Genomic DNA, 72,089 nt, shown 5'->3' on the forward strand with positions numbered 1-72,089 from the left:
GCCACCATGTTGTTGTTGTTTTCTTTATTTGAATTCGCTAAAACCAAACGGACAGAACTGTCCAGTGACAAGGGAGCGAATGATGAGCGTCATAATCACTATGCATCAAAACATCTCAGGACAAAATGAGACAGACTATATTAAGGGAGGGTCCGCACAACACTTGTACATAAAGGGGAGTACGAGAACAAAGGCGCGGCACTGAGAAGTCGAAGCAAGAAAGCAATCAACGCCAGAGATATTTTTGTCCACTAAAAACAGAGAGAGAGAGAGATCCGAGAGCGAGAGAGAGACAGAGAGAGAGACTAACAAATGAGGGCTGAGACCTCTACAACAGGGCTTTACGTCTGAAAACAACCGCACGAATTAACAAGCAAGTTGTCAGAGAGCAGGGAGAGAGACGGGCAGGCAGGCCAACAGGCAGGCATATAATGAAAATATGGCGATAGTGATCCGTCTGACCTCAAGGGTTCATGCTGTGTGGAACAGCAGCAGTGCGAAATTGGGCCGGGTGCGGTATGGCCCGTACCTCGCTGGGCAACGCATTCCAGAGCCTAGCTCCTTGGAACGCGAGACAACCCTTACCCAGCTCAGTGCGGGTTGGCGATGGTCTTAGACCCATCGATGATTGCAGCCGAGTAGGAGCGCCACTGGTTGGTAGCAACAGCACTTGCAGTGCGGGGCTAGCACGGGAGTAGCGGCAGCGCCAAACCAGGAAGATGAGCTTCTGGATGAAGATCTCCCGGACACGGTAGGCGCCGAGTTGGACTAGCAGGTTTCTGGCAGAGGTGCGCGGCGAGCATCCGTACACAGCTCGAGCCGCACGATTCTGCAGAACTTGGAGACGGTCCAGGTGCTATGTACGGGTTCCATGATGCTGAGCCATGTCTCTCGCCATCCGCTCGTGATAATGGCGTTTTGCCTTCCGGAGCAAGGAAGTAAGACAGTTACGTGAGAGTCTATACGGTATCCAACTATCTGTAGATCCGAGACGTTTGCCCTTGGCGAAGAGGCGATCCCGAAGCCGCCTCTGGCGATGGTGAACAGCAGAGTACCAAGGCTTGTTGGATGGAAATGCGCTTCTCCGGACAACGGGAATAAACAACGATACAGAGTCTTCCAGGGCTGTGCGCCACAATGACCAGGCCTCATCAACTGTTTGCGCATTTTGAACGGCATCTAGCAAGGGTAGTTGCCACACGTGGTTGTTAAATGCTTGCCAGTCCGTGTGGGCAAAGTCGAGCAAGGTGTTTTGTGCAGAAGATATTTGGGCTGTGGAGCCTGCTGATCGGTTGTGGACGACATCGAAAACTACAGGACAGTGATCAGATACCGGTGGGAGGATGGTGAGATGGGAGACTGCTATTGGAGCATTAGTGATAGCTAGGTCGAGTAGTGATGAACTCTTACCACATGCGGAGTAGCGGGTAGGCTATTGATCCACAAGTTGCGATAAGCCCAGATCATCCAGGGTGTCATACGTGCATGTACCAGCAGGTGTATCAGGATCGGATGCTAGCCATTTCGAGAGGCGAGTGTTAAAGTCGCCAATGACAAATATGGAAGCTTGAGGACAAGATATTGATTGAATGCAGGTCCGGAGTGCGCTGCAGAACTGATCAGGTGGCTGCCAAGGAGGACAGTAACAACAGAACACAAACGTGGAGTTGGGGCGATGCTCTAGTTCTATGCACACAATTTCAATCGTTGGATCAGCAGGCTGAAGATCTGGACGATGCATGGTAGTATGGGAGATGGAAGGGTGGAGGAGGAATGCCACTCCACCTCCACGTCGCACGGTATTGTTGTGACGGTCATGCCGGATGATTTTGTATTCAGCTGAGGTGAGGGTGCATTGTTAACATGTTCATTTATGAACGCAATTTGCTCACAGAACTGCTTCGTACTTTGTGAACTCATCAGCGCAGCAGAGAGGGAATGAGGCAGAACCTAACAGCAATGAAAAGCTAAAATTTCCACCACCAGATTTAGACCAGGCCCGAACGTACCTTGCCATACGGCACATTTGTGTACAAGTACAATACCTCTATTACATGAATAAAAGAACACAATCACTTTCCCCAAGTGTTTGACAGCTAGGATGTTTTAAAAACCAAACCGCAAAAAATCAAAAAACCGGCATAACCAGCAAAAAGGTTTCCAGTCAATAAAATGTTTGTAAATGAGTAGTACTGACACAGTAAGGCTGTGAAATGTTTGCCAGGAATTATGAACGGGAGCAGGCAGTATGTGCATACATGGATTAGATTTAAACCGTGTTGGCAGATACAGCCTGTATGCAGCGCAACGGTGTTCTACGCAGGTTTCCGATGATTGATTTTGCCATGAATCTCTGAGTCACACAATGACAGCCCTGTTTTACTTCCTTTTGTGTACCTCTTGCGTAGGTGTGAACTTGGTTATGTGCGCATTAGTGTGTGTGTGTGTGTGTGTGTGTGTGTGTGTGTGTGTGTGTGTGTGTGTGTGTGTGTGTGTGTGTGTGTGTGTGTGTGTGTGTGTGTGTGTGTGTGTGTGTGTGTGCATATCTGGCATATGCACGATGCTAAATGGTAAAGTGTGAATAGCGAAAAATATTTATAGTATGCGCTCATCGGTGGAGGAACAAACCACACAGGCGGCGAAATTCTTACCCGGAATAATGATGTCACTGGAAAGTACATGCACGTTGTTTATTGTGATGTCCATGTGGCAGGCGTGGCGAGACCCACCGCCGAGATCCCCCAAAGCGGCAGGCTCAGTTGCCATCCAGGATTCACACCGACCTGTCCGTCCGTCAGCAGGATCGACAGCTGGAGACCCCACTGATGCCGATGTCAATGTGCACCAGGAAACATGTAGTCGTGAGTGTGATCCTAGCGTTCTCAGGTGGTTCCGCTGAGAGCGCGTGGTTGTGATAAGTTGGGAATGCAATAATTTGGAAATAAGGCCGAAAGCTCTGTCGAAATATTTAGTTCTCATTATGCCAAGGCACCTAATTATTTCATTGAGCACACTTTAAGGCGAACTCTGTCGCTCTCCTTTGTTTATCAACCTCCAGGCTTGTGTCCAATATGAAGAAGAAATCATTCACATTCACTGATCCTTTTTGTATGAGCTAGAACCTGTTCTGCACTATACTTGCGTGACGATTGCGCACCGCGCATGAAATTCAGAGTCGCAGCGCCAGGGTGTGCTAGGTTTTTCAGAGCCCATACTCGATTATCTGACACAAACTTAACATTTTCGCCCACAAAACCCTTTCTGCTGTAGCCTTGGCAACGAATGATTGAATGGTCACCAAGTACACACTGTATTCACGGAAGGACTTCCTGAACTCAACAACGTATCATGATCGCACTTTGCATTGGCAAACCATAGCATAGACTTAGAATACAATGTTTTCGTGACGTCCTGTATTATGTGGAATGAACTGGTTATCTAGCTAACTGTGTGACTGGGTCAATGACAGGGTGTCTCAACCGTGGATGCAGTACCGGTGTTCTGCCGATTGGACTGGAATTATTTACACGTGTACTCAGGTGGTATGATAGTACCGCAGTACCCGGTGCAGCCACTCACTGCACCCTGTTTTAGAGTCAGTTGCGGCGCTATCTCAGTTATGTGCATGATGATCCTTTTCCTATCAGACCGAAGCAAAGATTGAGCTACTGTGGCCATACCAGCAGCTTGTGTGTTTGTACGCATGTGTGGGTGAGTGCTGTTTGCTAAGATTCTGTGCAAATCAAGGCGGAAAGCAACGTTAGAAAGGCCAGTACTCAGGAAGAGCATTATGGTGTGTGAAAAAAACGCTGGGGCACAAGTTATGCGTTAGAGTACTCCAAATAAACCTGGTTTTGAACTGTCAGACGTGCACAAGCCGAAGGTAGTACCAGCATACCTGCCAAGTACTGAGAGTGCTTTTTCTGGATCGCGATGGCAAAATCCCGGGATTTGCCTTGGTTTTTCGGGATATGTCATATTTTTACCAAAAAAATCCTTTTTCAACTTTTGAGGAAACCAACTGTGACAAGTCATTTGAAGTGCTCCAAGAACGATATCAAGCACGTTTCTTGTACAGTGAATTTCGGGATAATCGACAGGAATTTCGGGATCGCGGGAGTTCATCCAAAATTGCGGGATAATCCCGAAAAAATCTGGATACTTGTCAGGTATGTACCAGACTGACAAGGAGTACTGATAAATTCCACGGCAATGAAGTTGCTGATCTTACCGTCCCGTTATCGTATCAAACCAGTATTCCACTGTGCCTTGGAATGTAGCTTTAAGTCGGCGCGATGGCGCTTACCTTTCCCTCTTTGCAATTACCACTGAGATCCATGAACCTTCCAAGTGGGAAGGACTTTGGTTAGCGCTATCCAGCAGTACTGAACCTCACTTCATTGCCCTTGAATGTCTCAGTACTCCTTGTCAGCCTGGTGCTGCCTTGTGCACGTCTGATTGTTCAAAAACAGGTTTAGTTGGGTGACTAGAACTTGTTACCCACTGTTTTCTTTGTTTCAATACAATTATTGCCCTAGATCATAATCCTAGAACTCCTAGACAGAAATGGTCAACTTAAAGCAGTTTTGCCTCGACACCTCCTCTGAATGCTGCAGTTCATTCGACAGAGATTGCTTAATGGCCGGAACGGCACTAGCCATGCTTTGACGCTTATCAAGCGTGCTGCAGGCAACTGCTATCTATCAATGTCCCTCCGTATCTCAATTCCCGATGGTGGTCTTCTCCATTGGATCCAACACCGAAATATATTCCGTACGATATTGCATTGGAGCAGCTCTTACCACGCTCGGCTTCTCTGCTCTGCTGGATCATTGGTTGCAACGGATGATCCGTGGTTCTCTGTGTCGTGTGCAATATAGCTATATTCGAACGAATATTGAGCACTCTACCGAGCCGGAGGACTCTCATTTGTTGTTGTGTGAACTGTTAGTATAATAATTATTACTTCTGCACCATGCTATTGCAGTCGAGCTCTCAATTCACTACGAAACTTAGCCCTCAACGACAGGGTGTTAACAAAATTTAATAGTATTAGGAGAATGGGGCAAGTCCAAAATTGGCCATGGTTGACTTAATTATATATATAATGTTGCTTTCCAACACAAAAAGGCAATATGCATGCAATAACCACTAATCCAACGCTCGTTCGAATTGGTACGGAGTTAATACGGCATGATGGTGAGCGTTTACCCAGCTCTGTGAAATCACCCCACTGTGAACTCCAACAAGACCGGTAATTCCACTGCAGCTAAGTATGCCTGGGTAAAATGATTTTAAAACATTGCTCTAACGCTGAAGAGATTTCTGGAACATCAAGGGAACATTGGTGAAGGTACACTTCCAGGGAATGTTGAGTGCATGCAAACGTCACATTTCCTTTCTTGCGGTAATTGCAGCTAGAAAAGTGTCATGTTGTGACAAAATTAGCCAAGAGATTCGAGAGTCGCTCATGGAGTTGTGCTAAACAGACGTTGAGAGCCAGTATAGCTGATCACAACGCTGTGACCTCAAACAACTAGTCGCACGTCCGCGTGAGGGACAACAATACGAGCGTGTGCTCCTCGTTGGAGCAACCAACTTCGTGACAATTACCGCCGAAGTCCCAACTTCTAAGTTCGTAAAAAATACAAGCGTGTGCTCCTCGTTGGAGCAACCAACTTCATGACTGTTACCGCCAAAGTCGCAACTTCTAAGTTCGTAAAAAATATATATATATATTGCAATGAATATAACTAAATGCGCACTCATATCACAACCATGGGACGAATAATGTATTCCAGAACGTTTTCTTGTCACAATTATCAATGGAATTCGTGACTAAAGAGAATGATGAAACTACAATAGGATTTATACACTTGGAGTGAAACAGCGAGGATACAAGCATAGTAAGAAAAATAGCACAAACCTAGGAACAATTTGCACAGGTAATAAACTATAGGTGAGGTGAGAAATGATAGGAAATTCAGCAAGTGCAGTGTGACAATGGACATGCATGTGCAAGTGTGTGTGAGTGCGAACTTTCTGGAATAGCGTAAGTGCGGTGACATTTTCTTTTTGTTTACAAAGATTTGGATCACGAATGCGAATGTAGACTGCTTCTAGAACTTTCAACTGCTTGCGACTACTTGCAGAACGAACAACACTGAACCAAGAATCATCATAACTTTCACGACACACGGGGTTAGACAACAAATGCAATCTATTTGACGATGTATTCTTCTTCTTCTCACCGCCTCCGCCTTCACTGGGTTTCTGACCGCCACCGTCCTTCACACCATCTGCACCATCATCATCATCATCGTCATCGTCCTCTTCATCATCGCTGCCACCTTCACCTGTCGTCAGCTCTCCCAGCAACTGACCACCGGGTTCATCATCGTCACTGCACACGTCGCTTCCACACTCCTCCTCCAGCTGCCGTCGCGTTCTCTTCCTGACCGGTCTTCCCTTGCAATTGCCAAACACTTGACAGTCGTCAACTCTTCAGCTTGCATCATCCATAGCCGGAGGGTTTCGATGCATCTTTTCAGTCACCTCTGCAAACCGAGCTGCCGCCGGCCGTTTGCTCCTTCTCAGCTTTGGTGAGTTGCGTTTGTCTGCGTCCGGCGTACCGGTACTCGCTGATAATGAAGATAAGACACAGTGTTCGTTGTCGTTTACATTAATGTTTGTTCTCGATTTCTGCGTGCTGTGTTGGTTTTTCCGAGACACCGTTTGTGGAGCAGAAGCCTCTGCCGGAACGGACAGTGGAGTCGGGTGCTTACGCGGTCGGCCACGCTTTGGTCGGGAGGACCTAGCCGCCTGTGACAATAGTGAGAGCGGCACGTGTTGTTTGATACGTTCGGACAGATGTTGAAGGGTCCTACCAACAAACCGACTACCACATTGTCGGCATTCAAAGTAGTAAATGAGGTGACTCATTGACACGCTACTCCAGTAAATTCGCAATCACACACACTTGCACATGCATGTCCATTGTCACACTGCACTTGCTGAATTTCCTATCATTTCTCACCTCACCTTTTGTTTATTACCTGTGCAAATTGTTACTAGGTTTGTGATATTTTTCTTACTATGCTTGTATCCTCGCTGTTTGTTTGTTAGTTTGTATACTTTATTTAGAGTGGGAAGTCCAAAACAGGCCCTAGCCTAATAACAATGGTCCCACTAGTGAGGGAATGCTGTATAGCTGTGCATAAGTATCAGTGAGTGTAACAGCAACTAGTAGGGAAAGAAAAAGAGAGAAGAAAAACAACTCAAAACAGGAGTTGCGACTTGCATAGGGAGAAAATAACACTCCAAGTGTATAAATCCTATTGTAGTTTCATCATTCTCTTTAGTCACGAATTCCATTGATAATTGTGACAAGAAAACGTTCTGGAATACACTATTCGTCCCCATGGTTGTGATGTGAGTGTGCATTTAGTTATAATTCATTGCATTATTAAGATTATTGTCTCCACGTCGCCTTTTTACATATATAATATATACCCAATGCTGTAGACAGCAAGCTGTATATATATACTCAATCTGCGGACAGAACTGTTTCGTCCTTTGTTGACTCGTCAGCGCAGCACAGAGGAAATGAGGCCGAACCTGATAGCAATGGAAATAAAAATTTCCAATCAGGTCCGAACGTACCTTGCCAGAGTGCTCAAACTGACAAGTCAGTGAGCTCTGCATAACGCAAACAGCAAAGGCACTACCCCACGAAAGTGTGCTCAACTGCTACAAGAGCAGGAGCGAAATACTCAATCTGCGGACAGAACTGTTTCGTCCTTTGTGGACTCGTCAGCGCAGCACAGAGGAAATGAGGCCGAACCTGATAGCAATGGAAATAGAAATTTCCAATCAGGTCCGAACGTACCTTGCCAGAGTGCTCAAACTGACAAGTCAGTGAGCTCTGCATAACGCAAACAGCAAAGGCACTACCCCACGCAAGAGTGCTCAACTGCTACAAGAGCAGGAGCGAAATACTCAATCTGCGGACAGAACTGATTCCTCCTTTGTGGACTCGTCAGCGCAGCACAGAGGAAATGAGGCCGAACCTGATAGCAATGGAAATAAAAATTTCCAATCAGGTCCGAACGTACCTTGCCAGAGTGCTCAAACTGACAAGTCAGTGAGCTCTGCATAACGCAAACAGCAAAGGCACTACCCCACGCAAGAGTGCTCAACTGCTACAAGAGCAGGAGCGAAATACTCAATCTGCGGACAGAACTGCTTCGTCCTTTGTGGACTCGTCAGCGCAGCACAGAGGAAATGAGGCCGAACCTGATAGCAATGGAAATAAAAATTTCCAATCAGGTCCGAACGTACCTTGCCAGAGTGCTCAAACTGACAAGTCAGTGAGCTCTGCATAACGCAAACAGCAAAGGCACTACCCCACGCAAGAGTGCTCAACTGCAACAAGAGCAGGAGCGAAATACTCAATCTGCGGACAGAACTATTTCGTCCTTTGTGGACTCGTCAGCGCAGCACAGAAGAAATGAGGCCGAACCTGATAGCAATGGAAATAAAAATTTCCAATCAGGTCCGAACGTACCTTGCCATAGTGCTCAAACTGACAAGTCAGTGAGCTCTGCATAACGCAAACAGCAAAGGCACTACCCCACGCAAGAGTGCTCAACTGCTACAAGAGCAGGAGCGAAATACTCAATCTGCGAACAGAACTGTTTCGTCCTTTGTGGACTCGTCAGCGCTGCACAGAGGAAATGAGGCCGAACCTGATAGCAATGGAAATAAAAATTTCCAATCAGAAGTACGCGACTTTCCCTGTAGGCGATCACAAAATCACGATCCGAATATAATGACTTTATGGCCCGTGTTGGCATGCGCAGCATGGCTCACGCGTCGCGGTCATCCAACACGGGGTCCTTTTTTTGAGCACGTGAAGTGTGCGGCTTGTAAATGCCAGGTTCCCCTGCCGAAAACGTCGTTGGTCCGCCGATGCATCTTGGCCACGTATCCAAATTCGCGATGGCAGATGGACTTGAAGAAGTATCTTCGAGTATGTCTGCAACATCGTGGACTGCTACTCTAGGTTCGCGATGGGTGCAGGCATCAAGTCCAAGTCTGCAAAGGATGTATGTGCAGTGGTTCTGAAATGCATTTATGCATACGGCTAGCCAAGGATCCTGCAGACGGACAATGGCAAGGAGTTCAACAACGCCAGCTTGGTTCAGGTAATATGAACGTACTATAAGTATGTACGTACATGAATGTAGCACTTGTGTTTGGTTCACATATCGCCGGTATGCGCCGGGAGTCACCGGGAGTGGGCCTCTTGCAACCTCTCCGGGCGCATTGCTATTAGGCCCTTATCACACTGCGTTCAAAAGTCGCGTTTGCGTCTGCGTTTTCTTCGGTTTTTGACGGTCGCCTAGGAAATGCCATCACGTGACGTTATCGCGAGCGCGTTGGTTTCCAGACGCACAGCCGCAGACGCAGACGCAAACCAGGTGTGGGGGGGGGGGGGGATGGGGGGGGGGTGGTCAAAACCGAATCGCGTAAACGCAGATCGGACTTTCTTTATCGCAACACTTCCTGCATTGTTTTTGACTGTTTTCAAGTGATTCTCAAGTATTCTTTTCAAATCTTCATTTCCATGTAGTTGCTGAGGCCGGCGAGGGTAATTCTACTACATGTACTGATTGATTGATTTTGGATTCACGAGGCATGGAGCTGATGCGAGTTCGTGGCTGAGGTTGCGCTGACTAGCTGGCGGCGGCTAGCCTAGCTGGACGATGTGCCCCACAACGGAACTGCCACCCCAACACAGGCAACGCAACGGCGGCAGTGTTCCCATTGACTCCCATTCCCCCAGCACCACTGACAAAGGTCATAGAAGCAGAAAAAGAACACTTCTCGATCTCAGGAAAATAAATTCAACATCCACGGCCACCTGGCCACATTTTTGTACTTTCCTTCGTGCACAGAGTTTGACGCAAACGCTGAAAATCACAAGTATAGTATGATATCACGTATTGCGTTTTCCAGTCTCAAACGCAAACGCAGACGCAAACCCGACTCAAACAAACGCAGTGTGATAACGGCCTTATGTGAACCAGTGCAGTCGTAACAAAATCATACGGTAAAATGTCGCAAGGGACCGCCGGCAAAGTTGGACAGTGCCCAACTCTTGCTATCTGTCCCAGCGCCGATCCCGTAGAATTTTGACCAAAAGTGGTTTGTGAACCGTGCGCGCCGGTGATCGCCGGTGCCGGGAGCTGGACTTTGTCAAAATTTCAAACCAAGACTCATCCTAAATTTTCCTAAATTGAAGCTAAAGATGAGGTCCGTTCGCCATTCTTGTAGTCGTTTCAAGGTGGCAACTTAAGTCAGCATACCAACCCGTCCTTCTCGGATGATCTGCTTGACTGTTGTGTAACTTATGAGACAAATACAATTGAAATAAATGAAAAATACGAAGGATACATAGTCAAGTTCGTGTGACTTCATCAACGTTTGCACGCATAATTTCAACACCACCGCTTACTAGACTGCAATAAAAAGTGTAGAAGTAGTTTCATGATCTTCAGTAAAAGGTAGCACCGAGTGTCCATCACCGAAAGACCTTGAACTACTGAAGAAACAAAGAATTCATGCTTCAATTGGCAAACCTGTTGTAGCATTTGGGCACATTCTGTACTACTTTGTAGTAGATTTGGTACTCGAACCGTATGCGCAACGGATCGGGAGTTGGCTCACCGCCGATGTTTTGCGGCGCCGATTTCGCTTACCGTATTATCTCTAATAATTATAAGCACAGTCTCCAATAATACCACGTTTCCAATAATAGAACACCTTGGGGCGGCATTCAAAAAAAAAATGTGCTCTGTCTCCATTATAAGCACACTGTGTACATTCATTATCTGTACCGGCGAAACGCCCCTGAAATATGTGTGTCTGACATGAATTTGGCATGGCAACATGCCTCTAAAATGAGGTTGAAATAATAATGGAGGAGTCTCCAATAAAGGAACGTCTCCATTAATAGCACGGGGCGGAGGTACATTGAAAAAAATAAAGGACCGTGCTTATATGTCGCAGTAATGTAGTTAGTGTGTGTTAGCATCCACCGATCACACTGCCATGTTTGCATCTGCCGCGCAGCGCTGCATCAGTGCATTGCGCACTGCACTCACACTGCCAGCGCATAGATTTGGGCACGCTTAGCTTGACGTCACACAACTGCTTCCTTTGAACTTTTGCTCACTGCACTCACACTGCCAGCGCATGGATTCGGGCGCGCTTAGCCTGACGTCGTACAACTGCTTCCTTTGAACTTTCTCTTTCTTTCTTGCTGTTGGCTTCACTTCAAAGACTAGTCTAATTGGTGGTGACTTTTAGCTTGTGCCAGCATCAAACGACATGGAGAGAGAAAACCTGGGTCCAACTCAACCTTCAGCAAACGACTCTGCCGAACCCACTGTGGATACATGCGAGGTGCTCGCCGATCCCCCGGTCACCTTGGATCCGACTGGTATTCGCGAACTTATTCCGGCTGAAGTTCGTTCTGCCATCACAGACGAGTTTGGAGCCTCTCTTTTGTCGCAGCCAAGTGCGGCACCAGCGTCACCAGCTGCGTCATCCGATATTGGCATGGGTGGTGCGTGCTCCACACCGCCTCGCGCTGGAAATCTGCACGTCCCAAAGTCGGCGCAGGATAGGATATTGCGAGGTGAGTTTGTGGACTTCGACCAATTGTTGCCTGAGATCTTGGGGGCAGTTGATAGCAATAAGTCGTTCGAGCTGAGATCCAGTTCATTCGGGGGTGCACTGGAAGTCGTAGAGGTGAACACCACTCGCCCGGTTCGTAGACATGTGCACGATATCGCCACTTGGTTAGAAGCATGGTCTCTGTATATGCATGTTGTGATCAGCAATGCACCCCACCGCACAGCAGAACTCCTGTCATACCAGTGCATGATTTTGGCGGCCAACAGGCAGTATTTTGCAGAGGCTTGGCTTATGTATGACCAGCAATTTCGAAGGCTTGTCGCTTCACAACCTGGCAAGCGCTTCGATACAATTGACATAAATACATGGCAGCTGTGCATCACAGGCAAGGCCAGGCATAGATGTCAGTCGTGCAGCCTTGTCCACCCAGCGGCTGCAAGCAACATGTGTCCTTTTCGTCCCAAACATGCGCACCAAGCTCAAACATCATCATCCTCACTGCTCACCCGCAACAACGCAGGTGCCGTCATCTGCCGAAACTTCAACCTTGGCAAGTGTAGCTGGTCAAATTGCCGGTTCTCCCGCATCTGCAACCGCTGTGGCAAGGACCACCCCTGCAGCAAGTGTTCCAGCAAAGGTCAGCGACCAGCCCAGTAGTTCGGGATTGCAATCCCAGCCTGAGCAACCAATAGCTGTTGCATGTGTACTTGTACATAATTTTGTTCCCCCTCACATTAATAATTCCTCTGTACATACCCCTTTGCATGTCTCTCGTTTTGAGCTTCTATTGCGTCATCAACCCGATAAAGAATTTGCTTCCTATGTGCTAAACGGGCTGCGCTACGGCTTTAGCATAGGTTTCACTACTTCACGCGACGTTTCTGTCCAGTCTGTTAATCTGCCATCTTCTGCTGCTTGTGCCTCCTTTATTTCTGACCAGCTTTATGCTTCTTGCCAGCGTGGCGAAACTGCTGGTACTTTTAGTGCAGCCCCGTTCACCTCCATGCGCTGTTCTGGTGTCGGCGCGGTACCGAAGAAGAACGGCAAGCTTCGTATGATTCACCATCTTTCTAGCCCCGCCGGTAATAGTGTGAACGACGGAGTTCCAGCTGACCAGTTTTCCCTGCACTACATCAGTATTGACGATGCAATCGAGTCTATTATGTCGTCACCTCAGCCAGTGTACCTCGCAAAGCTGGACATCAAAAGTGCATTCCGGCAAATCCCAGTTCGTGCTGAAGATCACTCACTACTCGGCATATTCTGGCAAGGCAACTACTATTACGAGCGGGTGCTACCGTTTGGGCTTTGCTCCAGCCCAGCCATTTTCGATTCCGTTGCCTCGGCCATAGAGTGGATTATCCGGAACCATTTCTCCATTGCCGACCTATTCCACTACTTGGACGACTTCCTAAACGTCACAACTGGCCATACTGTCGCCCAGCGTCAACTAGCAATCCTGCTGCGAGCCTTCATCTATTTGGGCGTGCCGCTAGCGCCAGCAAAGGTGGAAGGTCCCGCGAGGTCACTGACGTTCCTCGGCATTATTCTGGACTGCGAGCGGCTCGAGGCCAGGCTCCCCATGGACAAGCTCAACGACCTCCGATCGCTATTGGCCAGCACGATCAACAGCCGGAAGATATCCCAACACCAACTCGAGTCCCTATTGGGTAAGCTCTCGTTTGCTGCCCGTGTCATCACTCCAGGCCGTACCTTCATGCGTCGTCTGTGGTCCCTCTGCTCACGGTTTCAGCAACCACACTACTCAATAACTTTGACCCAAGAATGCGTGGATGACCTGCTATGGTGGATGAGGCTACTAAGTGAGTGGAACGGGAAATCCTTCTTCTTGCACCCTAACTGGACCCCATCACCAGATCTCCAGCTATACACAGATGGAAGTGGCACTCACGGCTGGGGTGCTTACAACAACGGGAAGTGGATTCAAGGTTCATGGAACAGTGCCCAGATGCTGCAGTTTATCGAGTGGAAGAAGCTGTTTACCCTCGTAGCAGCCTGCGCCACATGGGGCGACGAATGGGCTAAGCTCCGGATTCGGGTACACTGCGACAACTCGGCGGTAGTGGACTGCATCCGTTCGGGCACGTGCAAAGCCCCAGCTGTGATGAAGTTGCTACGCGAACTGTTCTTCGTTTGCTATGAGTTCAACTTTCATGTTAGCGCTGTGCACATTGCTGGCTCCAAGAATGTCATTCCAGATTGCCTCTCTCGTTTTCTTATGCAGGAATTTCGACGTCATGCTCCGTTAGCGCGGCCGAGTCACGACCGTGCTCGTCTTCCAGCAGTCTTGTGAGCGAAGTTACTAAGTACGCTGCCTGTGCAATCGCTCCTAATACCAGACGCACCTACTCTGCAGGTGAGCGTCGTTTTGTCAGTTACTGCTCCCTTTGCAATCTGCAACCTTACCCAGCTTCTGATCTTACCCTCAGCTGCTTTTGCGCTTTTCTTGCTCGCTCTGTTCGCCCTTGCACGATATCTGTTTATTTGCAAGCTGTACGGAATGCTCACATTGAACAGGGTCTAGAGGATCCCCTGATCGAGACCTGGCTTCTCAAGAGAGTGTTGAAGGGTGTTCAACGGTGCCATGGGACCGAGACAGTAAAGCCTAGATTGCCCATAACTATGCCAACTCTAAGGAAATTAGTCGATGCCTGTGATCACCTCCCCGTGTTGCGCGAGCATGACCGAGTTCTCTTCAAGTCTGCTGTGCTGTTGGCATTATTTGGTTTCCTAAGGTGCTCCGAATTTACAGACGGCCTTACAAGAGAGCGTATCAGATTTGAGTCGGGCAGCATGACCATCCTGCTAAAGAGATCAAAGACAGACCAATTTGGAAAGGGAGTCCACATTGTCATTGGACCGGCCGGTCGCCCTTACTGCCCGGTGTATGCTATGCTACGCTACCTGGCGATGATTGGTAGTCGAAACGCATCCACTCCTCTGTATGTACTTGCCAAGGGTGTGCCGTTATCCAGAGCTGTTTTCACCAGTACTGTGCGCTTGCTGCTTGAAAAGGCTGCGGTGCCAAACATCGAACTCTACTCGGGACACTCATTCCGAATTGGCGCAGCTACTACCGCCGCCATAGCAGGGATACCCGATTCGCTGATTCGTTCTGCCGGCAGGTGGCAGAGCGATGTGTGTCTACGCTATATGCGAATTCCAATGGAGACCAAGTCCAAGATCTCGGCTCAGCTTGCCTCAGTGAGTGACCTTATCTGATTCTTTGCACGGACAGTTTATGTTCCATCCCTGAAGTCCTCGCATAGGAGAATGTCACTGCTCGATAATTTCTTAATGCTGGGGGGTGGTTCGGGGATAGTGTTGCTGCTTTGTGGAGCTCTATCGCTCCTAACTGGTCACTTGCTTCGCTAGTTGCGGCTCTTCACGAGCCAGTTGTTGCCAATTGCATTGGCTTTGCCTTGCAACCCCATTGTGGCACAATGTGGGTTTATTGCGGCTCCTCGCGAGCCAGTTGCTGCCAGTGGCCTGGCATTGCTTTCCAGCTCTTCGAGCTTTTGCATTACAAGACCAGTTACTCGAAGCAGCACACTATCTCCAAAACAATTCCTTGTTGCCTTGGGCTGAGTATGAGTGTGTGAGGGATATGGTGCTAATGTCGCAGTAATGTAGTTAGTGTGTGTCAGCATCCACCGATCACACTGCCATGGTTGCAGCTGCCGCGCAGCGCTGCATCAGTGCATTGCGCACTGCACTTACACTGCCAGCGCATAGATTTGGGCACGCTTAGCTTGACGTCACAAAACTGCTTCCTTTGAACTTTTGCTCACTGCACTCACACTGCCAGCGCATGGATTCGGGCGCGCTTAGCCTGACGTCGTACAACTGCTTCCTTTGAACTTTCTCTTTCTTTCTTGCTGTTGGCTTCACTTCAAAGACTAGTCTAATTGGTGGTGACTTTTAGCTTGTGCCAGCATCAAATTTTCACCCTCCATTCCTCCCATCTTATCTTGCTAATGGTACTAGGGAACATTTAGCTCTATCGCTCCTAACTGGTCACTTGCTTCGCTAGTTGCGGCTCTTCACGAGCCAGTTGTTGCCAAGTGCATTGGCTTTGCCTTGCAACCCTATTGTGGCACAATGTGGGTTTATTGCGGCTCCTCGCGAGCCAGTTGCTGCCAGTGGCCTGGCATTGCTTTCCAGCTCTTCGAGCTTTTGCATTACAAGACCAGTTACTCGAAGCAGCACACTATCTCCAAAACAATTCCTTGTTGCCTTGGGTTGAGTATGAGTGTGTGAGGGATATGGTGCTAATTAGCGTTAATACGATATGTGAACCAACCCTAACTGGCAAACATTATGTGTATGAGTGTACAGTGTATGGATGAACTCTACTGGCAATTGATTCGTATTTGGCTGTTTCGTACATATTTTGTATGCAGTACAATAGATAGCTTCAGAAATTTGCAATTTATATCATGGCTGTGTAAATTCATGAACGCTGTGCTCATTCAGCCAAAAATTACAATATTCTGTGTGTCTTGGTACCCTACACATGCTGTCTCAGGTGATGGAAGAAATGAAATCCCTGAAGATCAATGGTCGGCCCTACCATCGACAAAGCCAGGGCAGGGTTGAACGCTTCAACCAGACTCTCGCTAACGTCTTGCGTCCCGATCTGCAAACCGACAAGGACTGGCCTAGCAGGTTAGAGTTCTTCTACTACACGTACAACTCATGGTCAAGCAAGGCACTGAAGGGACAGACACCCTTCGAAGTTTTCTTCAGGCGCCCTAACTTTTCAGTTTTCACTTTATGCTGCAGCAAGCCGAAATGACCTAACTGCTGACGAACGAGAGTTCCTCGACACAGTACACATAGATGTCAGTGATGCTGAGGATGACAATGGTGACCAGGACGTGTCTGAGGATGCTGGGTAAGAACATAATGATTGAAAAATTGTATTTATGAGGTTGACGGAATGGAAAGAGAAGGGTCTCCGCAGTTTCGAAAGGCACATTACTTGAAAGTACTTTGAAGTAAGTAAATTATCGTGTCCGCTCCCGAAGGTAACTCACGACGGCCGCTTACACCCGGTAAACCCTAGCGGCAGATGCAGCGCCTAACGGTGAGCTTTTTACTTGTACTCACTCAATCCATGAAACCCAACTTCCAACATTAGAAGGGAAAAAAGATTTCTTTTAAACTTTAAAGCAAACGATAGTCTTGTGTTCATTTTCTTGTTGATGCTCTACTGTATTTCCTGAATACCTGCCGCTGTCCACCACCAGATCATGTATGTGCTGAGCAATTCATAGTAGAATGTTATGATAATCTGTGTGATTCATCAGTCACTTGCATTGTGTTGGGAGTCAAATATGTTGAAGATGTGTCTTTTTTTTGGCTATTTTTATGCTGCCACGGTTCTCAGTTCTTCTTCCGTGAGTCCCTTTCTTCGTGATGTTGTGCCCACCAAGTGACACCAGACATGCATGATTTGTTAAGTGCCTGTTGATGCTCTACTGTGTTTCCTGCATACCTAGTACTGAACCAGCTCTTGACATGGGCGACAGCAGTCATGAAGGCTATGGGAATTATGAAGGCTATGAGGCTGAAGCATTTGACATTGGTGAAGTGCCTGCTGCTGTCCACGAGATTAGCATGTACGTACTGAGCAATTTGTAGTGGAATGTTCTGATAAACTGTGTAATCCATTGATCATTGTCTTGGAATTCAACCATGTTTATCGTGTCTGTTGTTGGGTTTTTTTCTCTTTTTGCTGTCATGTTTCCCAGTCCTTCTTCCACAAGTCCTGGTCTTCCTGACGTTGTGCTCTCCTTCGGACCAAGTGACATCAGACGTGCGGTGTCTACGCATGGCAGTAGGTGAGTACTAACAACCCTTTCGATGCTTCATATTCTTCACCTGGTAATTGTATGTAGTTTCAAAGATTCATACTATCCTCATGAGCTGGCAAAGAAACGTTTGGTATACTAGGTTAGTGTCTAGGTACTAGGTTAGCGTCTTCTTGCTTCACTGTGTGGAACGTGAATACTTATACTATGATGATGAATTTTTGGTTGTAACTCAAGGTCACTGGCTCCCTCTTCATGTATTTTTCAAGTGACTGTCTGGGTGAAACACAGTCGTTTTCTCCAGTAGCGTCGCCACCAGTCAGCGCAGGCAGTCAGCGCAGGTAGGCGTGGACAGTTGAATCAAATGTAATTTTTTTCAAATTTGACGTGAAATTGCGCGTCACGTCGGCAATAACGTGCATCTTAACCTCTCTAATAGAGAGGTTTCTATTTCTCATCAGCCAAAATTTGTTGATTTACAGTATAAGGAGATAAAAAGAAAAGAAGGAGCAAACCAAAAGAAGATGATTATTAGAGAAATAACAATCCGCAATAAATTCTGCAAATACTTTTGCCTCAGTTCTTATAACATGTACGATGAGCTAGGCAAAAAAGTATAAAAGCATAGCGTAGGGCCCTGAGCTTCCAAGCTCTCTCGTCAATATCGTCTACGGAAGTGTCCTCGCAATGGTGCTGGTTGTGTGCAGAAGGGTCTAGTCGGCTAAAGAGCGAAGTGTAATGGTGGAGGTGACTCAAAATTTTCTTCAATGGCCGAGAGCTCTGTCGCACCCTGTAATGATAACTCAATTAGATGCAATTAATATAGCTCTTTTTTTGTAATGTTACACTTTCTGCAGTTCAAGTACGGCCGCAACTTCAAGTATTGCCGTTAGGTCGTCTGTTTCAAGACCGACAACCACCCGCTCTTCTGTCTCAAGAATCGCACATGGCAGAGATTCATCTCGCGAAACTGACTGGTGAGAATTTATTGAAGTTTCATCTTATTCAATCTAGTAACATCATTTCAGCGTGATTTCTACTTACTTATGTGGACAATAACCCGATACAATGCAATAAATATAGCTCTGTTTTTGTACGGTTAAATTTTCTGCAGTTCCAGTACGGCCGCCTCTTCAAGTATTCCTGCTAGGTGGTCTGTTTTAAGACCTACAGCCACCAGCTCTTCTGTCTCAAGAACCGCACGTGGCAGGGATTCATCTCGCGAAACTGACTGGTGAGAATTTATTGAAGCTTCATCCTTGTCAATCTAGTAACATTATTTTCGTGTGATTTCTACTTAGTGCAGCCATTCCAAAAACCCTTTTAAACCTTGTATTGCCTGGTTGCTGCACATTCTTCCCATCTAAGAGCATCAGTGTTGGTTTCTTCTGTGTTCTGTTCAGCCCCGACAATAATGACCCGCACCCGCATGAGGTTCAGTGGACTCCTGCCAACGCGCCAAAGTTTGACATCGGTTTTCCGTGCACCCAATCTTGGCGGAGCAGCTGGCACAGCAGCACTTGTCGGCAAGTGGCGTGAGGGAACTGTGCTCCGTAACGTTATGGAGCCTGGCAACTGCATGCTATATGAAGTGAGGCGTAGGACGGCTCATTTAAATCTTCCTTTGCTGCAGCGCATGTAAAGCCCAGATCGACATCGCCAGCGAAAGTGTGGTGCAGCCAATGGGATTACCCCATGCCATTTGACTGGGTGAAAGGGCTACCCCACTCACCCTCCGACGGAAGAGAAGGCGATACTAACTTCGTTTCTCATGAGTGTGTCAGTGTGTGCAATTCGAGGAATTTACATTACCTCTTCGAGGAAACCTGTGTCTGTGTTTGTGGCTGGTGTCTATGGGGTGCAGTGTAAATGAGTCTTATTGCATGTTGGGGCTGAACATGAATGCATGATTCCTACATAGTGCATGCAACTGAGTTGGCTGGCCCGTTTTGGTTTTCTCCACTATAAATGAAAGAATACTACTACTACTCTCAAATAGAGATGGCCGGAAACAACATCCCAGCAATAAGTGTCAAGGAGAGTATCATGCTGCGGTACACACATATTGTTGATAATGGCTCCTAGTTCCGAATCACGATTAGAACTTTCAGCAACGGGATAGACAGCTCCCCATTCACTGCTAATGCATACTCGATACTACTGCATTGTGAACTCGAAAACTGTGACTGGTACGAATGTGGTGGAGGTGCTCATTCCAAGTCTTCATGAAAATGAGTATGTATCATTCAAGAAGACTACAACAAAGTCACGTAAATATAGCCTCAAAATGTCCATCAGTGATTGGAAGGTGGCAGGAGTATGTATTTAAAATCTTGAATCCCATTACTCGAAATTGAAAATGGCCAAGCTGGGTGTTGATGGCTGTTTTAGGCATATCTCCTTGACTGATACGGATTTGGTTATACCCTGATCGCATATCCAGTTTGGAATAGAATGGTCTTCCTTAACCCTAGAAAAGCCAACGGTGTCATTTGACACCGCGCGAGTCAAACTTTTGGAATTACCGAAATCTGGTTAATCAGAATAAGGTCAAATCTTGTGACTATTCCTAATTTTGCTTCCTCTTTCGTCTGCCATAAACCTTTGATTTGTAAATGATGAGGTACCATAATGGCGAGTATGTATACCTAGAACGGCCAACCAGTGTCATTTGACACCTGCACTAAAAAAGGCATTATTGCAGCTAGATGGAAACAATATGAACACATTTCGAAGGTGTCGGCCATATTGAGTTGCTCGTATGCCAACCAGACAAAATAAAGGTGCATGGGCAGGAAAATCGCTAAATACAGGACGGAATATATGATCAACATACAACGGTCGGGCGCGAATCGCGAATTTGGGGCGGGTAAATATTAGTGCACAGATTACACAAACGCTCTTCAGCTAATGTCCTTGATACTGCTCATTCCCTTTCATTTTCCTGTAAATTGCCCCAGAGGAGCCATCGCGGTTTCACGGCCAAGGAAATACTAGAATGTATGTAGCATAATTACCATGCATGAATCTGATGACCATGAAAGCGAAATTGCGCACTTTATCTTCATTTGATGGCTGTTCAAGTGTAGTGACCATTGGCAGTGGTGGATCTGTTCTGTAACATGAGGGCGAATCGTACGGTCACAACACCTGAGTACCTGTGGATTCAGAATGTATTGAGGTTTACAAGCCTCCAGAGAGCGGATGAGGATTGCGGGATAGTCCAGACAAGGAATTGTCAGAAACAGTTGCAGGAGTGGTGGAGACCCCGAAATTTTTTTTTTTTTTTTTCATGAGAGGAAAATGTTATCAACTCCAAAGCACGAAAAAGGCCAAAAACTAAACCAAGCACATATTATGCAATAACATGTTATTTATAAAGACAGGACAAGTGAATAATTAGTCAGTCCATTGTTCATGATGATCTCCGACGGTTACGTCGGCAAGCGAGCCTCCGCCACTGCCAAAGCAGCGTGGGCTCCGCAGGAGGGTGCAAATTTCAAACCAAAATTTAAACGCCTACAACCGCGAATGCACATGATACAGGAGACCCCGAAATGGATAGTGTTGAGGAAGAGGAATCGCAAGTCTGCAATCTGGAGATGGTACACCGCATTATCGCAAGGATGGTGCTGTGTAGATAATCTTTTATACTGTAACTACTTGACGAGCTAATGAGGCTCTTGAACCAAACCTCTTCCTCCCCCGCTTCAGGCTAAACGGGTAGGCAGTCGGTGGGATGCCTTCTCTCTCTTTATTGGCCCCGGATGTTGCAGAAGGTGATTGCTAAGTGATAACTGATAACTTCATCATCAGTGCATGACTGGTCAAGAAACTGTTGGAGAAGAATGGGTTGCAGTATGAACCACTCTGGTAAATTGAAGTGAACTACCATCTAACTTCTTTGCCAATAAGCGCGGATTGCATTTTGTTTTTCAAGATTACATTGTAGGATGCAAAGACGGTAGACGTAGAAGGTAGAAGTAGCAAGAATTATCAATGGTCCGCCTAGTGTAGCCCCCCTAGAGCCATATGTTTTACATGGTGAGAGTAGGAAGCCCCACATCGTCCCATTCTAGCAAAAGACGAGATACGTCCTTGACCGTTTCGATCGAATGTGGTGGATCTCCTCAACAAAGACTATTACAGAAGATGTCCCCCTGCAAGGCTGTTACATGAAAGAGTAGATGTGACAGGCATCAACGCCTTCCCAATATCCCAGGCCCTTGCTAGTTCATGCACATCCAGAAAAGGCTCATTCCTGCACTGGTCAAGAAGCTTGTAGATACTCATGGCATCTGGTTGCTAAGTGCCAGCCACTGAGAAGAGAAGGGTATACCTCTTTGAAAGAGTCTAAAATGCAGTCGTTACTAGCCTAATCTTGAAACCATGTCTAGCAGCATATGTGTCAGCTTAGTGAAAAAATGTTGCTCATAGTCGGTCCATGTTTGTACTTGTTACTGTGTGTCATTCACCGTGACGGTCTAGTAATCCGATTATGCCAAAGCACATATTCCCGAAAAGCAGCTCCTCATGTGCCAAGTGACGTTGACACATTGCTTGTTATTGTAACTCTGTGATTATAAGAAATTCCTATGCAAGTAATTGAAGTTTTGCCAGTGATTGAGTTCATCCTTCGCAATCGCCGTTACGCGTACATTGTACTTTAGTTGCATATAGCCAACAATAGTGTCTGGGTGAATCCTAAAGTGTGGTGTACATCATAAATGCCGCTAGTGATAGCCAGCACTGAAAACAAAAACTATAATAACCTATATCATAGGTCTTAGACATGGAAATGTATGCAGGTGTCAAATGACACCGTTTGGCCGTTCTAGGAGTACTGAAAATGGTGGCCGTCCTAGGGTTAAACAGTATCAAAGAGATCGTCAATGTTTGGAAGGCACTGATCTGAGTTATCCGTGGATTGCCTTTGCTTTGCTACATGAATGAAACGCAGCGTTACAACAATGACTTAGCCGGTTGTGTACTATTGTAATTATGTATGTGTGTTCGGTCCGTCATCATGTGACCAAGTACCTGGCGTCATTCATTACTTGACCGATGTTGTAATTGAGCTCAGCAAAATGATAATGATGATGAACAAGCATAGCAAAGGACGTGCGCTTTGTTCCATGCAAATGCCACAATACAAATACGATGAAATATAGTAGTGTTGAAACGATCTCACCGGGTACTCGTTAGCTCGCTCGCCAGAAATTCGGCTCGTTTGTGCGGCCAGCTCGTTAGCACTAACGAACACCGTACACCGTACTCCGTACACATGGCAGTACAGTCTACTCGCGATAAGTCACGCACAGTGTCCTGGAATAGAAAATGCGCGACTTACCGCGAGTGCGCGACTTACATTATGCACCACGTCATGCATATGTACAGGCATCATTTTTTCTTCTGCATATGGACATGTGTGCTGAACACGCGTACAAGCACTGAGGTGCATGCGCACGGTACACAGTACTGTCTGTAGTCTACACTGACTGTACACTGCTGTACACGAGACGTACATGTAGATCTACCACAGCGTGAAGCCATGATCGATATGAAGGCATGATCGAGAAAGACAAGTAACGACGTTCCGTTACTTTTGCCGTTTTGGTAGCGATTTGACAAGACGCACTTCTGTTTCCGTCGCGTAAACACTTCGTTTCCCTTTGCTTGACGATGCCTTCTCATAAGAAAACGAAAGAACAGCGAACAGTGGCTGATCGACTGCGTTTGGTTCGTCTCTATCGTGAGAGTGGAAAAACCTCCGCTCGAAAATTTGCGAAGTAACTAGTTGAACAATGTGTCCGGAGGCGATGTTCCGCGGCTGGCTGAGGGATGCTGAAGCTGGCAAACTCGCCGATGCTAATCCGTCTGGTCCACAGGGAGTCCGCAACAGAAGTTCCCAGTTCGGGAAAATTGAGGAGCGGCTGGTGAAGTATATTTTGCTTCGAAGGGAGAAGTTTGTGACTGACAAACTTGGATTGTCGTGGGTGATCCTGAGGGAGAAGGCTCTCATACAATATGCACATAATAATTATATTCTTACCTTTACAGTATTCAAGCTCCATCATTGAAAACCACATCATTCGCAAATATTCACGAAATCCACAAAATCCCGAAAAATAAAAAATTCTTGAGATGGATGTCCTGGATGAAAAAGTGCGTGACTTATCGCGAGTGCGTGACTTAAAACTGCGTGACTTATCGCGAGTAGACTGTACATGTCGACCGGGAGTCGTAAAATATTTTACGACTCCCTGGTCGATTGAGAGTCCAGTCCCGCGCAAAGTGAAAATCACTCGCAGTTACAGTGACTGTATGTCTGCACGACACTTGAGTTGTTTCAGTTGTCGTTGCAGCTTTGGTGGACTCTACTGATGTCTTGTTCCACATCTGCTGACCTGTCGCAGGATATGCTTGGGTCACCTCTCCATTTGAGTGAAAGTTACGCTCAGTCGTTTGGAAGTTTTCTCCCGCGATGCAGCGAAGACCAGGGCTACTTGCTATCTTTGCAAAACGGTCTATTCTTACAAAGGCTACTCAACGACGGCGCTGAAAAGACATCTCGACACAAAACAGCAGTCCGAAGTGAAGCAGCAGCAACCCCAAATGCCGGCGGTGATAATTAATTTATTTGAGCCAGCTGAAAAAATCGAACTTGGAAAAAAATATATTCAAAAAATCATAATTTGCCCCATCCATGAAACTCGTTAGCTCGCTCGAAAGCTTGCTCGTTAGTGGAACTGATCGCTCGTTTGTTATAGATGCGCTCGTTTCAACACTAAAATATAGTACGTGAATCTATCAAGAATCGAGGAGCAAAGTTGGCGATGAGACCTCGTGCACAACGCCAACCTGAACATAGCTCAAGAAATGAATAGACTAGTAGATGTGCACCAACATCATGGAGAAAGGAGGTCGCCAGTTTTCTACATCTAGCGATCAAATGCTTAGGAAGTAGATGCGGGTAACTCACTGTCCCCACAATAGTGCCATACCTGTCGCTGACTTGGCGTTGGAAGTGTCGTCAAAGTATAGTAGGGTAGGATGACGTTTATTCGAAATGTATGCATTTACACATCTACAATAATATGTATAGGGGTTTCACGATTCTGTTACCAGGTAGAACGTTTTAATGAAAGCTAGAGCAATCTGACCTTAAAGTGAATAGAGAAATATGTGAACAGAATATTAAACAAAAGAGAATGGAAATGGTGGACGGCTTTGTTCCTGAGAAAGGGCAATGATCAAAATTGGATTTGACCGGGCGCATGCCTACACGTTGGTTTTGCATCGTGGTTCAATTGGCTAGAGGGGCGGACACAGATCACCTTGTACAGCCGCCATAGCATCGCTAAGTTCAGCTGTTAATGCACTCGGCAAAGTCGGTATAACTAGTGTTGGCGGATCCGTTGGAGCTTCTCCTCCACACACCACGGGTTGGGATAACGAGCACTCCTGATCATGGAGAATAATGCAAAAGATAAAACAATAAACAACATTATAGCTGAAAAAGTGCCTGAGTCCACTACGATTTTGATGTCGTACTTGCCCACTTTACATTCTGATTGTTCTAATGTTAGTTATGAGAAGTACGATTCGTCAATTGCTTGTCTTTTGTTGAAACATCCTGAATGTCGCCCAGTTTACTCAGGTGATTGTCTTTTCTATTTCATCACGTGCGCTCAGTGCTAACTTGTTAAATGTTTTAAAAGCTGGATAGTAAAAGCTGTAGATATTTTGTATAATTACATTTGAAACTCGGATGTTGAGCCAATAATAAATGTAGGAAGGAAAAGGAAATAATATATACGAGTTGAGAGTAACGCTCCATCACTGTAACCAGATACTATACACAGTCAGAAAGTGCAACAACTAGGCACAAAACTGACAGAGTACTAAGACATTCGACGTCCGGACACCTAGCTTCAGCACATCTCCATAGCGCTAACCGACAGCCTTCCAACTTGGAAGGTTCAATGGTATGGAAAGACCAAAGAGGGGAAGGCAAGCGCAACGAAAATGAGTACAAGCTACAGTCCCAACGGAACAAATAGTGTCGATTGTTGTCTTTTTCATAACCTTGAACCTTCCAATTTGGAAGGCTAGAAACGAAGCGTCTCTGAAAGTTGGTATCCCTGGTCATGTTTAGGCCTGGAGAGCAGTATAAGTGGTGCTTTTCAGACACAATCTTGCTCAGCCTACTCAAGCTCACCTCATGAGGGGTGAATTCCCCGAAACACTTTGTATTGAGCAGGGAGTGGTGCTTTCCTGCAGGTTTGCCGAGTCGAAGGTTCGATGGACTTCTCATGTTCTCAGGATGGCAGTCGTGAGTCAGTCAAGTGTCAAGTCGTCGGCCCAATAGCGCGAGCTCCAGTGTGGGAGCAAACCCATTCCTAAACTTAATAATACTAAGATTTTTCTAAGCACTCGCAAAATAATAATAATAATAAGAATAAGAATTCAACACTTCAACAAAGGCGATAAAATGATTAAAGTGTTAAAACTTAAAAACAGTAAGACGCATCCTGAAAGAGCTCGACGTTGGCAAGGCGTCCGTTCCGGACAACATCCCTGCCCGAGTGCTCAAAGAGTACTCCCATGAACTTGCATCGCCTCTCACATCACTCTTCGCCCTGTGCTTCCGTAAGGGTGTTCAGCCAGAAGACTGGAAGAGTGCTCGAGTTGTGCCAGTCTACAAGAAAGGCAGCCTATCCAACCCGAAGAATTACCACCCAGTCTCCCTCTTCCCCATCATCTCCAAAGTGATGAAGCGTATTGTGAACTGTCAAATTGTGAATCACCTTGAAAAACATTATCTCCTGTCAACCAAGCAGTACGGATTTCGGAGTGGCCTTGGAACACCTACTACTTCGAAGAAGCAGTACTTGGGCATGACTGGTCGCTGGCAGCTGGTTTTGGTGGCTGTGCCCACGTCCTGGCTGTGAACATTGCTGGTGCGTTTGACCGCGTATCGAACTCTGGCCTCTTACACAATGTTTGCCAACGATGCGGAGACCTGTATTTCCCCATCAACGCGAATAAGTGTGTACGCAGATGCCACCACGCTGTAAACCATCACACGATCCAGAGATGATTCTGCTGGCAGTGTTGCAGACATGCAATCTAGCCTGGATCAATTGAGTAGCTAGGGTGAAGAATGGCGGGTGCGCTTTGAGCCGATAAAGTCTCGGTTGCTGGATAATGGCCAACACCGCAACCCCTGGCCACTCCCAGACCAAACATTCGGAGCCCAAGATATTCCCTGCAGGGGCGAGCTGAAGCTCCTGGGAGTGACCTTCGAAAGCAAACCCACCTTCAGACGCCATCTCCGCAATATTTCTCTTCGTGTTGTAGCCCGGCTAGGATTTCTGCGTCGAGGATCATGTTTCCTTCGTCGCGCAGGACGCTTGACAACGTACAGAGTCTTCGTACGCCCTGTACTCGATTAAGCACCACTGATATGGATGGGCGCAGCCAACGCTCACCTGCAAATTCTCGATCGAGTACAGCGGAAGGCCCTTGTTATCATTGGTCCTGACGCCTTGCTGCAGAGCCTAGCGGCCCGCAGCCTAGTGTACGCTCTCATGTACATGTACAAGCTAATGTGCCTTCAAGACCATCCAGACCTCTCTGCGCTCGTCAGAAATTTAGGAAACTAACCTCGCCCCACGGACAAGGTCGCAGCTCCGTGTCCGCCACCAGCAAACAGTGCTCCTCCTCCCTACGGCCGCCAACTTTCTCCAGCGTTCGTTCCAATATGGTGTAGTGGATGAATGGAACGGGCTTCCGCAAGATATGTTTCCGGATCCGATGCCCCAGTTGAAGTCTCTCCAATCCTTCAAGACAAAGGTCCGTCGCCATTTCCGTCAAAATAATTGGCTCTGGGTTACGGACTCCCTGGGAGGCTCTGTCACCCGTCAGTGAATCAACTACCCCGTCCGTCATGTCTTTCTTGTTTTATTTATTTCTCTTTCTCTTTCTCGTGGCTCTCTTTCTCTCCTCTCTCTCTCTCTCTCTCTCTCTCTCTCTCTCTCTCTCTCTCTCTCTCTCTCTCTCTCTCTCTCTCTCACTTGATCTCTCTCCCTCCCTGGCTGCATTTCTATCGACGCTTGGTCGTAGGCTATGATTCCCAGACCTCCGGTCGGATGAGCTTCGCCAACCACATCGGCACATGGCCCCTACTCCGCTTTGTCTTGTAGTCCAGTGTCATTTCAGTTTTCCTCTTCCCCTGATTATTAGTAGGGCTGTGTTTGCTAGAAAAAAAGTAAATTAACAAAATAAAAAAGAAAGTGAGAACACCTCGAGGATGGAATCTATGCCTGTGCACATATACAGTTTTCATACGTATGTATAGAGAAGACAGCACAGATGCGGCAGTGGTGGCGAGGCCTGGGCAGCTGGTCCAACTGTGGGTCTGCATAGCATCATCGTCATGCAGAAATCTCTGAAAGGGTGGCGTAAGTTGACTTTTTTATTAATCTGCATAGTGGACAGCTAACATACCCACTATATTAACATTGCTAATGCTTTGTATAATATCATTGTGCAGGCTTATACGATCTGAAAGTCGGAGAATTTTTCTGCTTACCCCAAACCATTATCCACAAGGCATATTGTAACCAGCATAAAGGTGTTGAGTAGCATTTGTGGATAGGTGAACGTTCACGTACCTCAGTGGACAGGAACAGGTCGAACACTTCACCATCACTTGAGCGAACTTGCCGGGTAACAGAAAGTGTATTAGGGACCACGCTAAGGTCAATGCCGTCAAACAGATAAGCAACACTAAGCTCTCCAAATGAAGACGGCACATCAGTAAAGACGATAGTGACCAATGCGTTACCATCCTGATTTTCAACGATGATGGAAAATGCTAGGCTGTCCTTCGCGTTCAGGCGAAGCGGTGCATCTCCCAAGGGTCCTCCTTCACTTGATTGGAAGCAGTCCACCGTGTCCAACGTATCTACGCCTACAATGATATTAATTTCGTCCTGCACAAGGAAAGTTAAGGACTCAACAATAGCAGCTGCAGACGGGATGGACTCAAAAGCAGAGCTAAACAGGGAGAACTCAGATGGTTGAGTAGTTTCCAATATATTATCAATAGTGTTGCACGTTTGAGTGAGGAAGCAAGGGCCGTCATCACTGTCAACTGAGCTGCTGTCCGAAGAAACACTCCTGCTATCACTGTCAGATCGGGTTCTATATGTTCTGTTCAACTTAGGGATCAGCGCAGATGTAGGAATGAAGCATGTGCAGACCAGTGCAATTGTAAACGTCTTCATAATCTGCACCTTCATACTTGGTATAATTCTCTGACCAGAAAAATTGGGACGAGCACCATGTCAAGTATAATAAAGTCTCATATTAACAACAATTCCACTGATCGTTTGGAAGTCGATCTTTATAGGGCGAGAAAACACGCTTGTACTGCGCAATCACCCCTGTGCATTGTGAACAATCGGTGAATAAAGCTGGACGGCGATTTCACTGAGAAACAAGTTATGTCCTTATCAAACGGCGATGACGCAGGTTAAAGAACAGAAGGAATAATCAGTGAAGGTGACCGGTATATTTCATGTAAGTGACAGGAAGAAGGTTCTCCTCTCTTTGATCAGATGAGGAATGCATGCACTATGAGAGCTTGTCCATTGTACTCGTAACTGTGAAGAACTGTGTTGGATAAGTGTGGCAGAAAAACAGAATAGCCGGTACGGTGTAGATAAGCAGACATACAATTACCAAGGAGCTAAATAAGACTTGTTTCAACAAAGTAACTTGTAGGTACTAGCAATATATTATTCTAACTGTCATTGGAGGGTAACGAGTGTAACTGGCTACCGGCAGGTAACACATTCCATTCTCCTAATAACCTAACACCTATGCAAAGCGAAGTGTACTGCCGCCGTGTGATGCAAGCTCACCGTTCATCATGGCGCAGAATATGCGATGGTCAAGTATATAGTATAGCTTAACTTCGAATTGAATGGATCAAAGTCTATGCAAGAGCCGTCTCCCCAGCACAGGGCCTTCGTGGCATATCTACTCTTTGCGGTCCAGTTATTTTTCTCCCATCTTCTTACAAGAATGTTGTGTCTTCAATACAACAAGTTTCGAGCAGTATTACCGCCACTGGTCAAATATCCTGATGAGTAAAGAGAGAGAGAGAGAGCGAGACAGACATAGATAGATAGAGAGAGAGAGAGAAAGACAGAGGCAACATTGCCTTGCTGTAGTACCTAAGATGGCGATGCAATGTGGGGTGTTCTTCCCCATGGCATTCGCGTTGCTGGTTACAACTTAAGACAGTCAACGAGCAACTCTCGTTTCAGTGCTAACAAATTTCACATGTGCAGTGGGTCGCATATCGCATTGTGAAGGTTTGGTCATGTGCAATCACTGCGATCAGCCCGTTAGGCCACTTGCGTGATTTTCGCGGCGGGCGAGAGTTGGGGAGTCTCGCCGTCGTTTATTTGCTTTCTAGAACCCAAAAAAGAGTTCTATGAAACCCCGCTTGAACCGGTGGTGCTCTCATTACTCCGATTGATAGTGTTCAATGTGAACAAAAGGATCAGAAACGCCACAGAAAATATAGAACATAAGGAGACGGAACAGTTCAATCTCTTCAACCTTTCGCACCAATTGCGACTCGACTTAAATGTGACAAGAGACATGCTAAAGCTGATAGCCTGATAGTTGTAGAACTTAGAAGTTTCGACCTAGGCGGTAAAAGTTATGAAGTTGAGTGTTCCAACTAGGAACACACGCTTCTTGACGAACTTGACACTTGACTGACTCACTACTGCCATCCGCGGCAGACGAGGAGTACGTCGCACCTTCCACTCCGCAAACTCCGTGTATTGAGCAGGGAGTAGTGCTTTCTTGCAGGTTTGCGGAGTGGAAGGTGCGACGTACTCCTCGTGTGCTTCGGATGGCAGTCGTGAGTCAGTCAAGTGTCAAGTTCAGCAAGAAGCGTGTGTTCCTAGTTGGAACAATAAACTTCATTAGTTGTAGAACGGCAGTGCTGTCGGTCAGTTTGGTGCAATGTTATTGCATGAGCTGATTGTCAACTAACTGGCGGTGTCAATGTCCCAGGTTATGTCTTAAAAAAATGCTTTTTTAAAGAATTTATAACATCCCTATGCCTTTTTTGTCTAGGTCATCAAGGCAAAAAGTCATAGCGTAGGGCCCTGAGCTTCCAAGCTCTCTCGTTGATATCATCATGCGCAAATTTCAATCTTCATAGCCCCCCATTTCCTTGCTCCGAAACATAAACCCGGTTACGTTGTTGACGGCTGGTTCTATGAGCAATTCTCCCTCTTATTGATGCCTGTAGTGCGTGGAGGCATATGTTGCCGCGCGGTAATTCTAGATAGCATACCCTGGCATTTCTGAAATCAGTGTGCGCAAGTTTTCAAGCTACAGCCCAGTGCTATGAACATAAATATAAATAAATACAACTCGATCGCATAACTTGTGTCCAAAATGTCCATGTTAAAAATATTCAGACAATTTTGGGAGGATTCTAGCCCTCCACATCACAACCATCCCAGTGAGAAATTCGCAATTGCATCTTATGATGCCTGCTGTAGTTCCAGGGTTAAGGTGTAAGTATTCCTTGCCTCGTAGAGTAGAATGCAGCGAGCTCTCTACTCCGAGCGCCAGGAAACGGGTTCATGCATCAGTATTGCTAGTCACCACAAAGGCGGTCAGTTCCAGAAGTTACCAAAGTTGCTGGATGCATACAGAGTAACGCGAATGCCGGTTATTTGCATGGTATGGCGTTTAACCATCCGTTCAACCTTGTGAGGCAGCGCTCCAATCCCGATATATGAGTGACTTCGGAGATGATACGCCAGCGTGTAGATAAACTTAGTGAATACAAAGGACTGTTTGCATGGTTGTACCAATGAACCACAAGTTACGCTATCATGTCCACTACCGCCACCAGTTACTAAACTAGACAATCAGCTCATGCGATAACATCAACGACACTGACGTAACCTGCAGTTCCTCGTCCTTCTTCCTTTCCATAAATTTACCTGTGGCTGTCTATCCGAGTCCACAGTCAACTGTCAGTCAACACCGTATCTGAAATAGCTAGATGTTCCAAAAAGGACATAGTGATGTGCAAACTTGTTATACATCTATGATTCGATAACATGATTAGTAAATGCACAGTCTATATCGCGCAATGTCGCAGGGGCTGAAGCACAAATTTTCCGTGACAGCCGCAAACAAAGACTAGAGCCTAGAACCTATCTCGGAAAGCATCATGTGCCCGTTGTTTGTTCTTGATCCGAAGGGGAATCTTGCACGCTCACTTAAAAAGTGTACTTTAAGAATGATAATAAGACATTATGTACCAGGGGACTAGACAGCACCCGACGCACTTAACTAGCCAGTCTGTAGCCGTAGCGATTTTAGAAGTAAGACATTTATGCTACAGCGTTGCTTTGATCGTCGCAAATTAGCCATCTTATCAATTACTGTTTCCTCACATCACAACGTGATACTTTCTTCTTTCCATTTCTGCTTTACTTATTTTGTATTTGTTGCTTGATCCTGAAACTGATCCCGAGACCCAAGGTCGGATAAGGTAGGCACACGCTGCGCAAGCCTCCCACCTTACTGTCATGTCGCCTCTTTGGTTCTGTCTTCCTATTCCGTTCTCTGCTGCACTATGTGTTTCAGTATTATGTTCCTGGGCCTATCTGTCCATAAGTATAGAGTTAGTGAAAAGAGGAATCTCCTATTGACCTACACGAAGTGAACGAAAAGGTGCAATGTTGTTGTGTAATGTATCTCCCGGCGCCACCTACGTCAGTAGACACCACCGTGGCGTTCTAAAGTGTACAAATTAGAGACAGGGAAGCTAGATACAGGATAAGACAGTTCTCCCTCCGCAGTCTTGAAAAAGCGTGCATGTTTTTGAGTAAAACGGAAATCTCCACTTAGCTTATTCAAGGGGCCTCGATAGTCTCAAGTAAATGACTGCAAAATCATGATCAAGTGCTGTGTCCAACTTGCTTTGACGTTATCAAAGCGCAGTATTACTCTCTCTATTTCCATCCCGCTACTAGTCTTGTAGATGGTCCACGTACCTCACTCTATACCCGCTCGTAGAGAACTCAGTAGTGAATGCCAAATGCCGCTGTCTGATGATCGGTGAAATGCGCAAAACTTGAAGTTGCAGCTACACAGCAATTCGCTTCTTTGAATATGTACCTCACTATGTACCTAACAATGTACCCATTCCGCGTTCAAATTTCCAATCTCTTCCATGGAAACAAACCGATTGAACCAGCATGAAGTTGTTTCTTTTATATTATCTGCTTGTATGCTCCTCACAGAGCACCACCATTTGCCCTACGCGTGACATGCAATAGTCGGGATCTGCCTGTGGTACCATCGGCCAAGTATCTAGGCTTACATTTTGACAGGTCAATGTGCTGTCAGACAATGGTTCAACGTGTTGCTATCAGGGTTTCTGCTAAAATAGCTGTCTTATTCCGCCATGCTGCATCCTTAACCCTCTCATGTCGTCTCTACTACTTCAAATGCTTTGTGCTGCCTGAGTTTCTGTTAGCATCCAATGCTTATGCCCTACATCTATCTGTTCGCCAGGAGCTCCGACTGGAAAGGCTCTTCAAGCGCGCAATTGGTGTTGTATGCAAAGTGCCCCCATGGAACTCCACTGTTAGGCTGCTTGAGCGTGTACATGTCTCTCCCTTGCGCGCTAGCATTCAACTTATCTTGCTCTGCTTTATATAGCGTTGTCTCAATTCTTCAGGAAGTAGATTGTTTGAGACTGTTTTTCCTCCTCTTCCGTAACGAAGAACTCGAGGAGGCAACAGTTACCTTTTTATTGTCCCTGCAGCTGCTTCTGCACATTCTGCCAGATTGGTGACACAAGCTGGCGCATTTCTGTGGAATTCTCTCCATGCGGATATCAGAGGCGTCACCAAACTGGCCGCCTTCCAGTCAAGCACTTTGCAACACATTCTTGTCTGCTTTCAGATTTACGCCCACGTTTCTGTAGCTGTGCTGGAACTGCTCTATTTCGCCGCCACTATTTACCATTAGCCATGTCTCCCCCTCCTCAACCCTACACAGATGGTTCATTGTTATTAGACATCTGCCTGTTCTGGTTTCTCCAATTTAAATACAAGAATACTTCTACTCTCACTCTCTCACTCTATTTCTCTTTCTCTCTTTGTCTCTTTATCTCCCTCCCTCCCTAGCTGCATTCCTAACTATGCCTGGTCTCTCTTTCTCTCTCTCTCTCTTTCTCACTTTATCTCCCTCCCTCCCTAGCTTCATTCCGATCGATGCCTGGTCGTAGGCTATCATTCGGGGACCTACGGTCGGATGAGCCTCACCCACCACATCGGCACATCGCCCCTACGCCTCATTATCAGTTGTAGTTCCTCCGCGTCAGTAAAATGTTCGCTTCCCAGAGCGATTTTTCAAATTTATTTTGTCCACTCGAGGGGCAAAGAAATCAGCTAGAAATTGAGGCAGAGCATTGTCGACGGACCCAGCTTTCCTTTGTAGCCTCCCGCTTTGCAGCACTTGTAGCTAAGGTCGACGTCTTCATCAGAGTTTGAGGCAGTCCCTTCAGCACTCAACACTACGCTGAAGAAGACCCGCGTTCAAATTCAGGTCAAGAAACTTCGTTTTCAAGCCATCCATGCCTGCAGGTGGCAGGGGATGAAGGCAAGCTAGCATTTTTCAAGTACACTGTAACGACCTTCCAGCGGGGTAGGGTAAGCATTTCCGCACCTTCTTTCCTTGGCAAGCACTTCGCTTAATTTATCGGTGTTTTCAGACCTGCTACCTTTGCAGCAACATGCACCACAAATAGCGCATTTTAGGAATTTGAGACAACTTTGTTCTTGCCATCGTCAACTTCAGCATCTCGTATTCAGGAGAGACACCAGGAATCTTATACCTGGGCTTACAGTCTGGATAAATGCCCACTCGAGCGATGTGGGACGGCACGAACTCAAGAAAACGAAATCCGCTCTGGGGCGGAATAGTGCGGAGCGCGATGAATTTGCTTGGTGCAGAAGAGACCTCCGAAAAGGTCCGAGACCACCACGGCTTCAGTAACAAGTAGACATTGCGCAGGAAGGGTCACACCAGTGTTCGAACACAGAAAACAGCGATTCCGACTGTCTGACGAAGATGAGCCAAGTCACAAAATATTACGATGTGCGAAGCGACAATTTTAATGACACGGAGGAAGTACTCTTCCCCTGATTATTAGTAGGTCTGTGTTTGCTAGTACAAAAAACTAATACTACTTTGCTGATGTACATTATATTGCTTTGCACATTTTATGGAATAGGAACGGATTAGCGATGGTGCGCTCTGAGAGCGACAGGGGAAATTCTTCCTTAGACGAGGGTGAGCAATGCTCCTCGCAAAACGCAGATTAAGTTGACATCAGGCCGTATTTCCTCACCTGTGGCCTCAGCAGCAATGCACTTGAAGCTGCGCAACCAGACAAATTCAATCCGATACAGATAGCCATCAGTGCAGTAGATCTGCCAACAGCGGAAACCCTCTTTTTTAGGGATGGTTTATTTTTCAGCCAGCACAATGAGGTCTCATTGAAGTGTGTACCAATCGGGGATGTTAATTGCTTTATGAAACAGGATACGATGTGACCGTTCGCAGCATTCCCAGACATAAGTCTAGGAGTCGCGGTCGGTGAAGAAAGCGGCGGTGATATGCCTGTCTACAATTTTATATATGCGGGCCTGGCGTCCTTGTTCGGGGTGCATAGCGCATTATTTGGTATTTTGAACCAACGTTTGATATCCGCGCCGAGGACCGTGATTTTCAAGCATTGAAAACAGCAGGAGAGGTAAACGCATAACATCTCTGTAAAGAGACTTAATAAAAGGGCTATTTTACCGCATTTCACATTGTTTTTGTTCGACGTCGGCCATATTAATATGTAAAGAAGAAAGGACCAACAAGTTATGATGTATGACTAACAGTCCACCAAGGTAAAAAGATATTGGGATGCGTTGTTGGTTTGCCCGTATTAGATTTGTTGTAGCTAGGTGTCGTTGAACATGAATAGACTCAGCCGAAGATGCGTCTCATTTGGTCAATCAGGAAAGTGTGAAGATCACTTGATGGTGTTTCGTGCTCGATTCGGGCAATGCTGTGAAACAGGTTTGTATTATTGAGCGAGTAATAGCGCGAGAATAATTATAGGTTAATGCATAACCTGGAGTGCCTACTGTTTGCATAGCGCCCGTAAGATTGGGCATTAACGGCCCAAAGAGGACGGTTTATGATTAGGTATTTAAGCCAATCTTCCATTTACAAAGCAAATAGACGGTTTTCGACGTTTTGACGTCTATATTACACTGCTAAACTTCTCCATGTTCCTGTGCGACCAGAATTGCACCCAATATCGGTTCAGAAATTCATAAATGTTAACATGCACGGTCAATGATGTCAGGGTTGTGTGATCATGCTAGAACTGTGTTGATACAATGCGGGATTACCTCTCCTCGACTGGTGTCTCAGTCGTCCATGCAGAATGTAAAAATGACCTTCCAACACCCATGTACCCACCCATCTTAGCGGACAAATTTACGCGTACTTGACAGCTTCGCCCTTGCTATCATGCCCTACTTGTTATTTGGTTTATATTTGGCTGCGGCTCACTACCCCTCGATTATTGGTTTTGGGCTATTCCTGTTTATGTCTGGGTGTTTTCCAGCATGCATGTATGTGGAGTGAGAACGAATGCAACCTGCACCCGGGATTGAAAAGTTTGCGTCTAGTCGCACTGACCACCACTCCTTACCGGATGTGAGTGTAAAGAAACATGTTCACACTTCAAGTAATACCGGCACACGTGTCATGCGCCTGAAGTTTGGTGGAATTCTGTATGTACCAGTCACTAGTGATGGTCCGCCGTATTGACGGTTTGAAACGAAGTGAGTATAATTACGTGATTTACCTTAAATGTAATCGCGTTTGCAGCGTTTAAATTAAGGCATAGGAGAGTAGAGCATTGTCTTGATTATTTATGTCACTGTCAGAAACATCCTTACCGCTACTGAAGAGTGACAGACCTATCGGGACAGTCACGGCATACCCTAAAACGTTTTTGTAGGAATACCCAGAATGTTCTAAACCGTTACAAGGCGCTCTAACCGGCACTCGAAAACCTCCAGTATATTACACTGTATACTCTAGTTCCTTAGCATGAGAGTCACATGATAATGTAGCTACTACTAGCATGCACTAATGCGCACCGCATCAGATAAGGATAACTTGAATAGTTCTGCAGTTAGAGGACACCGCTGTAGGCAGCTACGCGGGAAAAGAGTCGTCTAGCGGTGAGAGTAACATTCTATTATCGAGATGCGGATGCGTTCATCATCAGAACAAAGAACACGTTACAACATCTCGCAAAGCAGCATGGGAGTTAAGAAGAATAGTTAAGCGACATTACCATCAGCCGCGTCCCAACATTCATATGTGCGTGTTGGTCTGTGCAAAATGCCGAGGTTGGTACTGAAGAGCCCCTATGGTTAGTTCGAACGTGCTTAGCTGTCTTGCCTATACAACATGGTAAACGGTGCCATCATTTCATATGAATTCCCACAACCTCGAAAGTCTACTTTTCAACTCCACCGTTTTTGAACCGTTTTCAGAAGACCTTGTTGAACAAGTGCTTGCAGAACGATCAGGAAGAACGAACAATATGCTGAGTTTACTGGCAGTGTTTCTGCTCGCCTGCTGCACCTCACTATCCGTCGCTGAGTTCGGAGCGGGGACCTTGAAAGGACATGTGACAATCCGATCGGATAGCGACAGTGCAAGCTTCTCTGCTGACCAGAGTGCAGACAGTGAAGACAGTGTGGATAATGAGGTCCAGATGCCGATGCCGATGGAGCCTTGCTTTCTCACGCAAACGTGCGAGTTCAGTAACGATGCCATTCAAGTAGCGCAACCAGCCGAATTCGATCTGATTCAAATGGCGCTCAGTGCAGTACCTGAAACGAATATGCTCTTTACCAGTGCGCTTACAATCCTGGACCAGCAAGATGCTGTGCTCAATAATGGTGTTTTGGCTAGCGACTTTAATTGCTTCATGTCGCAGGATACGCAGTCACCGTTTGCGGCACTATCCAAGTCAAGTCTCGGATTCTCTGTCGTTCTAGACAGGACGGGCGATGTGTTGCTGTTCACTTACACCTACACAAATCTGCCGTCTTCGTTTGGGACACTCAGAGTGATATTCGCATTTTCATTGGTTACTGGATTCAGTCAACCTACTTTCCAGTTCCGGTCGACGGAGGGCGAATTCCTTGAATTGAACCAGCGGGGGGAGGTAAGAAAATGCACGTTATGTTTATAACGATGCCGTGAACCGTTTCAAAAGTGTTACCCTGGAACAATGTAAACAAAGTAAACGTCGAAGGGTTGTTCTTGGTACCCGGGTACCCATCCGTTCATATCAGAGGCCCTTAATTGGTCCCTAATTTTTCTATGTTCAAGTCACTTCGTAACAACACTGCTGGGATCGCACATTCCCGGCGGGGGGTCCATTAATTGCAATTTTACGCTGGATGTCTGATTTGTTGTTGCACTTTTGCACCTAGTAGATCTACCTCGGCCAATATCAGACTCAAGTCAATTTTCGAATGAAAATGTGATATCAGAATACAACCTTGAAACAGAAAAATTCCCATTTTTTGTAAAATGGAACTCGGATAATGTGCAGTAAGCAAACCAACAGCCTTCCGATTTGTTAGTGACAAAGGATCAAAGGTTTTTCAAAATTCATTTTCCCAAAGCCTCCTCCTTCCTATATTATCTCTGATTTTGCTCACCCAACCAAGAAGGGTGGTGTGTTGCTTTGCTGCTTCGAATTGTAGTTATACTGTAGATAGCTTGTCTCATCGTCGTCCTCTAACAGTCGCCATTCTTTGTTGCCGTGGGACTTGTGCTCGTTTTCGCTGCGCTCTCTTTCCCCTATTTGGTCCCAGCCCCATCCTGAACCTTCCAAGTTGCAATGCTGGTTGTTTGCACAATAGAGGAGGGTTAGAGCCAAGCCTTAGGTGGTTGAATGTCTCAGTGGCGAATCAGTTTTGTGCCCTGTTATCGCACGCTCTGACCGCTTATTACCTTGTTGCAGACGTTCTTCATAATTTGTTCCCATATGTTTCCTTCTTCTATTACACATTTATTCCTGACTCATTTTCCGAGTTCCATTACGCATGCTTGATAAGTCGTCACTAACAATAGGGAACCTTAGACAGCCGTGAAACGTAAACGGGAACAGCTTCATCCGAACCCGCGTGAACACGACGTGATTTTGGATTATCTTCTGGCAATCACAACCCGTTTACGCGGGTCTAGCAAAGGGTTTTTGTTCACGAGGTCCATGTCAAATATTTCACCCAAAGAATTTTTACAATGGAGCCAGTCCGTTGAGACTATTAGAAACAATTGACGTTTCGGAGCAGAAGGCAAAAGAAACGAGCGAGCAAGCTGAAAGTTGACTTGGACACTTTGTTGGCGCTGTGGTTACCTTCGATCCTGTTCTGTGTCATGTTATTAATAGTTATGCCAAAATCAGCGGCCCTACTGGTTGTTTGGCACGTTTCGTCATCATATTTATTCCAAGAAAAATGGACGAAATCTTTTCAATGTTTGAGAAAAATTGCAGACAAAAAGAGGCGTGATAAACGGTCATATTCTCCATATCCTGGTTAAATCGCACGACATTAAATGAAACGAACCCATTGCGGTCATGGCGAGTAGAACGCTCCGAACTCGTGAAACAAGTGTATGTTTCGCGTGTTCAGGACGATACTCTAACCGAGGTCCTCTTCGTGTTGCCGTTCACCGGCTTGCTAACGGTTCTTAGTATGGCGAAACATACGTCTTTTGAAACTACTTGTGCCCTAGTATCGCACTTTCTGACTGCTTTATCTGGTAAAAATCGTGGTAAGTTGCTTTATAATTCGTTTCCATGTGATTTTTTCTATTTTAATTATATGTATTGGCTCAGTATCCGAGTTCAATGCTGAAATCAAGCAAGGTTTAATTCATACTTGACTGTACCCGTGTCTCGCCAATTCATTATTTCAGGCGATTTAGTATCGCTCAAGATCTAGCTGCCCAATGTTCTAATCGCTCGTGCTCCATACTTTTAATTGACAGGATCCTTCCAAAAAGAAATTATTTGTTTCGCTGTCTTTCGAGCGTATGATTTTGAAGGCGCTGTCCAGAGCACGAAAACCTAGATGGCGTCTGAAAACGTCTTCCTGGACGTTCCAAGTGCTTCGTGTAAAACACAAATGGTGTGCAACGTAATGTGAATAATATTCACAAAAACAGGAATAAAGGAAATTGAAAGGGCACGATTTAAAGAGAAGCTGCCCGTAAAAACCAGGTATGAAACTAGGGACCTCTATCCTACCAGAATGCAATGCGGTTTCAGAACTGCTACTTACGACGTTGATTTTTCCAACTAGGAACACACGCTTCTTGCCGAACTTGACACTTGATTGGCTCACGACTGCCACCCGGAGCACACGAGGAGCACGTCGCACCTTCCACTCGGCAAACCTGCAAGAAAGCACCACTCCCTGCTCAATGCACGGTGTTTCGGGGAATTCACCCCTCATCAGTTGAGCTTGAGTAGGCTGAGGAAGATTTAGCCTGAAAAGCACCACTTATAATACTGCTCTCCAGGCCAAACCAACACCAGGGATACAAACTTACAGAGACGCTTTGTTTCCAGCGCGACAAACACCTCGTGAAGCACCAGGTAGCAGCGTGAGTCAGATTCGCTCATGGAGTTGTGATAAACAGACGTTGAGAACCAGTATGCTATTCGCAACGCTGTCACCTCCAACAACTAGTCGCACGTCCGCGTGAGGGACTACAATACGAACTTAGAAGTTGTGACTTCTGCGGTAATAGTCAAGAAGTTGATTGTTCCAATTATGAACACACGCTTCTTGCCAAACTTACGGTACATTATAAACTCGCAATGATAAAGAGCAACAAATTTATAGAATTCTGGCAATAAAAAATGATTATAAACTTAGCTGTCGTTTCCTATGACTCGCGTTGATGTTGTCTTGTCCTCTTTACAAAAACAGGTTTGTAAAACGGCCAGGAAATTGCGAATTCGCAGATCGCGGAGCGTGTTACCATAAGAAAGAAAAAGAGGTCGGGGTACTAGGTGACCATACCGTATGTTTTTATGTCCTGTTTTTGTTTATTCAGATTTACACACTGGATGAGCCCCTCATTTGTGGTGGAGCTGAGCCGACGGATTCACCAGATAGGCCACCCACATTACCACCTGCTCTGGCTGGCGATCTAGGTGCTGTTACGACGGCTATTCAGAATGCTCTCTGCCCGACGACTTAGCCGTTTACAATCACCCTTCATTGGTCTGGCACATCTTTAACTTAAATTTTTAACTTTTGCCTGTTCTTCATTTTCTGTAAGTTACAACCGGCGAAAAACAATGTTTTTACTCACAGAAAGGATGTCATCTTCCAACAGTGTTGCCTACTTTGCACTTTTAAGTTATGCCTTTCGCTGTGGACTTTGGTCTTTTCAATTTCACTTCCGCAAATTAGTAGGACCGGTAGTATTGACATATTCGCGGAATGCCGCCTATGTACAACGGCATGGGAGAGGCAAACAAAAACTAAAATGCATATTTAACTCAGATAAACAGTTTCCTCTGAGAGAAAAATGCGATAATACTCATAAAAAGGACGCACTTCAGGCTCATTACAAACATCTTGAAAGTTTTTGTCTTGTGAACGATCGCTGAATAAAGCTGGACGGTGATTTCACTGAGAAACAAGTTATGTCCTTTTCAAACGGCGATGACGCGGGTGAAAGAACAGAAAGAATAACCAGAGAAGGTGACCGGTATTTCATGTAGGTGAGAGGAAGAAGGTTCTCCTCTCTTTCATCAGATGAGGAATGCATGCACCATGAGAGCTTGTCCATTGTACTCTTAACTGAAGAATTTCGCTGGAAAAGTGTGACAGAAAGACAGAATAGCCGGTACGGTGTAGATAAGCAGAAATGCAATTATCAAGGAGCTAAATAAGACTTGTTTCAACAAAGTAACTTGTAGGTACTAGCAATATATCGTAACTGTCATTGGAGTGTAACGAGTGTAACTGGCTACCGGCAGGTAACACATTCCATTCTCCTAATAACACCTATGCAAAGCGAAGTGTACTGCCGCCGTGTGATGCAAGCTCACCGTTCATCATGGCGCAGAATATGCGATGGTCAAATATTATATAGTGTAGCTGAACTTCGAATTGAATGGATCAAAGTCTATGCAAGAGCCATGTCCCCAGCACAGGGTCTTTGTGGAATATCTACTCTTTGCGGTCCTGTTATTTTTCTCCCATCTTCTTACGAGAAGGCTGTACCTTCAATACAACAAGTTTCGAGCAGTATTACCGCCTCTGGTCAAATATCCTGATGAGTAAAGAGAGAGAGAGAGAGAGCGAGAGAGAGATAGATAGATAGAGAGAGAGAGAAAGAGAGAAAGAGAGAGGCAACATTGCCTTTCTGTAGTACCTAAGATGGCGATGTAATGTGGGGTGTTCTTCAGCATGGCATTCGCGTTGCTGGATACAACTTTAGAAAGTCAACGAGCAACTCTTGTTTTGGTGCTAACAAATATCACATGTGCAGTGCATCGCATATCGCATTGTGAAGGTTTGGCCATGTGCAACCACTGCGATCAGCTCGTTAGGCCACTTGCGTGATTTTCGCGGCGGGCGAGAGTTGGGGAGTCTCGCCGTAGTTTATGTGCTTACTAGAACCCCAAAAAGAGTTCTATGAAACCCGCTTGAACCGGTGGTGCTCTCATTACTCCGATTGATAGTGTTCAATGTGAACAAAAGGATCGGAAACGCCACAGAAAATATAGAACATAAGGAGACGGAACAGTTCAATCTCTTCAACCTTTCGCACCAATTGCGGGGACTCAGGCGCGCCATGAAGCCGAATTATAAGAGTGAAAAGGAGACGATGTCGCATGTCAATACGCGTTACTGCAACTTGTGAAACTTCGCCATTGAAAACTTTAGGCTTCCGTGATGCCTTGGGGAACGTGATATACGCTTGTTTACAGTAGCGAGCTCACATTTACACCACTTTCCAGGAAACACAAAAGCTACTTGTAATACTGCCCAGAAACGAACACATTTTACTTCAAGTGAATTGTTCAGCACAATCATCAGGAGGGGAAACACTGCTTTTCACGAACCACATTAGTTAAGTTTCTTCAAGTGAGTTACAAGTGAACAAGGAGTAATCAACTGTAAGGAGGCGTACCAACATAAGGTTGGTCAGCAGTACAGTCAATGTATTAATGCACTGGAAAAAATTGCATGCATGAGGGGAGGGGAACTAAAAGAGACGAAGAAGAGACGGTGAGCAGTAGGACAACAGGGGCAAAACTACGCTGCGCATAACCTAGTAACTAAGAACCTTCCAAGCTGGAGGTCTGTTGGAGTGCGCACCCAAGACGTGCTAGAGCTCGACTCGACTTAGATGTGACAAGAGACGTGCTAAAGCTGATAGCCTGCTAGTTGTGTCTTCATGTTAGTTGCGGCTGCGCTCGACCAGGCCAGTAGGGCAAATTCAAGTAGGGGTCGCTGGACCTCACACTTTCAGCTTGTCATGGTTGCATTCCCATTCCCCACCTATGTTTTAATAACTATGCCTTAGAACCTCCCAAGTCGGAAGCTTGGCGGGGTGCGTATCCAAGACGTGCTAGAGCGGATAGCCAGTTAGTTGTAGAACGTCAGTACTGTTCGTCAGTTTTGTGCAATGTTATCACGCGAGCTGATTGTCAAGTAACTGTTGTTATTATAGCGAAATCGCAAGACGTGCTAGAGCTGATGGCCAGTTTGTTATAGAACGCCAGTACTGTTGGTCACTTGCGCGAAATTGTATCGCATGAGCTAATTGTCAAGTAACTGGTGGCGTTAGTGGATATTACAGCGTAACCTGTAGTTCATTGCTTCTTTTATCTATTATAAATTAATCATTGGCTTCCCACACGAGTCCATTATTGCACACCGGTCTAGCCGTCCTTATCTATGCGGCGAAGCGATCGCCGCGTGAAACTGCTCCTTGTTACCGCTGCTTATCATTCATCCAACTTGTCATAGTCAAAGTACAGTACTGTTTAACTACCTGCTACGATTGAACTCTTGCATATTGCCTAGTTTACAAAATGAAGAAGCCTTGCAAGTTGCCGCATGGAATGTCGACCATAAGAAACAGCCAAACCCCTCGAGCTGCAGGTTAATAGACGCACATACAAGATGATAACAACGCACAAGTTACTACAACCAATTTCCCCAGTTACAACTTAGCATACTCACGTTCTGATGTTGCATATATAGTTATACTAATGGTGGATCTACATAATTCCCAAATAAAGGTTTTACCGGCAGTTAGGTAACTTGCGGTACCTTAATATTGTCGTGTATGTGCGTTAAAGGGCATGTAACTGGGGAAAGACACACTACTACTAATGTGGACCATAAGAAACAGCCATACCCCTCGAGCTACAGGTTACTACACGCACACACAATATGATAACAAGATACAAGTTACTACAACCAAGTTGGCCAGTTACATGCTTGACCTTGACGCACATACACGACGATAAGATAACACAAGTTATCTAACTGCCGGTAAACCCTTACTTCGGGATTTATGTAGAAGCACCATTATACCTATATGCATATAACTATATTATATGTTATGAAACATCGGGACGTGAGTATACTGAGTTGTAACTTGTGCTTCTTTAATCAGAACAAAGTCGTTGTCAAAAGCTACGAGAGAAATCTATCTTTAGCTCGAAAAACCCATCGTGCTTGGAGGCAACCCTGGACCTTCTCTGACACTCGTCGATGCTTGGAACTAGACAATAGCTTATAATTATCGGTGTAGCTGGCACATTAGGTACATTCTCTTGAATTCTACTCTTCGTTCAACACCATTTTTTTCGTCTTATGTATTTTACAGGCACTCGAAGTCGTTCGCTATGGACAGTTTTATATGTCCTTTTCTTGTGCTACTAATTTGTATGTCAGCACATTCAGCCAGTTTAAACAAAGGTCGGGAATTTCGCTCTGATAGCGACAGTGGAGGGGAAAGCTCCTTCAGTAGTGAGCAGAGTGATGACAGCGCCTTGGATTTGGATATGGGGTCCTGTTTTCTCACCCAGACCTGCGCAATTAGCGACAATGCACTGCAGGTTAGACAGCCAGAGGAATTCGCCCAGCTACAGATGATTGCCAATGCAGTACCGCCCGTCAATATACTCCTGGCCAGTTCTGCTGAGCTGCTAGCCCAGCTCGGAGACGTGCTTACTGGAACCAGTGTGGCTTCCGTTGACTGCTTTCAAACCCAAGATTTCGTTACACGTACACTCACCTCAAAAGCCAGTCTGGGTTTTTCTCTTGACGTACAACTCGGTTCAGAAAGTAGCCTCGAAGTGTATAATTATATCGACCTTCCAGCACCGTTAGGCCTAATATCAATTTTTATCACTATACCAAGTACCGGGTCCCCATCATCAAGTTTCCGATTTACCTCAGTGGAAGGAGATTCGTTTCTACCGCTGGAACAAACGGGAGAGGTAAGCAAAACGTATGTTTCACTATTGTTCTGACAACCAGGTAACCGTTTTTAAATCACTTCCGGTGATAAGTAGTATTCCCGATCTCCTACGACCATTCTATTTTTGTAATATTTTTTACCATTATTCACAAATCCAACTCGGAAAATAAATAAATATGTGGACAAAAACAAACAGCTACTGAGTAGGGGCCCTGCACTAGCCAAATCTAACTTTTATTATTATGATACTAGAGGCATGTTCAATTGGTAGGATCAAGTGTATATACCCCCCCCCCCCGAGTGTGCAACGCCTGATGCAGCTCTGTTTAGGGTCTTGGTCGAGCGTATTGTAATCTTTGCGTCATAATACCGTACATATCTATGGGGAACCCAGGGAGTCGCGGAGATTCTCGGTCGAGCCTGGGATAAAAAAACCGGCGCCCTGCCTGGAGACTGGCCTTGCTCTGGTGTGGAGTGTACGCGTGGCATCAGAAGATCCAACTACGCTCGACCAAGACCCTATGCAGACCTGGATCAGGCGTTGCACATTCTGGGGGTTGTGTACTCTTTGTAGAATCGGGATCGAGATCAAGATCTCGTATCCGTCGGATCCTTCCTGAGTCAACGGATCACTTTATGTTCGGCCTTGGCTGTTGGCATGTTGACGAAATAATAAAATGGCGCTTACCGGCAAACCAGAAGGAAGAAAGTAGTTCTCATCGCGTGCGTCGTACGAAACCTTTTCGATCTTGTAAACTTTTCAGAAAGGTCGACAAAATCTATCTCAATCTACGTATGTGCGTACAATACACCTGTGCAAAAATGATTTTTGAGGAATTTTGCGTTGCTTCCTACATGGGAGCTCCCGGTTTCCCTGCCGACTTGAATTCTCACTTGAATGACTTACCACTGCCATCCAGAGCACACGAGAAGTCCATCAAACCGTCCACTCGGCAAACCAGCAAGAAAGTACCGCTCCCTGCTCAACACACAGTGTTTCGGGAAAATCACCCCTCATCAGTTGAGCTTGAGTAGGCTGAGAAAGATTGTTCCCGAAGAGCACCACTTTTATCGTGTTGTCCAGGCACAAACATCACCAGGGATACAAACTTGCAGAGACTCTGTATGGCAGTCGTGCGTCACTCAAGAGAGGATACAAGTCGACAGGAAAATCGCGAGCTCCCATGCAGGGAGCAACACACAATTCCTTAAGTATCGCCGAAGTCGCACCAACCTCTTCTTCACATTTTTGGCCCCAGCCCGAATTTGGGAAATAGATGTTTTGGAGGCAACAACGTTGTGAATGGCCAACGGTCTTCAGTGCTTGTTCAGCACCTCCATGAGCGACACTGACGCACGCTGCTATCTGGTGTTCACGAGTTGTTTGTCAAGCTGGAAAGGGAGCATATCTTTAAGTTTGTTTCCCTGGTGATGTTTGTTCCTGGACAGCATTATATAAGTGGTGCCCTTCTAGAACAATCTTCCTCAGCCTTCTGAAGCTCAACTCATGAGGTGCGAGCTCCCCGAAACACTGTGTATTGAGCAGGGAGTGGTGCTTTCTTGCGGGTTTGCAGAGTGGACGGTTCGACGGACTTCTCGTGTGCTCTAGATGGCAGTCGTGAGTCAGTCAAGTGAGAATTCAAGTTTTGTCAGTTTGAAGTTTTATTTACATCGCAAACCAAACGGGCATTGATGCCTAATATTATGTTGGCGATAAAATAAAAAAGTGTGGCTCAATATAGCTGGACTTGAGAAAAGAAGAAAACAGTCAAAAGGAAGTATATGGACCGGTAATTACAAGTCAAGTTCGAACGAATTAACCATCAAAGAGAAATAGGAAGATGAGGACCTATGCCAGAGGGAGGTACTATTCGGCCATATTTACTGTAGAAAAACACTTACAGCAATCTTTTAAACGGGGTTGAACGACGAGTGGACGAGAGTTCCTATGGCAGGGTGTTCCAAAGCTTCACCGCGGAAAACAATGGTCGGCTGTCGCCAGATATTCGCCGAGTTAGCGGAACAACATATTTGCAATTCTCATTGCCACGGGTGTAACTGGGAGGTTGGAGGGCTACTCTATCTTTCAGGAGAGGGCTGATGCTGCTGGTGTGGACACGGTGCACAAGGAAACGGAGTTTGCATTTGGTGAAGTCGCACCAACCTCTTCTTCACAAAAATAAATTTAACTCCCCATTATACTCATCCAGGTCACATTTTGATCCGTGGGATCCGTGGCAAAAACTTGTCTGTGTTCTTTCTTCATAATAATAATAGTAATAATAATAATAATAAATATAGCACATTTCGCGTAGTAGAGCACTAAATAAAGAAATTCACTTTTTTCCGCTTCTGTCTGGTGAGCATCATAAGCTAGGTGTAGTAGCTGCTGATACTGATTTCTCTTCGGGTGTCGAACTGCACAGTTTCTTCCAGTCTGTCTTGTCTGCTGCTTGTTGTCGGCACCTGGAAAGGTCTTCCATGGTCTTCATTGGCACACCCAGCTTATTCAGCTGAGCGACCAGACTTGTGGCCAGTGTCAACCTTGGTCGTCCACGAGGTGCTTTGTTGCCCTTGTCAAAATAGCCGCTAATGGCTACTTGCGGTGGCGTGTCCGTGTCCATCGTAGCACATGACCGGTCATTTGTAGTGGCCTACATGCAACTGTGTCTGATATAGGGTTGCTCTTGGTTCTGCGGTATAGGTCGTCGTTTGAGATTGTGTCTGGGTATCGTATTCCAAGCAGTGATCGCATTTGACGCCGGTGGAATGCGTCTGCCTTGGCCATTGCTGTTGACGATAATCCCCAGGTCTCGCAATTGTACAGGAATGTCGGCAGTACGATAACGTTGTACAGGCGTAAGCGTGTCTTCTCCGCTACTTTATTTCTACGCAGCCATTAGCCGTACAGCTGGCCAAACACGTGAGAGGCAATTTCCATCCTGCGACGAACATCCTCCTCCTCCCCCTCAAGGAGCAAAACTGCCTAGATGTACGCCAGCTCTCGGATTCAGGTGACACACGGATCCACTCTGGTTTATCTGGATTTACTTTTGATGACCAATCGTGCAGTGTGTCTGCTATTACAGGCAGAGCGTTCTCAAGCCACAGCCTGCAGGTTGAATAATAGGAGATGTCATCTGCATAGCCCTTCTCTGGTGGTAGACTTGCGTCGCCAGCAGGGCGCGAGACGAGTTCTGCATTCCTGTAGTGCAGCCTCCAGATAGCTGATGAAGAGAACTGGGCTAAAACTGTCGCCTTGTGGTGTTCCGATAGTGCTATCAAACGGTTCAGCTGTGGCACTTGCAACCTTAACAGTGATAGTTGTGTTGTGGAGTAGGCGGTGGGTGAGACATGTGCAATCTGGATTGGTGATTGCAGCCATCACATCCAGCAGCTTCAGGCGGTTAATCGCATCGAACGCCTTGGACATGTCCGGGCCTAGATTGTGAAAATGCTGTCGGTAACGAATGGCTCTTGCAGCGATCCACCGCTGGGTCCATACTACGTCCGCTGTACTACGGCCCGGGCGGAAGCCGGACTGTGTAGTACCAAGATGACGAGAGAGTTTCCCGGATTCCGTGATGCGCCGAAACACAATGATCGATATCACTTTGCGGATAGAGTTTAATAAAGTGATGGGCCGCAGACTGGTTACAGGACCCTTGGGCTTGTTAGGCTACGCGAGAGGTATGAGTATTCCTGGTCCCATAGCCGTCGATAAATTGGCACCCTGCGAGAGCGCAGCGTTGACAAAATTTGCTATGACCGGCGCTAGCACCTCGGATCCATATTTCAGGAGCTCTGCTGGGATTTTATCCGGACTTCAGGCCTTCCCGTTTCGCAGGCGCTTTCTTCATAGCTCTAATAATTTTACAATCAAGTTTTCCAACACATGTTTGCGCATGCCGGAAACCTGTGTATATGTTAATTGTTTTACGCTGAACTTGGTTGTTTGTTATTTAAATCGTCTCAAGCCGTCTTTCATTCTGACTTATCTCGAGGTTAAACCCTGATAAACCCTCAAGAAAAGGGTTTATCGGTTGTCAGTGGCCGTCGTGAGCTCCCTTCGGGAACGGACACGACAATTTACTTTTTTTTGTCTCCAGGTTTGCACATTGGATGAGCCTCTCGTGTGTGGTGGCGTTGCGCCCACCGATCTGCCAAGTACTTTACCAACCATCCCTACGTTGACGTCGGCTGAAGTGAATGCTGCCATACAATCGATCCAGGGTGCCTTATGCCCGCCTTGAGCCGTGCGTATTGGCGGGTACCCAACACAATTTGACAGGCTTGCAGCTAGCAACAACCCTGTAAATGGAGCAAATTCATACAACAATAATTAATTCGTTATTGGAGGTTTTAGTCAATAGAATTAAAGCAATTCTCTGCTTAATCTGTAGATAAAAGCAATTCTCTACTTAATCTGTAAGGAATAATTCCATTTATCTTCATTCTTTTTTGTTAGCAAGAACTTCTTCGCTGCGACAAATCCCATTTGCCTCCTTTCTTTCCATTTTTGTGTTGGCATGTATTCAGTGTTAACCAGAAATCATTCCCATTCTAACATTACACATATTTTGCTCTACTGTGAACAAGCGGTGTGGACTATGTCTGGTTGAGAAACGGGAGATACTGGAGGCAGACTAAACGGTCAACATCAACAGTAGATGGCAGGTGGTATTGAAATGCATGCACAAGTATAATATTAGAAATAATAATAATAATAATAATAATAATAATAATGGAATGCATTATTATTATTATTATTATTATTATTATTATTATTATGAATAATAAACTGGTTTATTATGTACTATTATGTGAGATGAAATAAAACAGGAAAGGGCACAGGCCCCATATTTTATTATAATAATAATAATAATAATAATAATAATTCGAACAAGTTTTCGTACAACACTCTTCAGGAATCACCGTTGTACTAAAGAACAAAATGAGAACAAAGGAAATAATATAGCAATCAAGGTAGGGTGACACGATACAATGACAGCACTAGAATATCGAGGTGCGATTTCTCACAAAAGTGTGCAGAAAACAAGGGTATACAAGTAAGAACTAAGCGTGACAAGTGTGTATCAGCAACAAAAAACAAAAAAAGTGAGAACGAATGATAATAATAACAATAATAAACAAGAAGGTGACAAAACACATTTAGGCACAAGTGGCAACAACGTTGCCACACTACACAACAGAACATTATTTCAACAATTTTAGGGTAATAACACTATCTTTCTGGACACACAAATTCGGCTTATGAATGCGCTGACAAACAGCTTCCAAAACTTGTAACTGCAAAAGATAACCATGACGAGCACGGCACAAAACAGAAAAACAGGAATCAGAATAAGTACGACAACAGTCAGTACTAGAAACCAAATGATTGTATACTGAAGACTTGTTATTACGAGACGGACGCACACAATCTCGACTCACGCGCACACCCTCACACTCCCTCTCACCCTCACTCAGCTCACCTTCTCCCTCACTGTCCGAATCAGAACCTGCTCCGTCATCCACCGCGGTTTGACTCTCCTCCTCACTTGCATCGTCCTGCGTCTCACCTTCACCACCCACGCCAACCCTGAATGCCGTTGCCTTCACGTCAGTCGTCGTCCTTTCCGATTGTTTCCTTTGTATTTTTACCGTGAATTCATAGGTCCGGTTGTAATCTGCTGTAGATCTCCGTGGTCTGTCATTTGCTGCTTTGTTTTGTGGATTAGTTGTTGTTGTTGTTGTTGGATGTGAACCTGGTGTTGTTGTTGGATGTGAAACTGGTGTTGTTGTTGCCGCCATGGTTGTTGGTCTTTCTGTTGAATCCAGCTCTGGTTCCGGTGGGACAAATCGACCACCACGGGTGCTCCCCACCAACACAGACCTCGAACTTATTCTGATTCCTGTTTTTCTGTTTTGTGCCGTGCTCGTCATGGTTATCTTTTGCAGTTACAAGTTTTGGAAGCTGTTTGTCAGCGCATTCATAAGCCGAATTTGTGTGTCCAGAAAGATAGTGTTATTACCCTAAAATTGTTGAAATAATGTTCTGTTGTGTAGTGTGGCAACGTTGTTGCCACTTGTGCCTAAATGTGTTTTGTCACCTTCTTGTTTATTATTGTTATTATTATCATTCGTTCTCACTTTTTTTGTTTTTTGTTGCTGATACACACTTGTCACGCTTAGTTCTTACTTGTATACCCTTGTTTTCTGCACACTTTTGTGAGAAATCGCACCTCGATATTCTAGTGCTGTCATTGTATCGTGTCACCCTACCTTGATTGCTATATTATTTCCTTTGTTCTCATTTTGTTCTTTAGTACAACGGTGATTCCTGAAGAGTGTTGTACGAAAACTTGTTCGAATCATCTTTTTTTTCCATTGCCCTTTTTCTTCTTACATGAATAATAATAATAATAATAATAAAACAGGTCGCGTAATGAAGCAGCATAACGATAGAAGTGCAAAGTCATGATGCCTGGTCCGCTTCTGTCCTGGGTGCACTAGCATACCCTGTGCAAATTCTCTCCCTCCTCTGCCAGTGATATGAGCTGTGTGTCAGCATGGCGCCACTTGTACCAGATTTGGGGCTATGATTCTCTCTCTTTCCGTCTGTCACTCTTCCCCTAGCAAAGTGTTCTCGATATTCTTGATCTAGGGTGACTATCGTCATTGCTGGCTCGAAAACACCGCTTTATTGCCGCCTCTACCTCCGTATTGCTATTCATTACGCATACTTATTGTTCTTTTTCACTTGTAGGAGCCTAAGTTTTGGCTGACCCTTCTGTTGTAGTGCAACCTGTGTTTTAAGATTAGTCTACGAATTGGTCACGAAAACGCTTCCAGCAAGCGACGCACACCACCGTCCATTCAATGTACCCCGACAGTTGGCTGTTGGGGAGGAGCATGTAAAAGGTGTTGCTTTCCTTAGTTCTTACGATTTTGATTGTATTTTAATCTGTATCATGTGCTGCTGTATTTTTGGAGTCGGGCTACAAGTACATCATAAACATAGGGTTGATCACACATTCTCTTCTTTCCTTTTGGATTACATTTCATCCTTTTTCTGGTTTTCTGGGCCTGCATTAAATTTGTATTGCACTTTCATCCATTGTGTTTCTTTTGCCCGTAAAAGAGGCTTCGCAACTGGCAGCAAGCGACCATGAGTCATGATCGTACCATGGCATACTACGCAAAGCATTCACTTGACTTATAGGACAATGTTTACTGCATGGGTCGGGCATGTGGGCTGAACCTAGCTGAGTGCATCGACCGGAGATACCGTGTTAGGCCGATTGGACTGGAACTCTTTACCAGTGTACTCTAACGGTATGGCAGTGACACAGTTCTTGCCCATGCATACCTTGCTAAATAGCTAGTTTGGGTGCTATCTGTAGGATAACGTAAACGCATTACGTCATGTTTCCTGTGGGACAAAAGGGAAGATGAATCTGCAATGGCCAGGCCAGTGGCTCAGGTGTTCACACGCATCAGTGAATGAGTGCCAACGTCTATGTGTATGTGTGATGCAAAGCAAGGATGTGAACACCAGCACACAGTCCAGCACGCAGCCAGACCCTTAGGATGTACATGTATGTACAGACCTTCACACATTGTTACTGCACGATAACATGATGAGACTTCACTTGCATGCCTGGTCACATTCTGAATACGATGAAGCAGCACGTTAGCGGTGGTGCTAAGCAGTAGTAATCCTTTGTGCCTAGTTTATCAACACCGGTCGGAGTACCGGAAGTACTTGATGTACATGCAATCAGCAGCGCATATTATGCCTCAGGTATTTCTTTGAAACCAGTATTGGCGCTTTTTCCATTTTTCTTGCCAGCACTCTAGTAATCTGTTTGTTCATTTCGCCCCTAGTGTTATGCGTAGAAGGAACAAACGTTTTGTTCTGGCACGATAAAATCTGTGCTCCTAAGTTCGTAATATTTGTCCCAATGCGGAAGCAAAATCACCGGAGGCTGTAGGAAACACTGTGATAATCTAATGGATCTCCTTGTCTGCTTCTCGCCACTGCATGACGGACTATGGCTCCTCGTCACTACTTAGGGCCTTCTAAGGTTTGCATCGCTCTCGATAGAAACAATCGGACAATGTGGCAGTCTCTTGTTTTTCTGTGTGCATGTTCTGTAATTCTACTCAGTAAACCGACCAGAAGAATTAGACCACTAACTTGTTCTCATTACTCTCCACAGTGTACACTCACGCGTGCGCATTTAAAGAACCTACTATATGCGGTGGCCTAGACAGGAATGATCAACCTCTAGTACTTCAGCCCCGACACCTTTTCTGATTGGTGGAGCGCTTTTGATAGAGGCTGCTGATTCACCGTAACCGGCATTAGCCATGCTTTCGTGCCTATCACTTCTGGGGCAGGTAACTGCTGGTCACCAATGTCGCTTGGCATCTCAACTCAAAATGGTGATCTTCTTCAGTTGCACAAAATAATAGTATATACATACTCAATGGATCATCCCCATTTTTCTAAATGCAGTGTGTCGCAGCAACTCTAACGATGCCAGTCTTCCAAATGGCATTGTTTTGGGTCATCCATATAACTGCTGGAAATATTGTTAGAGTTATCTCAATCAAATTAGTGCCAGACAGAATGTAACTGTACCAAACTCCCCACCCTAATAAAATTGCACGCGAGGGCCCGATCGGGCGGGGCATCTAATCCAGCAGTGATAGATCAGTCGGCAGAGGGAGAGAGAGAGAGAGAAATCGGGCCAGCGAGCTATACACTGAGAGAAAGAGAGGAAGGGATAAAGAGCAATTGGGACAGTGAGCGCTGCAGTGAGAGGCAGAGAGAGAGAAAGAGAGAAAAATAGAGAACAATGGACATGAATGATGAGACTAGAACACTGCTTGCAGCTTCAAGCTTCACCTTTAATACATTTTAAAGGGCTGGTGATAGTGGTAGCGCGCAAAACTCTGCGTTTGGATCCCAGTTTACTTTAACTTGTCTCGTTGTGGAATGGAGCCTCTCGAACAATCTCAACATTATGCAATGTAGTATTCCTAGCTTTCACATGGTCATGACCCAAGGTCACGTTCGCGTGTTAGTTGATCAAACTCTTTTAACTACCCCCATTTACAAAGGAAGAAGCCTTAGAAGCTAAGGGATTCAATGGTGACCGCAAGAAGTAACCATGTTCCCGAGCAACAGGCACCTTAAGTTAACGCACGCACTCAAAGATAACAACAGTTAAGTCACTACACTGCCGGTAACTCTCTACATTTGAAGTTATATAGCTGAAGAAAATTTAGCATGCTTAATACCGAACGTGGGTAGAACGTTCTAGCTAGTGCCTATTGAAGCAGAACATTGTCAGTGTCAAATGATATCAGAGAAATGTATATTTGCTTGCAATACCGATCCTACCCGGAGGGAACACGATACGAAAAAAACATGTATGTTCTCTCTACTACAGGAGGAATCAGATAACAATAAAACTGAGAGGCGAAAATGTTTGTAGAGCACCCTTCCCCATGCCGTTTGTAAACGTCCGTGTTCTTGAGGATGAGCGCGGGTGAGGGCGAGCGAGTCCACGGTGTGTGATTGTGTGTGTACGTGTGTATGTGTGTGTGTGTGTGTGTGTGTGTGTGTGTGTGTGTGTGTGTGTGTGTGTCCCATATGGTGCAGTGGTATGTGCAGCGATTTCCAATCGATAGATTGCGGGTTCGATTCCCGACGATTATGGTCACACACGTCTTTCTTCTCTTTCTCAGACTCTTCCTGACTTTTCTTTCATTCTCCTGGGTGGTTACCAACAGCCAGTGCATGCCGGAGTATGTGGTGTGATGTGTGTGCGGGAAAAAAAAAAAAAAAAAAAAAAATGAAAAAGACCAAAAAAGGGATTCACTGGCCAGAAAATGTCACTCCAAATAGCTGTATGGTGTAGACCAGGCTGAATAGTGATGGTCAATTCTTCAGCCTTGCAAGCTGTTGAATGGTGTAATCCCAGCACAAGTTGCTATGGCTTCTGCCGTAGCATTGCTATCATCGCCTCCGGCGATGGGCGTCATTAGAAGTAGGTCAAAGGTGTGTGTGTGTGTGTGTGTGTGTGTGACGTGGGGTATGTGTGAGGTTGACAATGTGTGGGTGGGCGTGCTGTGAGCTAGGAGAGTGTGGGGTGCATGAATCTGTGTCCAGTGTGCATACATATAGGTGAGCGTGCTTTGTAAACATGTACATTTATGTACGCAACTTGCTGACAGAACTGCTTCCCCTTTGTGCACTCATCAGCGATGCAGAGAGAGAATGAGGAAGAACCTATTAGCAATGAAAAATTAAATTTCCAACACCAGATTTAAACCAGGCCCGAACGTACCTTGCCAGATTGCACATTTTTGTTAGATGTTGTACATGTACAAAACCTCCTTTGCATGAATAAAAGAACAAAATCAATTTCCCCAAGTGTTTGAAAGCTTGGCAACTCGATTTTCTAAAAACTACAAACCAGCAACAAGGTCTCCAGTCAATATAATGTTTGCAAATGAGTAGTGCTGACACAGTAAGGCTGTAAAATGTTTACCAGGAATTATGAACGGGAGCAGGCAGTATGTGTATACATGGATAAGAGTTAAACCGTTTTGGCAGATACAGCCTGTATGCAGCGCAACGATAATCTATGCAGGTTTCCGATGATTGGTTTTGCCATGAACCTCTGAGTCACGACATCACAGCCCAATTTAATTCATTTTGTGTACTTCTTCCGTAGGTGTGAATTTGGGTATGTGCGCATTAGTGTATGTGTGTGTGTGTCTAGCATAATATTGAAGCTGCTAAAAATATTTATAGTACGCGCTCATCGGTGGAGGAACACACAACACATGCACAGGCGACGAAATTCTTACGCGGAATAATGATGTCACTGGAAAGTACATGTACGTTGTTTATTATTATGATGTTGCGATGTGCATGTATGCAGGCGAGGCGAGACTCACCGCCGAGATCCCCCAACGCGACAGGCTCGGTTGCAGTTCAGGATTCACACCGACCTGTCCGCCCGTCAGCAGGTTCGACAGCGGGAGGCCCCACTGATGCCGATGTCGATGTGCACCAGGAAACTTGTAGCCGTGAGTGTGATACTAACGTTCTCAGATGGTTCGGCTCAGAGCGCATGGTTGTGATGAGTTGGGAATGAAATCATTTGGAAATACAGCCCAAAGCTCTCTCGCAATTTTTAATTCTGATAATGCCAAGGCGCCTAATTGTTTCATTGAGCACACTTTGAGACGAACTCTGTCGCTCCTCTTTGTTTCTTTATCTCCAGGCTTGTGTCCAATATGAAGGAGAAATCATTCTCATTCATTGATCCTTTTTTGAACGAGCTACACCATGTTCTGCACTATTTGAGTGACGATTGCGCACCGCTCATGAAATTCAGAGTCTCAGCGCCGGGGAGTGCCAGGTTTTTCAGAGCCCATACTCGATTATCTGACACACACTAACTCTTGTCATTTTCGCCCACAAAACCCTTTCTGCTGTAGCTTTGGCAACGAATGATTGAATGGTCAACCAGTACACACAGTGTTCACGGAAGCACTTCCTGAAATCAACAACGTATCGTGATCGCACTCTGCATTAGCAAACCATAGCATAGACTTAGAATACAATGTTTTCGTGAGGTTCAGTATTATGTGCAGTGAACTGGTAATCTAGCTAGCTGTGTGACTTGGGGCAATGACAGGTGTATCAACCTGCGATACAGTACCGGTGTTCCGCCGATTGGACTGGAATTATTTACGCGTGTACTCAGACGGTATGACAGTACCGCAGGACCCTGTGCAGCCGCTCACTGTACCTTGTTTTAGAGTCAGTTGCGGCGCTATCTCAGGTACATGCATGATGATTCTTTTCCTATCAGACCGTAGCAACGATTGAGCTACTGTGGCCATAACAGCAGCTTGTGTGTTTGTACGCATGTGTGGGTGAGTGCCTTTGGCTAAGATGTTGTGCACATCAAGGCGGTAAGCAACGTTAGAAAGGCCATCAGTCAGGCAGAGCACTCTGGTGTGTGGAAAAAAACTGTGGCGCACAAGTTATGCGGTAGACTACTTCAACTGAACCTGATTTTGACCTGTGAGATGTGCACAAGCCGAAGGTAGTACCAGACTGGCAAGGAGCACTGATAAATTCCAAGGCAATGAAGTTGCTGATCTTACCGTCCCGTTATCGTATCAAACCCGTATTCCACCTTGCCTTTGAATGTAGCTTGAAGTCGGCGTGATGGCGCTTACCTTTCCCTCTTTGAAATTATCACTGAAATCCATGATCCTGTCAAGTTGGAAGGACGTTGGTTAGCGCTTTGGAGCAGTACTGAACCTCACTTCATTGCCGTTGAATGTCTCAGTACTCCTTGTCCGCCAGGTGCTACCTTGTGCACGTCTAATTGCTCAAAATCCAGACGTGATAGATTAGTCGACGGAGAGTGGGAAATTGGGACAATAAGTGCGACAAAGCGGTAGAGAGAGAGAGAGAGAGAGAGAGAGAGAGTGTGAGAAAGAGAAAGAGAGAGAGAGATGGAGAGGAAGAGAGAGCGAGATAGAGAGAGGGAGAGAGGAACTTAGTTAAACAAGTCTACTTGCAGAACACATCGTGCAGATTCAAGTCAAATCTTCAACAACCTATCTGCTTGATGATAGCGGTAGAACGTTCATAGTTCTCTTCTTAGCTCCCTAAACTGGGCTTATTTGACGCGTTGTTGAATGCTGTCTCTGGCATGATCACTCTATATTGCATTCCAACCCCAAGTGGTAACAAGGTCACGTTCTAATCTTGTACTTAGCCCCTTTCCAAAAGAATAAAGCGTTGCAATCTACCGCAGTCGGGAGTGACTGCTAATGTCTTGCAGATATGCACCCCATTAATGTTTACTGCTTGTATTTCTTTCAAAAACCACTCAGATGGTGAGCCAAGGAAAAAATTGGAGAATAGAAATCGTGCCTACAAGTTATGCGATCGAGTCCACCAACTGAATCAGACTTTGAGCAGTCAGACAGGCACAATATAGCACAAAGTTGCCAAGGAGTGCTGATATGGTTAGCGCTATAAAGCAGTGCTCAAACGGACGTTCATGCTGTGGAATGTCTCAGTACTCCTTGTCAGTTTTGTGCTAGATTGTGTACGTCTGACTTGTCAAAATCTGGTGTAGTCGGGGGACTCGATCACATAACCGTCGCCCACAATTTCCATGTTCTAATTTGGGGCTTGAAGCTGTTTGAATTCGTACGCATAAGCCCGATTTGTGTAAGCAAAAAGAACATGTTTTAGCACTTAGGTTATTTTCGTGAGTTTGCACCCCGTGTTCATGAGTTGTTCCTGCACTGTTCATGCCCGTTTGTCACACTAACTCTTTATTTCAGTTCTCACTTTTTGTAATACTTACCACAAGTTACCCGTCATGTGTCACACTTCTTTGGATTTTTAACCTTTGTTTTTTCCCTTGATCTCTTTAGTTCCGTATTTCCACTAATGATCGGAGCGTGGAAATCAATTTTGGAAACATACAAAACCAAACCTTGTACACATTGTCATGTTGCGTGGTGATGTCTGCGGCATTCATACTTTTCATAGCTATTATTTAACTTTTATCTCCACGTAGATTATCTGAATAATAATAAGACTGATATTTCCTTTGTTACTCCCTTCATTGTTTGATGTACTTTGCCTGTTGCTGCAAATTCTTTATTATTGTTTTATGGTGGAGTTCGGGTTGAGTTTCTTTCCTTTCTTCCACTTCCTTCCCCTTTTTCTTGTACCTTTGGCTTTTGGCTTTTTTATTTTTCACTTTATTTTTGCTCTCCCACCTATGAAAATATTTCCCGGTGGTTCTGGCTTATCGCCTTCGAAAGAAGTGAATAAAGGAGAAATAATAATAATAATCTTCACTAGTTTGAGGGAAAGAGACAAACGGGAAATAATAATAATAACAGGAAGTGTGAGTTACGAAATCTGAAGAAAACGTTGAACGGTCTCTGCTGGGATGACGACTACACCATAGCTCAGTGGTTAGAGCATCGCTGGCTACAAGCGAGGGTCCTTGGTTCGAGTCCTGGTGGTGACAGTCAATTTTTTCTTCAGACTTTTCCCGTTTGTCTCTTTCCCTCAAACCAGTCAAAATAATAATAACAATAATAATAATCGACCACGCAATGATCTGCAAGTTGGGCGGCTACCCCATCCACCGGCACAACCATGTGCGCAACTACCTGGGCCAACTTCTCTCTCAAGTGTCTGAGGATGTGCAGCTCGAGCCACCGCTGCAACCTCTACCGACGGTCCACACGTTTGACCATGGTCCTGCCCTGCTCACAGCGGACGACGCCAGACCGGACATCAGGGCCAGGGGGTTTTGGTCGGTACAGACTGATGCATTTGTTGATGTAAGGGTGTTCTATCCCAACGCACAGTCGTACCGATCTCGCCCGCTGGCTGAGGTGTTCCAATGGCACGAGCGTCAGAAGCAGTCGTCATACGGTGCCCGGATCCGGGAAGTTGAGCACGCGTCGTTCACCTCGATCGTCCTGTCTTCTGCTAGTGCCCTGGCGAAGGAGGCCACCCGGCTCCTGAAGCTGCTCGGAACGAAGCTCTCCACCGAGCTCTCGCAGCCTTATCCCCTCGTGATGGGAAAGTTGCGGACGGACCTGGCTTTCAGCCTTGTCCGCGACTCCGTCCTGATGGTTCGTGGGAGTCGCCGTGCATTCCGTGCACCTGGTCTGGCGGCGGATGTGGATGCTGTTTCTGTGGAGGCCCGCATTCCCGCCACTACGTGACGCTAAGTCCTCCTGGGGTTTGCTGCTCTCCGGTCCTCTTTCATCCCGTTCTCCCCTCTTTTTTTGGGGATTCTTTGTACTTCGTCGTTCTTGTTTTTCTTGTTCCTTTGTTTTTTGTAGGACCGATTTTTGGTGTACTGATTTCGGTTGTTGTTGTGTCTGACTCTATTCCCAATATCTAATTCTGTGGTTGGTTTTCCAACTCATTGTGTTGTAGTTTCCATCATGAGTTTGATTCCATCGTGAGTTTGATTCCATCGTGAGTTTTGATTCTATTTGCTATTTTTCGTTCCATTTTTGAGCACAATAATAATAATAATAATAATAATAATCTTCACTAGTTTGAGGGAAAGAGACAAACGGGAAAAGTCTGAAGAAAAATTGACTGTCACCACCAGGACTCGAGCCAGGGACCCTCGCTTGTAGCTAACGATGCTCTAACCACTAAGCTATGGTGTAGTCGTCATCCCAGCAGAGACTGTTCAACATTTTCTTCAGACTTCGTAACTCACACTTCCTGTGAATCCACACAGGCGTGTGGGACGCAGCCCTCGCTGTACCCACACACTTCACGTACACTCTAGCACACGTGGAGCCCCAAGTCATAAAATCTTCACTAGTTTGAGGGAAAGAGACAAACGGGAAAAGTCTAAAGAAATAATTGACTGTCACCACCAGGACTCGAACCAGGGACCCTCGATTGTAGCTATCGATGCTCTAATAATAATAATAATAATAATAATAATAATTCAAATGATCAGTCGGTGAAGTGAACTGCCTGAAAAGAGAAAAAAACGCCAGACCCACCAGGGTCCTGGTGGGTCTGGCGTTTTTTCTCTTTTCAGGCAGTTCACTTCCCCGACTGAACATTTGAATTTGAAGTTCTCCCAATCTTTTCCAAATAATAATACTTCGAGTAATAATAATAATTCAAACAGTATTTTGGAGGCGGTGGGAAAAACAGTTTCGTAATACGTATTCGCATGCAACGACGCAAATCCACACAATTCTGTAGACACTTTTTCTATCAAACGTTTTCTTTCCCTTCTCTTCAGGATAGTACAGGGAATGTTGGAAATTAGAAAAACACATAACTATATAGAGAATGAAAGAAAGAAAAAGTCAACACTTCAACATAGGTGTTAAAATGATTAAAGTGTTCCGTTAAATTTGGAAAGGATTGGGAGAACTTCAAATTCAAAGGATCAGTCGGGGAAGTGAATTGCCTGAAAAGAGAAAAAAACGCCAGACCCACCAGGACTCGAACCTGGGACCCTGCTTGTCATGAGCAATGCTCTAACCACTGAGCTATGGGACCAGGCTGAACCTTTGAATTTGAAGTCCTCCCAATCCTTTCCAAATTTAATCACTTTCTTTCACCTCTGGTAGTTTCCAGAAACTGACCGTGGTTGGTCCCCTGGGGGAGGGAAAAAGACTCAAGTGCCATCAGTATGTGTGGCACGTGTTGTGAGCTGCCTTTGGAGTGAAAAACTTGTCAGCGCCTTCTAGGTTCAGCCTGGTCCCATAGCTCAGTGGTTAGAGCATTGCTCATGACAAGCAGGGTCCCAGGTTCGAGTCCTGGTGGGTCTGGCGTTTTTTTCTCTTTTCGGGCAGTTCACTTCCCCGACTGATCCTTTGAATTTGAAGTTCTCCCAATCCTTTCCAAATTTAATCACTTTCTTTCACCTCTGGTAGTTTCCAGAAACTGACCGTGGTTGGTCCCCTGGGGGAGGGAAAAAGACCCAAGTGCCATCAGTATGTGTGGCACGTGTTGTGAGCTGCCTTTGGAGTGAAAAACTTGTCAGCGCCTTCTAGGTTCAGCCTGGTCCCATAGCTCAGTGGTTAGAGCATTGCTCATGACAAGCAGGGTCCCAGGTTCGAGTCCTGGTGGGTCTGGCGTTTTTTCTCTTTTCAGGCAGTTCACTTCCCCGACTGATCCTTTGAATAATAATAATAATAATAATTTTACAAGAAGTCGGAGGCGGATAATACTTTAATACCGAAGGTACGTGTTGGGTCGTAAGTATCCACGCAAACACACATCCAGTCAAAATAAGGCACTTTTCAAAGTATCCGAACGTTTTCGATCCCTTCTCATACACTCGTGACAGGTGGAAAATTATCAAGTTCAGCACTCCACAAAACTCGAAGGAAATAATAATAGTGACAAGAACATAGTGAGCAAATTAAGTTACATTGTTAACACCTCGACGAGGAGTAACACCAAACAATTGTAGCGACAACACATTTTCTTTCTGTACCCAAAGTTCAGGTTCTAACTTACGGATATACAAAGCTTCTAACCCAGCCAGATGCAACGCACAGCTACCACGTGACAATATTGAGAACACATTATCACTGTACTGTACTGTTGTTATCTCATATCTTTACGCTATATAAGTTTTAGTCTTTCCAACTTGAGCCATTCCCTGTATAATCCTTGATGGGAAGGGACCGAAAACGTTCGGATACTTTGACAAGTGCCTTATTTTGACTGGATGTGTGTTTGCGTGGATACTTACGACCCCACACGTACCTTCGTTATTAAAATAATAATAATAATAATCATAATAATAATACTCAATCTGCGGACAGAACTGTTTCGTTCTTTGTGGACTCGTCAGCGCAGCACAGAGGAAATGATAATAATAATATTGACTGGTTTTGAGGGAAAGAGACAAACGGGAAACGTCTGAAGAAAAATTGACTGTCACCACCAGGATTCGAACCAGGGACCCTCGCTTGTAGCCAGCGATGCTCTAACCGCTGAGGTATGGTGTAGTCGTCATCCAAGCAGAGACAGTTCAACGTTTTTTTCAGACGTCGTAAATAATAATAATAATAATAATAATAATAATCAACGCAATAAATAAAGTAAGCTGCGCACTCAGTACAAACACCATTAGCAAAACTTGTTTTCATGTAAATAACGAATCTTGTTCCTAAACGTTTTCGTCGCCATCTCATCAGAGGATTACTGGCAAATCAACATTAGCTCTAAAGTCAATATATATACAGACAATGCAAGTAATAATTTAGACCCTAACTAGCACAAAAAATGAGAGCTGAAAGAAACATTACATCAATCAACGATATCAGGTGACAACAGATGCGATAAATGCACCACTAGAAAGTAGCCATGCAACCACAATCGAGAACTACTGATCTAAATTCACAAACAATTTCAACGTTAACAAATTCTTTTTCTGCCTACACAAAATCGGTTTGGTGGTAAAAATGTAGATAGACTACAATACACGCAGAGACCTTTGACTACGTGAACGAGACCAAACAGAAAAGCAATCATCAGTATAACTAGAACGACAATCACTATTCTGAACAAGATGGTTAGCAACAGACGATTCATACACCCTAACACCACTACTAGAACCAGTACATACTTTGGAATTACGTGACAATGAAACCGACCTGACATTCCTTGCCGCTACTACCAATCCAGAAGAGGCCAATGTAGATGTCAGTACCAAAGGCACGTCCGTTACTGGCACTGCCTGCTGTGATGATGCTCCCTTTGACGTTGCAATGGCCGTTGGTGTTGATGAAGAGGAGGAGGGAGATGAGGAAGATGCTGACGACGACCATCTTGTTCAGAATAGTGATTGTCGTTCTAGTTATACTGATGATTGCTTTTCTGTTTGGTCTCGTTCTGGAATTGAACGCCTTTGGGGTGACTAGCAATACTGATGCATGAAAACGTTTCCTGGCGCCCGGAGTAGAGAGCTCGCTGCATTCTACTCTATGCGGCAAGGAACACCTACACTTTAACCCTGGAACTACCGCAGGCATCATAAGATGCAATTGCGAATTTCTCATTGGGATTGCTGAGATATGGAGGGCGAAAATTTCTCCAAAATTGTCTGATTTTTTTAACATGGAAATTTTCGACACAAGTTATGCGATCGAGTTGTATTTATTCCCGTAATTATGCAGAAGAAGTTACCTCAGTAACGTCTGGCGCTAGCCAGGGTCCACAGGGCTTTAATTCCCGTAGCTATGCAGAAGACGTTACTTCAGTAACGTCTGGCGCTAGCCAGGGTCCACACGGCTTTAATTTGGTATTTGTGTGTTTGTTTGTGTGTTTGTGTCACGCCTGGCGCTATCCCGTATCTGTCCCGTTTCGTTCCGTACCATCAAACACAGCTGGCCACATACAGCTGGCCGCAATATTCAAATAGGGCTTTCAAACGCAAGATCATAACGTGAAGCAACTTGGAAGAATGGGTATGAATGCGAAGTGTATGGGGAAATGCATGTAGGGCGATAGTGTAGGTTCGAATCCCAGGATATGCCTGAAAAAAATTGGAGAATTAAAAAATTTATAACATCCCTATGCACAGAGGGAGTGCGCCTTAACCTGCAATAGTACTCAAATGCCCGGAATGGGCAGAGCGTAGCACGCATGAGGTACACAAAAGGAAGTATATAGGGCTGTTTTTTGTTGTAACTCAGAATTTCATGGCAAAAACCAATCATCAGACAACATAAGGAGATTAGAAAAACGCAGGTATATGAAGGCAAGCAGAGGAGATAGAGTAATTCAGTGCAGACAATATGATAATCATTCAACACCTCCCAGAGGCAGTACGCTCTAACGTGCCAGAATCAACATCTCAGGTGCTGGGTGAAACATGAACACGCACACTCATCCACACACACACACACTAATCCACACACAGCCTCTCGTTCTCACACACTCCACACTCCCGCATTATCACACCTAAAACACGAGCACGTACACACACACACGCACCAAACACACACACGCACCAAACATACACATGCACCACACACACACATACACACAGCCTCTCGTTCTCACACACTCCACACTCCTGCATTATCGCACCTAAACACACACACACGCACACACACACACACCAAACACACACGCACCACACACACATTCACCACATACACATACCTACACACAGCCTCTCGTTCTCACACTCTCCACACTCCTGCATTATCGCACCTAAACACACACACACGCGCGCGCGCGTGCGCCAAACACACACGCACCGCATACACATACACACACACACATACACACATACACACACGCCAAACCCATAGCACGTCATACACGTTATGTCACTTCATAACCCAGCAAAAACTTGTGCTGGTGGCGGCACTTTGATACCAACTAGCTCTTTTGTTAAGTGAGATGGCATTTGCAGTGGTGAGGATGTGAAACTTCTCCGTTAGGCACAGGCTGCATCGTTTGCTGATGTTGCTGTAGGATGGGGCGCGATCTTTTATTTTCCAGCTGATGTCAAAGTTGCGCTGGGCGTTCTGAAGGTTCCAAATAATTATGCTGAAATATGCTCAGCAAGCTCCACCCACTTCTAGGCGAGGAATGTGTCGGGTTGTACCGAGATGATGGTCTGGCCATAGTCAAGGATGCCACCGGCCATGGAGCTGACCGCTTGCGTAAGGAGATAATCCAGGTGTTCCAAACACATGGCCTGAAGATTATAATAGATGCTCACAGAAGGGTCGTCGATTACCTCGACATATCAATAAACCTCAACACCGGTACCTTTCAGCCGTACAGAAAACCAAATAGCACTCCAGTATTATGTCGATGTCAGCTCCTGCCACCCGCCACAAGTATTGAAGCCGATCCCGATTGGCGTTAAAAAGCGTCTTCAGCGCTGGATATCTTGTAATGAAGACGTCTTCAATGATGCGAAGCCCGTGTATGAGGACGCCCTGGCAGCAAGCGGACATACAGTGCCGAACCGGAACAAAGGAAAAGAAGGAAGCGGCGTAGCAGAGATGTGATTTGGTTTAACCCGCCCTATAGCACAACGGTCAGAACCAACGTTGGTGCAAGGTTCCTGGGCCTCATCAAAAACATTTTCCAAAGGGCTCGGCACTGAATAAGATCTTCAACAAAAACAAGATGAAAATCAGCTACAGCTGCATGAGAAACGTAGCCTCCATCATCAAAGGTCACAACGCTGCGAAGCTTCAGCCAAGGCCGCCCGTTGAGCCTTGTAACTGCCGGGTCAAGCCATCCTGCCCGCTCAAGGGGAATGCCAGTCGACTGACGTCATATGCCAGGCACATGTGTCATCTCCCAGACCAAGACATGCACCGGACTGACGGCCAACACCTTTAAATCGCGCTACAACAACCACTCCACAACATTCCGTCATGAGAAATACTCTACATCGACGGAGCTCTCAAAGCATATTTGGGACCTTTAGAATGCCCAGCGAACCTTTGACATCAGCTGGAAAATAAAATATCGCGCCCCATCCTACAGCAACATCAGCAAACGATGCAGCCTGTGCCTCACGGAGAAGTTTCACATCCTCACCACTCCAAATGCCATCTCACTTAACAAAAGGAGCGAGTTGGTATCAAAGTGCCGCCACCAGCGCAAGTTTTTGCTGGGTTATGAAGTGACAAAACGTGTATGACGTGCTATGGGTTTAGCGTGTGTGTGTATGTGTGTATGTGTGTGTGTCTTTGTATGTGTGTGTGGTGCGTGTGTGTTTGGCGCGCGCGTGCGCGTGTGTGTGTGTGTGTGTTTAGGTGCGATAATGCAGGAGTGTTGAGAGTGTGAGAACGAGAGGCTGTGTGATGGTATGTGTATGTGGTGCATGCGTGTGTGGTGCGTGTGTGTTTGGTGTGTGTGTGTGTGCGTGTGTGTGTGTGTTTAGGTGCGATAATGCGGGAGTGTGGAGTGTGTGAGAACGAGAGGCTGTGTGTATATGTGTGTGTGGTGCATGTGTGTGTTTGGTGCGTGTGTGTGTTTGCTGCGTGTGTGTGTTTGGTGCGTATGTGTGTGTACGTGCGCGTGTGTTTAGGTGTGATAATGCGGGTGTGTGGAGTGTGTGAGAACGAGAGGCTGTGGGTGGATTAGTGTGTGTGTGTGTGTGGATGAGTGTGCGTGTTCATGTTTCACCCAGCACCTGAGATGTTGATTCTGGCACGTAAGAGCGTGCTGCCTCTGGGAGGTGTCGAACGATTATCATATTGTCTGCACTGAATTATTCTATCTCCTCTGCTTGCCTTCATATACCTGGGTTTTCTAATCTCCTTATGTTGTCTGATGATTGGTTTTTGCCATGAAACTCTGAGTTACAACAAAAAACAGCCCTATATACTTCCTTTTGTGTACCTCTCGCGTAATATCCCTATGCTTTTTTTGCCGTCATCAAGGCGGTAGACGGTGTCGTATGACCCTCGATCGTACCTGTCCCGTACATATCCCGTACCGTACCGTACCATCGAAGACGGCTGGCCACAATGCATATTCAAATAGGGCTTTCAAATGCAAGATCATAACGTGAAGCAACTTGGAAGAATTAGTATGTATGCGAAGTGTATCAGGGGATGCATGCAGGGTGCGCCTGCTTTAGCCCTTGCAGAATGATGGAATTCAGATGGGATCCCGCAGTGATCAATTATTAGCGATTTCGCTACTTGTGGACCGGTAGAAACGTGGTGAGTACACGCGACCTTCATTCAATGTAGTCTCGTATGCGGCCAAAGGCACAAGCCAGGAGAGACTCATCTAAAGTATTCAGGGACCGTCAGGTACACTTTAGCACTGCTATCTGTGACAGTGTGCTAAGCAAGAGTGGATAATAACAGCAATATCGTTAAGTACCGGTCAAATGCAAGTACTTATTCGTTACTGCCCCCCCCCCCCCCGTCCTTGTAGGAATACCTAGAATGTACCGTGCTTAGGACGGGCGGGTTGTAAAAGCGCATATTCCCGCCATCGTGATACGACTGTAAGCGCCTGTTCGTTGCTAGCTGCTGAGCTTGTAAGAACACCTACTTGCAAAATGTGCTAATCGTAACAAGATGCACTTACCGCTGCCGGTTACCGGCCATTGAACATCTATCCGTCTTTAATTAAGATTAGGCAATATACATTCACGAAGAGAGCACTGGCCCAAACCCCATCGCTAGACGCTATCATGGCATTGGACGCACATGGACAGCAGATAAAAGGAGAGGTTTAATACAAGTGCTTTTACTCCCGCCAGTGCCCCTATCTCCGCCACTGTTCGACTAGGTCCAGGTGGGGATGGGTGGATGGGCGAGTCCTACTTACCGCATGCATTAGTACAGGGAAAAGTGCACACCCTACGAACACTGTTCGTGCATTTTGTACACCGACCACAGGTCAAGAGCCAAGAGTCGTATAGACCCTTCAACACTCAGGGATTGTGCGATCCTTGGTCTAGAGGGTGGGCATTGTTGCGTACATTTCCAGGAGATGACAGCACAATTCGGCCGTCCTTGAGTGGCCGGTTGACTTCTTTTTCCAAATTTTGGGTTTCCATTTACTTTGGGTACTTTTCATTTTTGATACATTAAAATTTATAGTTGCATTTCTATGCATTGCTTTATAACGGTGATTCTGCTCGTACACGAAAACGCGAATTATCCACAGCTTAACTCTAATTCAGAAAGGAACGGTTTTGATACCTACTACAAACATCAAGCACAAACACATCTCAAAAGACTTTTGATCCCCTTTAGTTCCATGTTAACGGTCACTAGTTTGAAAACCTTATCCCTCACATTGCTAAAATATCAACACTGCAAGATGTTTCAGCCATGGAAAATTGAGGACTCTGCTCTTGAATGAAAGCTGTTTTAACTTCCTTTTAAAATGTCAGGTGAAATTTTTATGGATGCAGTGCGGAAATTCCCTGTGATGATCCTATCAGGATGTACATGATTCATGCGCTAAGGTCGTCAGTCCTGAAGCACATGTATGACCTAATATTTCTTTTTCAACTTTAGAAGAAAAAGGCGCTAGGGCTTGAATAACTAGGACCTCCAGCTATGCATTTTTGTTACTTAGGTCATCCTTCGTGCTATTGGAAATGATAGAAACGGCTTAGCAAAATGATTTCATCGCAAATAATATTTTTGGCAAACCTTCTATCATTCGGTCTATGAACACAAAAGTGATGGCAGACATATCCCCGGCATCTTCTTCATGGACAGGTACTTCTTAGCTTGTTTTGGAGAATGATGCTAACAGCGTCATCGTATCCTGCTCCATTAATGAAACAAATGACATCCCTGACCGGTACACCATTCAATGAGACCTCATTATGCTGGCTGAAGAATGAGCCATAACTGAACAAGAACGTTTCCTCTGTAGGTACTACATTGAAGGCCATCTGTATCTGTTGGCATTTGTCTGGTTGCGCAACTTGAAGTGCATTGTTACTGTAACCACAGGTTTTCGTTAGAAAAAACTGCCTCATGATCTTAGTTTTCCGTCGAGCTCTCCTTACTCTCGTCGAAGGAAGAATTTCCTCTGTCGCTATCCGTCACACCATTGCTAACCCGATCGTGTCTGATGCCTTGCACAAGGCGACTGCTACCGTACTGCAGCAGACAAGCAGACAATAGAAAATAAAATCTTCATTCTCTTTTCGATGCTCCACCCTAAGTTGCCAATAATTACGCCGAATATTGATTACTCTAAGGGTTTCGCTGCACGAGGCCTTGAAATTATTTCCTGAATTTCGATTGTTCTGCGTACGACAGAAGAAAGTAGCCGTCAAATTGTATCGGAAGAACCAGGTTATGATGCATGGAAACCACCACCTCCATCGGACCAAAGAAATGCCGAGTTCGGGTAGCAACGGTTCCTAACTGGTTCAATCGGATTGTTTTCACGGGAGGCATTGCAAATTCGATTGACTTTGGAGGAATGAATGACGTAATAGGCACATAGTGAGGTGGACGTTCAACGAAGGCGAATTGCTGTGTAGCTGCCACTTCACGTTTTGCGCCTTTCACGGATCATCAGAGAGCGGCATTTGGCATTCACTACTGAGTTCTCTATGACCGGGCTCACAGTGAGGTACATGGACCATCAACACAACTACAAGCGGAATGGAAATGGAGATACCGTGTATAGCAATTATGATAACGTCAAATCAATTGGGACACAGCACTTGATCGTGATCTTCCAGACATTTACTTGAGGCTGCTGAGACGTCAAAAGCATAGAAAATCAGATTACTCCACAGCAGTAAACTTACTGGAGATTCCTGTTTGACACACTAACATGTACCACCTTTACAAGACTGCAGAAGTATATGTGGCTGGCTACGCTGTCTCTGATTTATACAATGTAGATCGCCATGGGTTTACCGGGGTGTTAGCGGCGGGTGTTATCGGCCGTCGTGAGTTCCCTTCGGGAACGGACACGATAATTTACTTTTTGTTTCTCTTTTTTTAGAGCGCCATGATAGTGCCTACTGACGTAGGTGACTCCAGACGTTACATCACATCACTTTTTTTTCATTTTCGTTCACTTCGTGTAGGTCAAAAATAGATTTTAGGGTACCCTGTAAGAAGGCCTTAGGCCTGTGGGGATTGCCCTATCAAAAATTTGATAATAATAATAATAATAAATAATAATTTTGTTCGCTTCCTCTGCATACGTATGTTATACACAAGAAGCCAAATGTACTGAAGTCAACAGACCGCAAATTGCTACAGCTACGTGCTGACTTGTTAATTCTTCATAGAATTAAAGTGCTTTTTCCGTGAGCAAGCAAGATTCTCCTTTGGCTCGAGCACGCACAACGGCAGATGATGCTTTTGAAGATAGGTTCCAGGGTCTAGGAATGCGGAGGTTGTGCCTGTCACGGAAACTCGTCCTTCAACCCCACGGCATTGCACTATATAGACTGTACATTGTACTAATATTGTATCGAATCATAGATGTAGAACAAGTTTGTACATTACTAGGTCTTTATCAGAAGTTCAGTAGAATAATATCTAGCTCTTCTAGCCACGGTGTTCAGTAGAATAACATCTAGCTCTTCTACATACGGCGTCCATTGAAAGGTAATTGTGGACTCGGATGCAGAGCGAAGGATTAACTATTTTATAGAAAGAAAAGGACCAAAGAACTGCGAGTCACGTCAGTGTCGTGTATTTTTATCGCATGAGCTGATTGTGGTGCTGGTGGCGGTCGTGGCGGTTATGCTTGCAGTGATGTTACTTGCATTGCTTCCATTACTGAGGCATTGACGGAATTGGTGGAGCTGATTGTTCTGGAACTGAAAGTTTTTATTCGGGAAAACCAGAACTTGTGATTGAAAAGGTCAAAACCAAGCGGAATAAAATTAAAAAACAAAAATCCAGTGTAAAACCGATAAAAAGTGTACCATGCCAGTCTGCTAATAATACAAGTCAATTGAATAACCGTGACAAGATACAGCCTAATATTAGATGCAACGTGAACCGAGGCGGAGGTAAGATGCCCTGCAGCCTCGAGTTCACGTAACAAACCATTTCAGCAGCAAGAAAGATATTGAGGCTCTCAGATAGGACATAACTGGTGGAGCTGTTGCAGTGATTGCGGTGAGCTAGGTTTTTCAGCCAAACTGTCTGTATTTTATCCCACGCCTTGACTACCATCAAAGCCAGTATAATCAGCCCGAGCAATTGAGGGCATTGCGTCGAGCCGCGCAAATCATCGCCCCTCTATTGGGGTGCTCGCACTTCAACATGACCGCTTCTCATAATGCCATCTGTGCCTGCGCCTGCCCTTGCAGAATGACGGCATTCGGATGGGATCTAGCATTGATCAATTTTATGACTGTATTAGTCATGTTGCTACTTGTGGACCGGTTGAAACACAGTGAGTACACGTGACCTTCATTCAATGACAATGTAGTCTCCTATGCAGCTAAACGACCAAGCCAGGAGAGTTTAATCTGAACGTTGATGATAAAAAGGACAGTCAGGTACACATTAGCACCTCTATCTAGGACAGTGTGCTAAGAAAAAGCGGAAAGTAACAGCACTATCAGTAAATACCCGTCAAACGTAGGTACTTGGTCGTTACTGCCCCGTTTGTAGGAGTACCTGGAGTGTGCAGTGCTCAGGACGAGTGGATAGTAACAGCACTATCGGCACAAACCAGCCATATTTGCATGTAAGTGTTTGTTCTTAGCTGCTAAGCTTGTAAGATCACTTACTTGCAGAATATGCTAAGCCGTAACAAGACGTACTAGC

At 45.5% G+C, this 72,089-nt stretch overlaps 3 protein-coding genes and 2 long non-coding RNA genes across 5 annotated transcripts; all 5 read left to right on the forward strand.

Moving 5' to 3' along the window:
* Positions 1–11,394: 11,394 nt before the first annotated feature.
* On the forward strand, positions 11,395–14,017 carry LOC135820139 (uncharacterized). Its single transcript, XM_065333450.1, has 2 exons — positions 11,395–11,835; positions 12,644–14,017. The coding sequence occupies exons 1-2, from the start codon at positions 11,395–11,397 to the stop codon at positions 14,015–14,017; spliced, it is 1,815 nt and encodes a 604-aa protein (XP_065189522.1).
* Positions 14,018–14,346: 329 nt separating this feature from the next.
* LOC135820140 (uncharacterized) lies at positions 14,347–14,946 on the forward strand. The gene has a single exon (XM_065333452.1). The coding sequence runs from the start codon at positions 14,347–14,349 to the stop codon at positions 14,944–14,946; it is 600 nt and encodes a 199-aa protein (XP_065189524.1).
* A 585-nt stretch (positions 14,947–15,531) lies between these two features.
* Positions 15,532–17,570, forward strand: LOC135818908 (uncharacterized). The gene is made up of 3 exons (XR_010553816.1): positions 15,532–16,621; positions 17,229–17,348; positions 17,481–17,570. It is a non-coding gene; the product is annotated as an uncharacterized LOC135818908 (long non-coding RNA).
* A 233-nt stretch (positions 17,571–17,803) lies between these two features.
* On the forward strand, positions 17,804–19,325 carry LOC135818909 (uncharacterized). The gene is made up of 4 exons (XR_010553817.1): positions 17,804–17,881; positions 18,398–18,517; positions 18,655–18,774; positions 18,944–19,325. It is a non-coding gene; the product is annotated as an uncharacterized LOC135818909 (long non-coding RNA).
* A 17,733-nt stretch (positions 19,326–37,058) lies between these two features.
* LOC135818910 (uncharacterized) lies at positions 37,059–41,201 on the forward strand. The gene is made up of 2 exons (XM_065332097.1): positions 37,059–37,920; positions 40,833–41,201. Exons 1-2 carry the CDS (start codon positions 37,180–37,182, stop codon positions 40,977–40,979), a joined length of 888 nt encoding a protein of 295 aa, XP_065188169.1. The 5' UTR covers positions 37,059–37,179; the 3' UTR covers positions 40,980–41,201.
* Positions 41,202–72,089: the final 30,888 nt, after the last annotated feature.

This window comes from Sycon ciliatum, chromosome 6 (assembly GCF_964019385.1).
Source record: "Sycon ciliatum chromosome 6, ocSycCili1.1, whole genome shotgun sequence".
NCBI classification, from domain to species: domain Eukaryota; kingdom Metazoa; phylum Porifera; class Calcarea; order Leucosolenida; family Sycettidae; genus Sycon; species Sycon ciliatum.

Bases quoted from the DNA above. Each gene is read 5' to 3' on its own strand.
- LOC135818910 (XM_065332097.1), top strand. From the start codon at position 37,180: ATGAATTCCCACAACCTCGAAAGTCTACTTTTCAACTCCACCGTTTTT. The intron at 37,921-40,832 runs GTAAGAAAATGC...TTGTTTATTCAG, and splicing joins AATTGAACCAGCGGGGGGAG to ATTTACACACTGGATGAGCC.
- LOC135820139 (XM_065333450.1), top strand. From the start codon at position 11,395: ATGGAGAGAGAAAACCTGGGTCCAACTCAACCTTCAGCAAACGACTCT. The intron at 11,836-12,643 runs GTTCGTAGACAT...ATTTCTGACCAG, and splicing joins AGGTGAACACCACTCGCCCG to CTTTATGCTTCTTGCCAGCG.
- LOC135820140 (XM_065333452.1), top strand. From the start codon at position 14,347: ATGCCAACTCTAAGGAAATTAGTCGATGCCTGTGATCACCTCCCCGTG.